The following is a 69,363-nucleotide window of genomic DNA, read 5'->3' as shown; positions in this document are numbered from 1 at the left end:
GGCGGTAGCAGAGTGCGAAGATAGATCGTGGGAAGAAAACCAACAGTCGTTAGGGGTTGCTCGATTAAACGTGCGGTTTCTCGGTGGTAGGAGCGGGGAAGAAAGTCAGTTCGGCGAGAGATCAGGATCAGCGTGCTACGGTGAAATACTTTCTAGGAGCGGCGGTGAAAAGCAGAGCTTGGTCGCTCGATGGAAAAGGGTAATAAATCATGGACGATGTTTAGCGTAAGTCTTTAATGTTTTAAACATTTTGTTTAGCGTTAACTTTTGGTATTTTACCGTTTAACTATTATTCACATACCAGGTTTAAATATTTTTTGTTCTCCGTTTAATTATATTCTATAACGTTTAAATATATAAACACTCTGTTTAAATATAGTTTTTATAGTTTAAAATAGAATGATCTCGTTTGAAATTGTTTGGTTTACATATGTTAGTTTCTGATGGTTCGTGAATCTTTGAAGAAGAAATATTTGTTAGGAGGCCGAGCGGATGGATGCCATTGCTCACGGAACCACTTGCTCGAAGGCGAGGATGAGAGGCGGCCTACTGTCAGTGCTTGTGGGACGCAGTTCTCCTACTTCAGGCACTGCGCGCGCACGCGTTCGCAGTAGGAGGCCTCCCCTACCCGTGATTACGGCAACCCCACTGCAGCCAGCCGCGGTCCCCGACCATGGCGGCTCGGGCCGTGCGGCCCATGGTGACGTGGGCGAAGATGTCGCGCAACTCTTATCTGACGTGCGAATATTGATGGCCAAGTTTCCTCGGCATCGCTCTCGTGTGGGCGGCTCGGAAGGGCGTTCGCGCCGATCGCGCCGTCATAGAAGCTGGCTGCCGGAGACGAGCGAGGCGTCGGTGCGGCAGCGGCGACGACAGTCATCGGGAAGAAGTCGTTTCAAAGGCGGCCACATTGAAGAGACTTGCGAAAAGAGGAGAGCAATCTGCCTCTGTCTCCAGCCTGGGTGACGATGAAACGATACGCGCCATTGACGGCGATCATTTGACTTTGAGTGCATCGCCGTTGATGACATGGGCGTGGCGGTGGAGGACGTGCGTAGATGATGTGGCCCGTTCTGCGGTTGAGGAAAGGTGGATTGACTCTCTTCTCGATGAAATCGTCGACCCGGTGGAGCCAAGGTGCTTAGAGATGTGGCGTCAGATGGACAGCGATCCACGAAGATCGAGAACAAGTTAAGGGTGTGTCTCGAGTGATCTTTGTTATCGTGGCCACGGTTGAGGAAGATCGTCCGAATCCAGTTCTTGGTGGTAGTCGATGCCATGACGACGAGCCCGGGGACGATTCCCTGACAGAGAACGACCATGTAAGGATGTATACTAGCGAGTTGATCAAGTCAGCCAGTCGTCCCGCGTCGAAGGAAGATCTTGATGAAGACCCGGTCGAGCGGCGAGGAGAGATGATCGAGGCGATCAAAATTGGACGAGACGGCTCGAGAGCTTTTATTAGAAGAAGAAGAAATGGGTTGGCACGAGTGCGTCTTAACTCGATCGAGCGAGGAGTTGATGAGGATCTTCCTCAGATCGCTACATGGACGGGTAAGTGTAACGTTTTTATGTTATTGTTTAAAGGGTTTCTTATAGTGTTTAACTATTTCTAATAGTGTTTAATACCTTTATGTTATCGTTTAAGTTTTCTACTTATCGTTTAATTATATATAATATCATGTAACGATTGATAATGTCGTTTAAATATTTCTGATATGGTCTTATATATACATTGATCGTTTAACCTCGATGTACTAGGTGTTGGAAGAATGATGTTGATCGACTCGCATGTGACAGTTATACTGCACTGCTTGAGTGGAAGGAGATGGTCGACTGATGATGTGATGGGCGCTTCGTGTCGTCGTACAAAAGTCGGCGAGCGAAAGAGCCGATATCCTTCTGAGTAGCGCCTCCATCATCGAGGCCAGCTTCTTGTCTGTCGTGTGGAAGAATATATGTTGTCGCCTCCTGAGCGGAGATGACGCACATGACACAATTATGGCTATGATCGGGGATGTCTGTCGCGACTGCATGAAGTTCAAATTGTCGTCCCTCCAGATAATCATGAATGGCCACTTCCATGTCGTGCGTCACAGACGATGATAAACAAGAATCGAGGCGTTATTCTTCATATCGGGAGTCACGATAAGGGACGCGTTGGACATGGTAAGTTCTTTAATTATGTCCAGATTAATATACATTTTGGTATTTAAATCGGTATTCTAATCTCGACTTGCGTATCTCGGCGGTGGAATCTATTCGAGCCTTTGTGTCGATATGGAGTTCGCGAGTCGGCGACGCAAGTACCCGTCGTCGTGCGACATAGAACCCCACGCGAAAAACAAGGGCGTCGATTGCGCCGGTCTCGTCATGCGGTTTATCGAGCGATTCTGCGTGGGGTGAGAAGTTACGACTACTGGCCGACGGACGTTCCTTACCTCGGATTACGGTATGTTACCCGCGTACTTAGGAGGGAGGCGGTAGGGCGTCCAGTGACAAAGGGGGTCAGTCGCTGGCGGGTTAAATTTTTGTTTTTGAATAACATGTCACCGTATGTCCGAGTCGTCGATTTTTCAAATGTAAATCTGGACAAATTCAATTCATTGTTTTCGTGTTCGAAGAACATGACTTATATATCTTAATGTAAATTTTTGTTTGTTTTTGAATTGTAAAGCGAGGTTAAATTCCATTCGGTTTTATTTCATTGTTTAATTTACGTTGTAATTGTGTACATTTCACTTTTCATTGTTTAAATATACTATATATCGTTTAAACATCGAGTTTTAAATATTTCAAAAATCACGGTGTGCACGTTTAAAAAAATAACACTGTCTCTGTTTAACTAAATCGACTCATTTAGTTTAAACATCGGTTGAAATATTTCAAATTACGATGTATCCGTTTAAAGAACAATGTCTACGTGTAAATACATTCAATTCGTTGTAAAAGAGTAAGAGTTTAAATGTGGAAAGGTTCCCATCAATACACGATGTTTCCACATCGTACGTCGGTTTATTATGATACCTGTAGTCGGCAGTTTCATTACTGATAAATCGTCGATTGTGAGCCGGGATCCTTGGCGGTGGCTGCGAATGTAACTTTCAGCGGACATCAAAGCGCTTGCGACTCGATCCTCTTTCGTCTCAGGCCGCCCGAGTGCCTTCTAGTCACGCGGTGCATGAAGCGAAGCTCACGATTTCGAGTCCGAAGGCACATCGTACGTCGGGTATAGGGGAATATAAGCTTCCTTGTCGCCCGATTTTGTAATTGTCGGCGGTGAAGTACTCGCTAATAAATCGATGTCACGTTGGTGTATGCATGCTGCATTATTCTTTGCGCAAGGATGTTTGCAGAGGATACCATAAACTTGCCACCTTCGACATGAACAAGTTCGATGGTGAGATCCGGAGGTTCTTTGCGTTGGTCGATCGACCGTAGCGATCGTGGCACTGACTGACCAACGAAGATTCGGTACGTCCTCGACAATGATCTCTAACCCGAGATGTATGTCGGGCGTAAGTAGCTCTCCCGTTTTGGTCGCTTGCTCACTTGCAGGTTACATAACATGCGCATCGACTTGAACACGGCGAATAAGGTTAAACAAAGGCGAGTGATGGTTAAATAATTCGATCGACATGTTTTAAACATTATTGTAATTATTTAAAGCAGAAATGATTAATATTTAAAAGTCGGACGAGTGTAATGAAACAAAGATTGAGAATGTTTAAAGGGTAATACTAAATGTTAAGTGTAAACCAACATTCGAGGACCTTATGGAGTCGACCATTTTACATCGGCAGGTAAATGGCGAGCTTCCTTGATCCAAGCATTGAGCGACTCGCGACGTTCGAATACATCTCACCCCAACGATCACCTCCGAGCGAGATAATTCGACCAATGTGCCATATCCGGTTTTATTAATCAACCGGTGATGAGCTTCGGGTGATATGGCACTGCGAGTTCGTTCAGCGGTATCGTCGAAATCTTTAGCGCGTGGATGCCAGCGCGATCGCGAGGCATATAGACCAGACCTCCTCCCTCGATGCCTTCCCGAGTCGGCATTGGCTTTCATAAAATTGACCTCAGAATGTCGAGAGAGGCGATGCAGTGGCGAAGAAGGGGAAGACTCTCGCAATTTGCAGCTCACGAGGCCACTTGGACCGTCCGCCACGAAGGTAATTATCTCACGATAATCTCCACTCGTATAAGGCGTCGCTAACCTAGATATGAACCAAGTCCAATTGGCGTCGAGTCTCGGTTGTCGATCTATACCGGGCGGCGTGGAAAAAAACCATTGTTACCATCTTTCCTCGTGGCGCGATGAGTGTGCCCGATATTTTCCAAGGAGGTGGGTACCAGTCGAGAAAGCAATGACGTGCCCTGCAAGCCCTCTTGAATCCCATGATACCTGCAGAAAGAAAGAATGCACGTTTAAAAAGCGATCACCGTCTCTCTCCGCGATCGCCATGACTGCTAGGGATTTGTCTCGACCGCCTTATCCACATAGCAAAGCAAGCGATCATAGCTGGAGATGTCAGCTGCTAGTCGAGGGACCGCTGGGCATGCTCTTTTCCCAACCAAAGCTCGCTTGTATGGTATGTGGACACCATGTTCCACTAACGTGTCCTCACGAATATCGATGGCCTTGTCTGAGGGGACGGTCGCCCTGAGCTTCGAATCACTCGTGCGCTAACCCATTTTTTGGGGACGCTTTCGGATGTGGCCTGAACCTATGCCACCACCGCAAGTGTGTGGCTCAGGTTGATTGTCTTGATTACGAAAGTATTTTTTTGTTATACTCTTTTTGATGCATGAAGGCGCCAGCGACAACCATGCTGGCGCATTCCACGATCGCTCTGATGTTTTTCGTTCTTTATGAATTTGAAGTCAAAATTCCTTTTGATTGCATGATTTGAAATACGTCCACGAAATGTTCGACACCGTCAAAGCGTTTGATCGATATCCAGCGACAACGCTTGAATGATCGGCGAGGGAAGGAAGACATCCCAGCGCCTGAGAGTCGCCATGGGGATGAATGGGAGCACTCGCGGAATCACGAATTCCACTGACAGCCCTGATCGAATGAAAAGATCGATATGTTAAGCGGAGGTATAATGTTTAGCGATAATGACAATAGTTAAAGCGTTAAATTAAATACTTAAGCAATTAACTAATAACGTAAAGGACTAGTATAATATGTTAACCGATGAGCGGACATATTTAAACAATAATGACCCAGAACAATGGAATAATTAAAAGAAAAGGAACTTCTGACGAGTAAACCTCGTTTTCGTTAGGATGAAATGATGGCGCATTTTACATCTCGCGACAATGATCAACTCTGACACGTTTGAAGATGGAATGGGACGTGACGCATCCATTTGGAAGTCGACATCGTTTTCGATTAGGCTGAAACCGTTTTATATCCGTCACGGTGTGATGAACTTAACCACGACAAGAGAAACTTGAGGACCCGTAGCTCGCATATCTCGACTAACACTAACTCCCGAAGTCGGGCAGTGAGACATTAGCACTCTTCCCTCCCAGGTTGAATCTAGCGATACCACAAAAACTCTCCATAATATATCGGGTCGAAAAACCAAATCGTCTGAAACCCAGAATGAAATGAAGAACAAAAAGAAGGCGAAGAAGAAGAAGTAGAAGATGTAAAGAACAAAGCGAGTCGGAAAAGCGAACAAAAAAAGTGCTTGAGTTGTATGCATGAGAGGTTAGACTAGGCGTGATGTGATTGGGCGGTATTTTTCCCTCCATCCCAAAGGGCAAAAGGGAAATATATGTCACTTTGTCATGAGGAAGACATATTGTCAGTCGTTCGAGATGAAAGTTCTCGACTCAACATGAGTCTCACGTGTAAGCGTCAAGCTTTTTATGTTTAAACAGATACATATAGTGTTTAAAATAACGGTTAATTGTTTAACTAAATTCTATATCATTTAAATAATATGTTATTGTTTAAATTGAATGCTTTTCATTTGACATCGCGTTGAAGATGGGTACCTCACGGGTCATTTTGTTTAAACATCTTTTACGTATTTTCTTAAACACAGATTGTCGTTGTTTAAAGAGTAACTCGAGTAGTGTTTAACTTTTTCTATTGTTTACACTCGTTGTCGTTGTTTAAAGGTAACTTTTTCTTAAACACCGTTGTCATTTGTTTAAACGTATTTACGTATTTTCTATTGTTTCTGATGGCGTTCTTTTTGTTTCCCACATTGTTTGTTTTTACTAGGTCTATGTTTAAATTTCGGAAGTTCGCGGTCGAATAAGCTTGTTTTCGTTTTATTTATAAAAGATTTACTACATTCTAACATTCTGACGTCAGCTCGGACTTTGGACACTCACGACTCGACCCTCAGTATAGCTGAAACAAGTGTACATGCATTCGAATGATCACAGCGGTTTGCATAACATGCGCATCGACTTCAACTGCACTGACGTACTGACATTAAAAAGGTTAAACAACACACATTCGTGAAAAGCGACTATTAATCGATGTAGTCGTGGTGGGACTTAAGCGAAGATCCACGATAGTTAAACACAAAATGTAATAGTTGTACAGCGGCGTAATGTTCTTAAATGGTAGCAGAAAGTCTCGAGTCGAAAAGGATCCTCGCTTAAAGGATGTTTTACTGATCTCCTCCTCTAGAGAATCCTCCATGATCACGAAATCAGTGAAAAAATTTCTTTTTCTTACCCAAGTCGAAATGCTCAGCTTAATTGCTTGCCCGTCAGCCCATCAGTTTGAAGAATCCTCGCGTTCGAGGCGATTATGAGAGCATTTCGACTAAGGGCGAAAAAGATAGTTTAACTGTTGTGTGATTGCGGTTACATGATTCTCAAGATAAGGAAGAAGGTTCAGAAACGTCCTTTCGAGATAGAAATGGTTGTCCGTGGGAAGAGGGAGGGAGCGAGGAGGAGGAGGAGGAGGATGATGAGGGGACGAGCGAGTGGTTGTCCATGGGGAGGGTTCTTTCTACATTTGTTATGGTGTGAATTCCACAAGCGGTGACTCTTCATATCAGAAAAAAAGTTAAGCGCTGCGATTGGCCGAGCATTGGTGATGAGCGAGGCGGGTGTTAGGAAAATTATATTTACTGAGTCATAAATTTTTAATGCGGTCATTAATTCTTATGCACGGGATACCATAACTCTTTGCCACCGCCACGTGCCACTGCCAGTGATTCGGATCAAGCGAAAAAGATCAGCGTTTTCTGAGAGACTTTGAGAATTTACGCGTTAATATGAATAGTTATACATGTAAAGACAACGTTAAGCGGAGATGGGAAGTATTACACGGATATGATAATTATTAAACATATTAGTAAAAATATTTAAAGCGTTAAACCAAAGCAGAAAAGCCCTTCGAAAAAGGTTGAACATGATGTGATTTGCGCTTTCCTTTCCCACCATTTTCAGGCCAAAAATGGGATTTCACAACATGGACCCATTTGAAGTGAACGGTAGGGGGTAAAAGGGAAGTTAAACACTAACGGAAGGGCTGTCCGTGGTGTGCAAAAGTAGGAGGGGGTTTTTGGAAAGTTTTAAAAATTACGAGGGGTGAACAGTAATTTTCCCTATTTTTAAATAAACAAATAAAAAGGTTGGCACCCAAGTCAAGGATCTACCAACTATGGTTGTCTTGTGGTGCTCCATGATTTGGGAATGCCTCTGCGAGCCCTGTCAATGTCATAGCCTTTAAATGTTGCTAGGTCTTTGATACAATGAACTGAATGAAGGCACCAGCTTGGTGAGTAGTGAATAATATCTGTTTTTTTTATTTTCTATATTTTGTTCTTATGCCAAAAATTTACTTTTCTAGGTTTTCGCATTTAGTAGTCACTAGTCAGTACACTTTATTTGTATTTTTTTTTTAATATTAATGATAATAAGTAAATTAGTTAATGATTGGATTGAAGTAATGGAAAATTACTTCGCAGTCTCTGAAACTTTTATTATTTTCAATAAGTCATTCTGATAAAATATTATTCTTTACGATTTTTTTTTTACAATCAGTTTTATTTTATTCTCCCGTTATTTTTAGAAGTTCAAATTTTGTTCGATAATACATAAATTTGAATAGATTTATTAAATAGTAAATGGATACACAAAAACTAAAGATCAAAACTAAAAACTGAAAGTGATGTAAAAATAATAAATACCAAATACCATAACTAAAAAGTAAAACTAACATGATGTAAGACTAGTAAATCAAAGGTCATTTAACCATAAGAATTAAAAATAATTTTGAAAAAAAAAAAGACTTCTAACAAATTTGAAAACATTAAAGAGTTTTTTTTTTAATCAATGGTAAAGTTGCACTTTTTAAATAACATCTCTAGAAGTAATAATTAGAGATGTATATAATTATAATATTATAAAATAAAATTAAAATTGAGACAACATTCATTTATTATTTTCACATCAATATATACAATTTTGTCTTTTAATATTTTTTTTGTCTGACTCATTAAAAGGAAAATGAATTCTTAACAAATTAGGGAAGACTTTTAAAAATTTCAAAATTAAAATAATTTTTAAATAAAAAAATGTATATTTTTTTTTTCAAATGGACAAGCTACCCTCCATGAAAAATTGAAAATCCTTGTTTTTTACTATAAAACAATCCTTATTCCTTAGTGATATATTTAAATCATTTTTACCGCATGAAAGTACATGCGTCGGGGAGTTGCTTTCATTCAATTAGAATAAATTATTTTACATTTTATAATTAAAATTATCAAAATAATCCACACACTAAAAATTTACATGCATCTAATATTTCTAATTAAAAAAATTGTCTTCATCTCGTTAAAAAAACAAAATTCACATCAGAACCCCCCTTATAAAAGATAAATACATACATATATATATTTACAAAAACAATTTTCCTCCCTTATTAAAAAAACTCCCAACTAATAATTAAAGCAATTAAACAATTCACCACCTTAAAAAATAATAATAATAATAATAATGTCCCCTACACTTTCCTCTTCTTCCTCTTCCTCACTCACTCCACACTGATCTCCCAAACATGACAACATCCATGTCCATGTCCATGCACATGCCCACTCTCAAGAACTCATCCAAACACTCTTTCATCCTCTTCATTCTCTCCCTCTCCTTCTTCTACCTCTTCTACAGTCTCTCTCTTCTTCACCATTCCACCATTCCTCCTCCTCCTTCTCCTTCTCGGAATGCTCCCTCTCCGACCACTCTCGACCACATCGTCTTCGGCATCGCATCTTCATCCTCTCTTTGGCCTTCTCGTCAGCACTACATCAACCTCTGGTTCCGCCCTCCAATGCGCGGCTTCGTATGGCTTGACAACCCTCTCACCAACTCCACCACCAACACCTCCTCTTCTTCTCTCATTCTCAAACTCTCTACCAACACATCCTCCTTCCCTTACACCCACAAACACGGCTCCCGCGCCGCCCTCCGTCTCTCCCGCATCGTATCCGAAACCCTTCATCTCAACCTCCCAAACGTCCGCTGGTTCGTCATGTGCGATGACGACACCGTCTTCCTTCCTTCAAACCTTCTCACTCTCCTCAACTCCTTCGACCATAGCCAACCCTACTACATCGGTTCTCTCTCCGAAAGTCACCTCCAAAACATCTACTTCTCCTACTCCATGGCCTACGGCGGCGCTGGCTTCGCCATCAGCTATCCTTTAGCTCTCTCCTTATCTCGTTTCCAAGATCAATGCCTCCATCGTTACCCTTCTCTCTACGGCAGTGACGACCGCATCCAAGCCTGCATGGCGGAGCTCGGCGTCCCCCTCACTCGCCATCCTGGTTTCCACCAGTACGATGTTTACGGCGATCTTCTCGGCCTTCTCGCCGCTCACCCCGTTGCTCCGCTCATTTCTCTCCATCATCTTGATGTCGTCAAACCCATTTTCCCTTCTTCCCCTTCCCGCGTCGCCGCCCTCCAACGCCTTTTAGCCGGACCAGTCTCCCTTGACTCTGCCGGCACAATGCAACAGTCTATTTGCTACGACAAGCTCAACCAGTGGACTGTGTCTGTGTCTTGGGGTTTCGTCATCCAGATCGTCCGAGGCGTTATGTCTCCGAGGGAGATGGAGATGCCAGCCAGAACTTTCCTAAATTGGTATTAATAATGCTCTATATTACTTTTACTATTATTTTTTTTTTTAAAGATATTAACATTAGGAAAGCTGAATCAATTCACTTAACCATTAACCAACGAGAAATGTAGGTATCCGCGGGCAGACTATACTGCTTACGCATTTAACACGAGGCCGGTGGCACGGAACCCTTGTCAAAGGCCGGTGTTTTACTATCTCTTGTCGGCCAGCTACGATGTGCGGTTGAGAACGACTGTGACTGTTTATGAGCGGCACCGTGATGCTCAGCCTACTTGCCGGTGGAAAATTGAGGATCCTTCTCAGCATATTAACACTGTTATTGTTTACAAGAAGCCGGACCCAGACTTGTGGAACAGAGTAAGTGAAGCTTGGTTTGGTTTTTCTATTCGGTTGTCTAGTGTTGGTGTGATTGGAATGAATGTTTTTGTTTGAGTGCAGGCTCCGAGGAGGAATTGCTGTAGAGTTAAGCCAGGTGGTGGGGAACGGACGATGGTTGTTGATGTTGGGGTTTGTAGGGATGGTGAGATCAGTGAAATTTAGTGATTGTTTTTTAAGGCAAGTTTGTGAATGAGATTAATTTATCAACGGAAATGGAGTGAGATGGTAGTGACTAGTGAGGGCTGTGAAAGTGTCGGTGTGGTGGTGACGGTGTTAAAAACATAAAAAGGTGGTGTCACTCACTGGGTCAGTAGAGGGAGGGAGGGGGTTGATGCTTTTTGTCAGGCCTTGAAAAGCGCCACGAGAGGACATAACCAGGGGTCTCTTGGTTTTCAATATTTTGGACAGACTGGTGACGTCCACGTGACCTCTTGTACTTGTTGTCGCATTTAATCGCGGTGATTTTGCCACGTCTCTCATCCATTTTTTTCTCCGTTTCCCGCTCCAGTTGCGTTCAGACGGCTTTAGTATATAATATGCGGTGTTTTTTTTTTGGAGTTTTTAATTTTTTTTTGGAAAAGAATTGTAAGTTTCTATGAATTTGATGGAATTATCAAAATTGAGGGCAGGACAGGTGTAGGTTTGTAATTTGGAGTTTTTACTGTGGACCATTCATTTAAGCGGAAAGGGTCTCTTGTTTAATCTGAACGTACAGACCTTTGTTTAATATATACTCAAAAGTATGTCCCTAATTACCTCGATATTTTAACAATTTTTATGCTTACTAAAATTTAATTTTTAATATAATTTAAAAATTTATGATTTTTTTATTTCATCCGTAGTAAATGCGTCTTTCTTTGACCAGTGAGCTCACCGGACCCGGGGTCGGGTGCGGCTGAGCTGGAAGTTTAATTTTTTGAACAATGCTTAAATCAGTTAAAAAAAAAAAAAGTCAGGGATGTCCTTTTCCTTTTTAAAAAGAAAATTTTGCATTTTTAAAAAATGCCTTACGCTCAGGATGAATTTTATAAAAGAAAGCTTAGGAGATTTCAAATTATTCGGGAGCAAAACACTGTTTTAGATCCATGAAGACTAAATTGTGTTTATTGCTGTCAGCCTGTCACACACACACTGCCCCTTTATTTTATTTAATTAAATTAGAAAAATGCACAAAAATTTGAGCACACAAGATACCAACAAAGTCACAAGTCACAGTGAGAACAACAACTTCATTGAAATGGAATCACGAGGTAAACAACAAATGAGTGTACATCAACCTCCTCAAATCTCTGAGTTTTCAAAACAACAATTTTAAAGGAACTTGTGAACTGTATTTGAGCAAAGGAATTTTCTGGCAAATAAATTTACACACCAAAAATATCTCTCTCAGAGATCAAACTGTGCCCTCCTTTCATTTCATTTCCTCAAGTTCTTTGTTTTAGAGAAATGTCAGGAAAAATTACAGCCAAACACACCATCCATCGAATAATCTGTGAACCTCAATTCAGAAACAAAAAGAACAATCAGCTTGTTGATTCTTTAAAGGTAACCACCAATTGTGCGTTTAAGAAAGACGAACAAAATTGTTTAACATAAAGCAAAAGTAGAAAAACTAACCACTTGGGGCAACCTCTTTTACTTTTGTATGGAAGGTCAGTTTACTTTGGTCTATCACCTAGTTTAGCACCATGTTGCTTGATAATACGAACTGCTTCGAGGAGAATAGCTTGTTCGGTAGCACTAGCCTCAGGCTTTTTCTGCAAGTAAAGAAAACTCGAATCGTGAGAGAAACGAGGATGAACATACATGAATCTTTATTTTCTCTATTTTTCCAAATTGCAATAACAAACCATAGGTATTAATACAGATGAACAATGAAGCATAATGCATTATTAATCTGACATGATCGAAGCAAAAAACTTAGAAATCTCATTGTATGGCTTTTGCAGTGCCGTTGAGAATATTATGGTTAACATGAATGACGATGATAACTTTGAAAATTGACTAGAATCAGAGATTAATGATGCATATAGGGAGATGCCGCTCTGATGTACGGAGTTGTTCTCTAGCCCTTGGACTATATTCAGTATCAAGGAGAATCAAGGTTGAAACTTAAAAACTTACCATATAATTGAGATTGCAGCCTATAGTTAGCTCTGCGAATGAGCTTTCAATATAAGAAAGGAAGCAGTAAGGAGCATCTTTCTCTAGATTTACTTTTGGGTTTGATCGCAGCATGGTAACTATCTCCTCAGAAACACAGGGAATCACTTCGATGTTGTCAGTGCAAATGGGTATTTTTGTTAGAAATGAACACCATTGAGCACGAGATTTGTTCACAATTACCTGCAAGTTTAACAAGCATCATAGGTTTCTCTTAAAAGATGAAAAAGATAAACTCCACTTGAAATTCATACTCTTTATACAAATATTTACTCTAAAACAAGCAGAACCCAAACACCTTTTATTTGAAGGAGTGATACCATAATCAAATAATGTGAAACCCATGAAATACTTACAAAAATAAACTTCTCTATAATTTGAACTGCAAATTAGCTACTGGGGAAAAAATAAAAAATAAAAGGCTCATCATGAGTGCATTAAAAAAACAATTTCATAAAGAAGACTCGACAGAAGTAACCTAAAAACTGCAGGGAGTTTTGAATAGGGTTTTATAAAATTATCATTTATTTACAGATTGAACAAATCAATAGTCAATAACTTGAATACCCTAATTTTGTTTAGCTTAATAAAACCTAACAGGTAAAAAGAGACGTACAGATGACAAATGCCAGGGAAAATCCCTTAAAATAAAATAATATTTAGAGCCCGAATAACTAAGAAGCTACAATAAACTTTCTACAAAGCTCACTAGTTCACATGGTCAGGTTCATTTCATTAGTTACAACCAATGCTAGTTTGATTGTCGTTCACCCAACTTGGTGACTTCTTCAAAAAGAGAATTTGAGGTTGGGCAAATTTGACAAAAAACTTCTGCAAGGTGCAAATAGGAAGAAAATGAATGGATATTGTATGACATACCTGACTGGAAAATAGTGAATTTGGAACTATAACAGGAAACTTTTCAGGATTTAGCAAGGATGTGGTTGTGAGTCCCACTTCTACAACTTGTCCTTCAATTGATCCAGCCTGCATAATAATTTTTCAAAAAACAGACACATGAATTCCGGCAAGAAACTGAAAGCACAAATGCAGTTCATATTCTTTGGCAAGTTCATGAAAGCCATTTGTAAATGATAAACATGTACAACATCATGTGATGGACACAGATGATTATTCACCACAAAAGATACTAATATTTGTCACTTTTAAGATCGATAATATCAACAACATTAGATATTCACAAACCTATAGACTGTTAAAATTCAATAGTTTGCTTAAATTTGACAAGACTGGTATGATATTTCAAATATAATACGAGATCACACACACTACTCTCATTTTGATAAAATATTATTGATAATGCTATGATTTGTCTGCTTTCCCAGGAACATGAATGATGAGGCTTGGATAAAAGGGAACACGTTCCTTGGAGCTTGAAGATTGTACCTTTATGCTATCCCCTACTGCAAAGGGCTTCAAGAATTGCAAGGATAGTCCACTAAGCATGTTTCCAAGGATATCTTTTGCAGCAAATGCAGTGGCAACTCCTGGTACAAAGATATGATTGAATATAAATGAAACACAGATCATTTCCAAAAGAGGAATTAGGTGAACGAGTAGTATGAATGAATCGTGTCATCAAGAAGTCCTACCATTTTTATTTTCTGTTTTAACAAATCACAATAGAAAATAAGCAGAAGGTGAACTGTAAAACATGAGTTGCTAAAATACAGAGTTACTCAACATGGTAACAGCATTATAATGCTAGACCTCTTTCCACTATTTAATCTATAGATGCTAATATTGTTGAAGAGGTATTCGCAAGAAAGTTTTATCAAAATGTTTAAGCAAGACCTTCTACATACCTGTACAGACAGGGAGTTTCTCCTTTAGTACAATTTTCTCAAAGTATGTGGTAAGCATTTCATGTTTAACACAAGATTTTTTTTCCTAGGGAGTTCAAACTAACTCTGAATTTCATCCTACCCTGACTTTTGGCAGAAAGCATGTTGATCTAAAAAGTTAACCAGGCATCAGGTGCCTACATAGGTGATTTGGTATGGCTACCACCAACAAGCATAATTCAAAGTATCAATGTGATAAGTAACAAGGGCTTGGTAATTTGCTATTATAAAGGCATCAAATCTTGATAGTATGCAACTTCATGAAAGTCTCCAATGCATTACCCCCTATGCCTCCAACAGTTAGAATAGATTGCACTGCCACACCACAGGCTTCAGCTAATGCCATCAATCCCAGAATAAGTAGGCCCAAATTTGAAAATTTATCCAATGCTAATAACTTCTCTCTATCAAGCCCAAGCCCTGTTGTAGATACATTGGCCATAGCCCGGGCAAAAAGGTTGGTTTTCCACCGGTGAAGAAACCATACAAATGAAAGAACAACTGCACCCCTCCAAACTTGAGAAAGGTACTGCGTAGTTGTTGGTGCAATCATCACACTCCTGCCAAAGTAAATAAATAAAAAAAAAGACTGTATCCAATAACAAAAAGAAATAATCCAAGGAATTCTATGATGTGAAACAAAAAAACAGTATTATTTTCAAAATTACATCCTTCTTGGGTTAATTGTATACATAGCAAGAGCAAATAAAACAATATTGACTCAATTATTGCAGAAGGATTCATCCATTCATCTCTGTATGTCAAGGTGCTTTTGCCAACAAAGGAAGTGTTGAAATTTAGCTTATCAGGGTGAGCATATTCCATTATATTTGTTGGCTTACATCTTGATAATCAATGAAGCATCTCTCAGTAAAATAAAACTTCTAAAACCAGTGCAACACTTAAAGTTTAACATCACGTAACAAAAGATCATCTAATAAAATAAAAGGGTACAAAAATTGCTATTAGAGAGGCTCTACTTGCAAAGCTTTGAAGTCCAAGCTGAAATGAACTTTGAACTTCTGGCTTCTGTTAACATGTTTATTAAAACATGATAAATTTACTTAACAAGAAAAAAAATGAAATAAATACATGTGAAAGAAAAAGAGGGATGGCATGAGGTTGTATTAAGGAATTATTGCCATATTGGTAAAGCATGTCAACCAAACCATGATAATAATTTTTGGGGAGTGATCATGGGAGAAGCGAAGAAGGAATTTTCATTATTTTCTCCAGCTTCTAATGGAAGCTTGGTTAGTTGGTATGCAGTCTTCCGATATTTAGGAAATAATCAACCAAGAAAAAGATGCAAGTGCAGGTAAATTATCAATGTTAAAAGACAAGTCTTGAGCTTTGGAAACAATGGTCATCTGGTATAAGGATCAGCATAGAGAGTTTTCACAATGGTCAATGTAAGGCCCACAAACAGTCATGAGGACATATGAAAAGGATGAGGATTTTCTCAAGATAGATTGCTTCAAAGTGAGGATTCATACAAACAGTAACAACTCCTGATGGACCTCGTCATATTAATCACATATTTCAAAATTTAAAATTCAAAAAACTGAAAAATTTGACAGTGAGAACTACTAATCATACATCTGCATCACATATTACATTGAATTTGAGAAAATGACATTGGTTTTATACGATATAGATATTCTCCATTGTTATTCTATAGTCAGCTTGGTATTGTTCTAACCCTCATCATATATCACATATTTCCATGAAGTGGTGAAAACTAGGATGAGTTGGTGGTTATTTTGGCTACAGCATAGAAAAATATACAAAAATAACAAACAAATAACAAGCACAAAAAAACAAAAAAATATGTGAAGAAATATAATTGGACAACAATGCGGCAGAAAACAATTACAGAAATCCCATGTAAAAAATGAATGCCATCAATGTGTAACCCATGTGTCATTGATGTTTCCATGGAAATCTATGGGTAAACAATGAAATCCGCAAACTGTAATAACTAGTGGGTTTTTGTTCCCCCTAGAACAACTTGGAGATACTTGACAGGTATGATATTCAAGAATGCTCAAGAATCTACTTTGACACATGCATAAAGGATTTACTTGCACTTCTTGGCTAGTGCAGAGTAAAGTGTCCTAAAAGATAAGTCACAATTCCCAAAAATGATGGGCAACAAGAAGATGTGCAAGATAAGTTTACTAACCCATTAGTCTGCTGGAGGTGATTCATATGACAGATAGGCTCAAAGATGAACAACAGGCACGCTGCAGAAAAACCAAGACCTACATGGTCCAGTGTTAAAAGGTCTACACATTAAAGGTAGGATCATAAACTAGAATCTTAAGTTATTTCAATCTTCCCTTGTAGCCAGCTTCGGACTTCTTAGATCTGACCAGATGTTCATAAAAATGGAGGAAGATAATCATAGATTGCCAGATGGTTAGATAATGCCTTTTCCTCCTAGGAGAGATGTTTGCATTTTTTGAGTACTCTATGCAGAGAGCACTGACAGTTAAGACTTGAGAGTCAGAAAGATACAAGGGGAGCAGACGAATGGCTAGCAGACAGGAAAATATTTTAATTCCCAATAACTCAGAACCTATTGTGGATTCGGTCTCAAGCTGGGCCAATGCGGCTGAGACCCCACATCAACATATTTTTTTTAGTTGCAGACATGGTTTTGGCAAAAAATGCTGAACCCTAAATACATGTGGCGCTAATTAGCTCTTCCAACTTAAAACGGCATTGATTGGAAAATGATCCATGGACATGTCACCTATGGCTGTCAATAGGCTGGACTGGCCTGAGAAGACCAAGTTCCAACTACCAAGTCACAAGAAATACAAAGCATCTCTCCAGCTACTGCAACTGTGAACCTAAGCCATTTCAAAACCATACCCAGTCCACCAGGGATTTCAATCTTCCAATTACTATACATCACCAAGGAAAAAGTCTTGTGATTGGGACAAAATACTCAGCAAACTGGTATTCAACAAGTAGAAAAACACGGCAAAGATATTGGTTTCAAAGGTAATTTGTGAAGACAACCAAACAAAGATGGCTTTGTAACCTTATGCAACTTGACTTTTTCCTCCAGCAGTAATGAACTGGCACACAGGGAAATACATTTTAGAAGATGATACTATGCCTGAGATGTACTGAGTTTGTCCATAATGTCCCAAAAAACTTGCATGCAACATCAAAACAAAACTATGAATGGGTGAATTACACGATAAACTTTAAAACTTGGTTTCATCAACCTTAAAAAGCTTTAACTGTCACTGGAAGCAACAGTATATCAGGAAGAAACAATTCAGAGAGGCCAATTATCTGCCTGCAGTAAACATTTATCTACATATAAAGGAGAGTTAATAAGAACACAAGCTAGTGGTGGCTAGCTTGTTGTCCTATCTCTACATCATTCAAAATAAATTGACTGTTGCGTGTAGTTTTGTGTTCTCGGTCAGCAAAATGAGGTTTATTTTATATGCCACATTCTTTATGGTCTATCCTTGTTATTGACATGCAAAAAGACATAGAACACCTCTCATGATAAAGAGGATGAAAGGATAACCAGAATAAGCCATGGCATAGTTTTCACAAACTGAAGCTCTAACAACACATTAGCTTATGTTATAAAACAAATGATTCCTTATGTCACACACGTTATTCTTGATTTGTTCCTACTCCTGGTATAGAGGATTTGCAATAGCAATTATTCCAAACATGGAATTAATAAATCAGGCATTCCATTCTACTGAAGGACTTAATTTTTTGCCCGTCTTTGCATATAGCACTTCTAGACCATGGGTCAGAACTAATAAAAAATAATAATAAAAATGTAGACAGTTATCAAGCCTTCTGAATCTTAAAAAAGTTGCAACCTACCTAAATTGGTTAGAACATCTTAAAAAGAATAAATTTAGGACTTACATCCTCAAAGAAGAAAATTTATTTTAAAAAACAATAAACAAGACATGTAAATAGCCAATCTAAGTTCAAGATTAGAATAAACAGTGATTAAAAAAAAGCCAGAAAGGAGGAAAACCTTACAACTGAGAAAATGCCATGAAGGTAACTAAATATCTTGCAGGATCTTCCACGGCACCCCATACACTTTTCTCATAAGGAACTTGTTCCTTTGTCGGGCTTCCAGATAGTAACGCAAGAGGATTTTGTGTTGTATATTTGTGAAATTTTCTCAAAATCCTGGGCAAGATCATCCACGCTATTAAAGTACCAAACATAGTTCCACCAATTGGAACTATCACTTGCTGCATATATGGCTGTGAATCATATAGATCCTTTATATAGGGCGTAACTGAATCAAACACTTCTTTAGCCTTTTGCTCAGCAATAACAGTGCTATCTTTAGCAGATTGGTAAAGATTATTCAAGGCATCAGTCCAATCACCAGTTACTGAGTCTGTAGTTCCATTAGTTGCAGATTCTGCAGAGGGAACTTTAGGAACTTCAGCACCATTTTGAAGACTGGATTGTTGGCTACCAGCATGTGATGAATATCCTCGATTGTGAAATATTGGACTGACACAAAATGGGAACACATTGTGTTGATGATGCAGCTTGCCTTTAAACAAAATTCCTTTTGAGGATCTGATTGAAGATGCCAAAGAAGAATCAGGCATATAAAATCTGCCATGTGAAAGTGATGAGAAAGGAACCTTTTCCATGGTCCTCCCTATATGTATCAAAGGTGAGGTTTCCACCTTGTTTGATGAGCAAATCTGAGATGCTATTGGAGAATAATGGGAGAGGCATCTTGAAATATCAATACTAGAATAGGAAGTAGATCTGCAACACGATGAACCAATGGCACCAAAACCCGACCGAGAAAGAAGAGTTCTAACTCCAGACATAGCCAGATGTTACCCAGCCCACCTTCACAAGTAAATCATCACAAATTACGGAACTTTCTCAACTGAATTACTTTCACGTTCTATAAAATATAATTTTTCGGGTGAAGTCAATCCCATGTTCCAAAAACAGTGATAACATCAAGAAAACAAATAAAAAATAAATCCTTGACATGCATATCAATAATATTGCAATATCAGAGTTGAAGAAACTTGAAAAAAGAAAACTAAAGTGCTAAACCTAATGTCCATCAATGGCTAGCCCCATTAGGTAGAGCATTGTGAATACAACATTGATGCTTTCCAGCAAAAATTCTCTCTCTTTCACTGTGCATCTCAGAGCTCACTCTCACATTCCCAACCATTTACCTTAGTTCCAGAATCATCTCATACCTTCAAAGTCCTCTATCCTAGCAAACTAAATGAAGGTCAGCCATTGTGCAACGAAACAATAAAGAATTCATTTTGAAACAAAAACACACTAAAAAAAAAAAACATTTTCTTCTATTCCTTTACAAATTCCAGTTTCTTAATGCAACCTGGCACCATAAACCAAATTTCCTCCGTTTTTACATTGCTTTCTCCAACACTCCATCAATCCAAACACAGCACTAAAAAAAAAAAACTCATTTCAACCTACATAAAAAACTTGAGTAATCAAAGCACAAGAAAACAATTTCCCTGTATTTTCCATCAATCCAAGAGACAATAAACATAAAAACATCCAATGTTTTTCAAAAATCTCCATCAGCTCCACCGAATTAATCATCCAATATAGTAGATCAAAATGAAGCTAAAAGATTGCATTCAATGAACTCTCCAGGCATTCAAAATCGGAAGGAAAACAAGATATTGAAAAGTAGAAAGTAAAAGGACTCACAGTGAGACAAAAGCAAGCAAGCAAGCAAGCGGCGACTTCTGGTTTGGTTTTCTAATTTCTTCGAGCAAAGCTTCGATGAGCAGGCCTAAGCCTTCGCCCTTCGAGCCTCCATGCCTCGCCCTGACTTGGAGTTCAAGTCATTCTCTCCAAACGGGCTATCGGATGTGGACCAATTTTGGATCCACTATTTCTTTTATTATTCTTTATTAGTATAATACTTGAATTAGTCCTTCTACTTAGGTCACTCTATTCTTTTAGTATCTCTACTCAAAAATGCTCCCAATTAGTTCCTTTACTCTTGAAAATGAGCTTAATTTTTTTTTACACTTGAAAATGACCCAACTAGCTAAGTGAGCTTATTTTCATGAGTAAAGGGACTAGTTGGGAACATTTCGGAGTAGGGAGACTAAAATTATAGAGTGACATAAGTAGAGGAACTATTTAAGGTATTCTAACTTCTTTATCTTTTATAATAATAATAATAATAATAATAACAATAATAATAATAATAATTAGTGGCGGAGCCACGTGGTGGAGAAGGGGGCAATTTCCCCTTATAATTTGAGAATAAGTTAATTTAATATTAATTTAATAAATTGATGTCATAATTATCCACATCTATTTTACAATTAGCCCCCTTAGCTTTTTACTAACTAAAAATAAAAGGAGACTAGTCTCATCTTATCTAATAATGAAGCTGTGACTTCTGTTTGTTAGAAATTAAATTTATTTATTTAATTTCTTAAATTTAGCTTTAATTGTACTAATTTCAACTGCATTTGTGGAGAGGGTTTTCTCTGCAATGAAGATTGTGAAAACTCAACTACGTAATAGAATTAGTGATTATTTGTTGTATAGTGACATACATTGAGAAAAATATCTTTGATTATATTGATATATAAGGAAACAATCATTCATTATTTTCAAAATATTAAAACTCGTAGGGACAATTGTGAATTTGCTTTTGTTGATGATTTGTAATAAATGTTTATGTACAAGACTTATCTAAAAAATGATTATTAATTTTGATTATAGACTTATAGTTGAACTTTTATTTATTAAGTTTCATTTGTACACTTTGTCTATGATTTCTAGCTCCGCCACTAATAATAATGGTGGTCATTTTGAAATTTATTTACTTGTTAAGTTTTTAATCTTCCTTAGGGAAGATTGAGAGTGTGATTTCTTTCCATAACTTTTATAATGGGGTTGAGAATTTAGAGTTGTTGAGTAGAGTGATTTGTTTATATTATTTAAAAAATAATTTAAAAAAAAAAACATATTTCAAAGCAATGGAGATGAATGCAACTAACTAGAAAAATATTAAAGGCCTGTTTGGCTGTAAAATAAAAAAAATGACATAATTTTATTATGTAGGAAGTGCAAGTGATTCTTACAGAAATTATAGCATATTCTATTCCTATAGAATGAGTGTTTGGTTACCAAAATTAAAAAAAAATTACGGAGATCGACCGGTCGGCCGGAGCACCGGTGGATCGCTAGTGTGTCACTGGAGGCCAGCCGGGCGGACCACCAATGGATCGCCAGCGTATCACCGGAGGCCGGTGGACCGGTGGTTGGACCGGTGACCAGTTGCCGGAAACCTGCCGGACCACCGGTGAATCGTCGGCGTGTCACCGGAGGCTGGTGGACCAGTGATCGAACCGTTAATGGACCGATGACCGGTTACCGGATGCCGATTGGATCGTCGGCCGGACCGGTGGCCGGTTGCCGGAGGCTGGTCGAGCTACCGGTGGACTAGTGGCTAGTTGCGTGATCAAATGAGAGAGAGACTTTTTATAATAAAAAAATATTCCACTAAAAGTGGAATATTTTTTTATGCCATAATGCCGTTATTATGACATAATTTTATACTCTAAAATAAGTACCCAAACAACTAATATAGCATAATTCTCAGAAAATATTAAATTATGCCATAATTAGGGCCTATCCAAACAGGTTATAAGCATATGTTTTGAGAACATTTTCATATTTTTATTTTTTATTTTTATCTTAAAAAATATATTTTGTTTTTATTTTGGGTCTAGAAAAACATATTTGTTTTGATATGTTTGAAAAATGAATTTTTAAAAATGAAAACAATGTGTTTGCTCTAAAATCATACAAAATATAGTTGAAAAATATTGTTTCATAATATATGTTAAAAAAAAAAAATAAAGGATAACGTTGTTTATATTTATATTAATTATAAAATAAATCTAGTATTTATCCCAGTTTATTACAAGAAATATTAATTGTCAATTTTCTACATTTTTTTTTTTAAATAAGTGGTCTGCTTGTTTCCATTGAAATAAAAGTCACGAAATTTTAATTAATATCGAAGAGAGTTTTATACAAAATTAGTCATATTTATTATGGATTTTAATTTAAATAATTTTAAAAATTCAAATGTATCTATATTACTATTATTCTAATGATGTTATGGTTGTGCATGAAACCCTTGCATAGTATTTGAATTCAAAAGTAGAAGGGAAAGTAAGGGAAAGGAAGGGAAGGAAAAGGAAAAGGGAAAGGGAAGGAAAATAAATGAAAAGAAAGGAAGAGTTCACCCATTGTTTAGATAGACAAATTTTATAGAGGGAAAAGAAAGGAGGGTTTTTTTTATAAACCTTGTTTCATTAAAAAGGGAAAGAAAAATAAATGACATATAATAATATAATTTACCAATTATACACTTATTATTAAATAAAAAATTACTAATTTCTATTTAAACACATGCATTATAAATATTTCAAGTAAATTCACATTTTAAGTAGATTTTTAATAAATATTATAATTATTATAATTATCATTATTATTTTGATTTTGATTTTTATACTTTAATTTTGCCTCTTCTTAAATACCATCATTTATTTTTCTTTGGAAATATATTATGCATTATTTAAAGACCAATTTCTTCTACAGTTCTATTGGATCATCACAATATCACTTTATCATATTGTTAGTAAACCTATTCTAATATTTTAATTTATAATATAATAATCATGTTGCATTAGATAATTATTAGTTTTTTTTCTCAATCAAAGAAAATTTTAATTTTATTTGTACTTCTAATAAAATTTGGATAGCAAGGAATTCTATTGAGATAAATTCTTTTAAAGATGAATTAACAGATAAAAAACACAACATAAACAAACAAATAAACAAATAAGCAAACAAAAAAGAAATACATAAATACAAGAATCTACGTGGGTGTCATGTGAATACTTGATTCAAATAAAATTCGATTGGAAAAAAGTGAAAGAAGAAACTTATGAAATGACGTTATGTAACTAATTTAAAAAATTAAGGGTATGAAGGTCTTTTAAAACATCTTAAACTTTTTAGGCAGTTCTCCCTCCCTCAGCACCCCAAATCGGGGGCCAGAAAAAGTGGGGGTTCAGATGGTTTCAGAGGGTCAGAGTTTACCCTTCATTTTTCTTTGTTAAATTAAAAATATCTATCCAAACGAGAGAAGGGCTCACTCTGACCCTCCAAAACCTTGTTTTACTTTACGTTCCCTCGCCGGCCCTCAATCCAAACATAGCATTACTTTCTTCATAGAGAAACTAATGTGCAGTAACAAGGATGAGGCTAAGGCGATGGTTATAGGCATCAGGCATCATTGATATTGTGGCCTTAGAGGAGGAGGATTGGTTTAATGGTGAAGCTATGGTGAAAGCAAAGGTTGATTTAATGATTTTAGGGCTCAATGTAGACAAAGAAGTTATGAGGAAATCATAGTCTTCACCCTTAATCATTAAGTTTGGGGGGAAATGTTGCACTTTTTTTACTTCAAGTAAAACATTGTACTTTTTTCTCACTTGAAGTAAGAATCTTGAGTAGTGTTGTGTAAGTTCAAGTCTAAAAAAGCATGATCTGAGCCATAATATGTGGCCTTTGAAAAATTATGGAATATTACCTCTTAAACTTGGGATAGAAGCCAAACTTTAAGCCATCCATCGCTACTCTTGGTGCAACTACGGTTCATATATGGCTATTTGAACTATCTATTGAATATTTTCAAGAGGAACTTACTTAATGGGGATTGGACAATTCGTAGGCAAATCGTTAAAGTTAGATACCAATAACAATATAGTTTGTGAAGTTAGATACCAATAGAAATTTGCATGCATATATGTTTTTGAGGTTGAACTTACGAAACTATTAGTTTGCAAAGTTTAGATTAGGGATTTGATCAGACTTTTAGAGTATGTGTTATAACTCAGCTTTCCAAGCCTGCTACAATAACACTTTCAGCTAGTATTGTAGCTTTTATGTGCTAATGTAGCTCGGTAGAGTAGCAACCCGAGGATTTCTTTGCAACTTCAATTTTTTTCCCCTTAGTTTTCCATTCTCCTCTCTTACCTCTCATTTCATTGGATTTCCTCTTGGAGAAGAAATGCTATGGATGACTCTCCCCTTCTTCTTGCTTGATGAAACCCCAACCCTCATCCTTTCTCCTTCTTTGAGATTAGTAAGGTATGTGCTCCTATACTTGATTTCTTTCCTTGGTTCTTCACTTGCTCTTTTTTTCTCATTCCTTGGTTTTCTCTTGGGAAAGAGGAGAAGCTTGGATGAGCTCCTTCTCCTTACTAGGTTGAAGTTCTTTGGTCCATCACCGTTCCTTCCTTGAAACAAAGGTGAGATCCACACTTCCTTACCTTGTTTTCTCTTTGATATTTAATTAAGATGGAAAACCTAGGGTTGTGATGTTTAGTCTGAAAGTCTGATCTTGTTCTCCTTGCTTGCTGGTTGTATTAGAAACCTGATTGGAATGCTTATAATCCTTTGTTCTTCCAAAGTTTGTTATAATCCTTGAACCAACTTTTGGAGGAAAACCGTGATTACTGTAGTAGTACTGTAGCTCCGGTGAGCTTTGGTTGTTTTCCTTGTTTCTTTGGTTTAAAGTGAAACCAAGAATCTTAGAAAATCTTTGAGAGCCTTGGAACCCAGCTTTGAGCCAACCCTAAACGCCTCAAAGAATTTCTTTAATTATAGACCTACTATTTTGCTCACTTTTCTTCTTGTTCTTCTTTTGTTGTTTTGTTTACTTGATTGCTTGGTTTTGTGTGTGTGTGTGTGTGTCTGTGTGGTTGTGGTTGGTTAGGTGATGAGGGCTCGGCTTAAGGTAAGGAGCCAATGGAGGAATAGCTTACTCACTATTCATGATCGCTTAAGTTGTGAATGTGTTAAGTTGATTCATATTTCTAGTAGAATATCATTCAAATGTCTTCATTATTTGATTTGAAATTGACTCATGGTTTTATCATATTTAAATTGATATGCTGATAGATTTGGAAGGAATTTCCTTGCTATTGATTTATATTGGAAAACTCTTGATGTTTGAATCAAAATGTTATGACTATGTTGGTTTATTGGAATTGAAATGAATTATGAAACTTGCATACATTATATTCTTTTTGGCTAATACACTTGTGAAAATGATTTTCACTTCCGATATGTGAATATTGGGATCATTTTTGAAATGCGGGTGCTTGTCCGGGATGTGGACGTTTGAATTGTTTGAAACTTGATTTCCCCGAATATTATTGTGATACATGGTGTCGTTTATCTCCTACAAGTATGATGTGAGCTTTGACCCTGTTCTATGCTTATGTTTTGATTGATTTGAAATGATGCTAATTTGGGTGCTAGCTAGTACATAGGCCTAGTTATGAGTGAATCGTTAATATGATGATGTTGGGTTATTCCAATACTTGAAGGATTACATATTAATTGTTTGGTTTAATGTTTAGAAGTTTCGCTACTTTGTACCTTTAATAGAGAGATTGTGCAACAAAATGAGGAATTATTGTTAACAATGGAAGCTTCAAGAATCAAAGATATTTAATATTTATATATCTTAGAGTTGTAATTGATTTAAGAGTTGAATTAGGATGTATACTGGATTTATTTGTAAAAGTTGGAAATTCCTTGGAAGAGTAATGACAAACTACATGTGATGTATAAGTTAAGAGTTAGATTAAATTTTGATTGTTAAACTAAAAATTCTTATAAATGTTAATGAATTGTTAGACTTACTGTTTTAAGAAATGGAAAGTATTTTCAAGAGTTTTGGTAGTGAATTTGATGTTAATAAAGTTAAAATGGGTGACTTGGGAGTAAAATACTTTGTTGAGGATTTTAGACTTGAATGATGGTCATGACAAATTTGTTCAAACATAGGTTTCGGTAAATGACCACTTGATGATATGTAAGCCTTGTAGGTATATTGAAAATCTTGAATGAAAAGATTTGGTTGATTTCTTGGCGTGCTAAGATACATATAATTAATGACTTAAAGATATTTGCATATTCATTGTGGTTATTATATATGTAAATTGTGTAATTGGTAATCAGTTTCTTATGGGGGAGTTGAACTTATATTTTAACAATTGAGATTGATAATGGCTTGTGCATTGTTGAGGCTCTTTGATAATTGTTTTTTTATCAAATTGTAAGAGGTTGTGTAGTGGCATCAAGTTTGACAAGAATGTAAGTAAAGTAACAATTTCATGTCTTTATGGAAGATTTGGATATTAGTCTTCAATTGTTCTTTGATTTACTCTTATATTTTGGGTTTTGGTTAGTAACGTGTTTAAGAGGTGGAGCTAGAGTGGTCATAGGTGTGGGTCGAGTGTTAGTCAGGCCAATAGCCATGTTCGTGTTGATGAATTTTATTATAAGTGGCTTTATCATATTAAACTGAAGTTTTATTCGATTTGAAAAGCTTTCTATGACATTGGTTTATATGAGAAACTCTTGATTTATAAATGCAAAGGTTGATTACTACACTTAAATTTTGAGATTGAAATGATTTATGAAACCGTGTATACATATTGATATATTTTTACCATCAACACTTGTGGAATTAGTTTTCAGTCCCTCTATAGGGATGATGTCCTGAATTTGGACTTTATGGGTATTATGCATGTATTGTATTATTGAGCTTCATCAGATTTTTATGGTGATAGGGTGGAGTCCTTCCCTGCTGTAGTGGGCAGTCTTCACGGCTAGCTTATTGAGGTGGTGTGAAGACTCAGATTTACAGTCCAATTTAGGTGGCATGTAGAACCTTGATGGGATACATATCAGGAATCCAGAGTCACCACATGGATTCTCGGTGGGCCAACATCAAGGTTATGAAAACCTTGACACTCTCAACCTAGTTGCGATAGTGGCTAAGTTGGAGAGTGCTTTTAAGCCATTGTTCATTTCATTAAGATCAAATCTCTATATTTGAGAAAATTATGTTTTTCATGCAAATGATAGTTTTGAGATGTGAGCTCTTGTATATTCTTTGGAAAATTTTATTTGATGATGAGTTTTACGTCATGAAGCTTTAAAACTCGTATTATGCCAAATTTGTTATTTGTGAGAGTTGGAATATTCTTTGGAAAAATTTATTTGATGATGAGTTTTATGTCATGAAGCTTTAAAACTTGTATTATGCCAAATTTGTTATTTGTGAGAGTTGGAAACTTTATTTGATCAGTTGATGTTTTACATTCATTATGAGATTTATGTACATGTATTTGTTATATACTTGATGAAAAGATTTGAGGCTTTGAATACATTTGTGTAAACATATGTTTTGGGTTTTTGAACACTAGGGTTTTATATCTTGCATTTATATAGTGTTCTAAATGTTAAAAGGTTTCGAGATTTTATGGTTATTGCAAACGATTGGTTATTGGAAATTTATTGGTTTATTTCCTTTTTATTCTCTTAGAATTGTGCTTACCAACTCACTAAGTGACATTAGTTTCTCGCCCTCTCCCTTTCTTCTAGGCTTCAGTAGTTGGCGGTGTCGCTGCGAGGTGGAGTGCTGAGCATCGTCTTGTATTATTGTTTTTATTTTCTCATTTCTAATCTAACATATATGTATCTTTGAACATGTTTCTATTATGTAAAGGACATGGATCCACTAGTATCTTTGGTTTTTAAAACCTATATTATTGTATAATTGTCTACTTTCTTGTAAAACTCTGTCGTATTGTGACTTGTATGACTTTTGAAACCCTGTATTTGGTTGTTGAGGTTACTGCCTCCTTTGTGTTACCATTTTACTCTGTACCTTGGGTATTATGTATTTGTGATATTTGTGCTCAAGATTGTGAAAATCTAGGGTTTTGTCAGTTTTGCAGCGACTCGAGGATTGAGTGGTGTGAGTGTCCCTTCTTGGGGTTATCGCGACTGTTGTCATGTGTCGGGCCCATGGGTTGGGGTGTATTAGTATGAGTACAAGGTAATCCACATTGTTTGTTTTGATTGTGGGATGGATGGTTATCATATGGAGTTTTACATGATGAGACAATCGATGGCTATAGATTTATGGAAGAAGGGTATACAATGGCAACAAATGAAGACCGTGTGATGACCTCAAACCTTGGATGTTTTTCAAGCGAAAATCAAGGACAAATTAGGCTAGAAAGGAAATGAAATCATTGGCAAATATTGGGGGAGATTCCTCTAATAATAGATTTAAAATCCTTGTTAAGGATCCGCAGGAAGTTTGGAAAGCATTCAATGGCTAAAGTGAAAATTTTGGCTACTTGGTTAAAGGGTGTATAAGAGAAAATTAACCAGAAGTTAGAGGAGATTAAGAAAGTTAATATTACACATCATTAGGTAGAGAAGTCAATGGTTAATGAAGTTGTGGCAGATCAATCTCCTTAAAAATTTAAGGAAAAAACTAATAGGTTAGTTGTTGTGACCTTATTGGGTAAGAACTTACTTATTATGTATGTGGACTCTCAGTGGAGAAGACTAAGCCCACTTTGGGCCCAAAAGAAGTTAGTATTAAGTAAAAGATCATTCACCAAAATCAACTAAACTCTTGTCCAAGAAAATAGTTTTTTTTAAAGCCAAAAATGCTAAGTCCCGCGCGGACACCGAGGGGGCAGGGCAGGGGGCATATGAAAATAAGTTGCAAATAACTCTTTTCATGTTGAGCAGTTTGATATGAAGTATCATAAGGATCCTATAAAAGAATTTTTAGAGTTGAGAAAGGAAAAAAACTTGGCTGCTGATTCACCTAATGTGCCTATAAGGGAGGCAGGATAATCAAATGTTGAAGATGACTTATTGATATATGAAAGACAACTTATGCTTGTTAAACATGTAACTATATCCTCTTCTCCATCAGTTTAATAAATATTATTTATTGGATCTATCAAGAAACTCGAAGTAGAAATTGTGTAATGAATTGTTGGGAACTTTTGAAAACTCATACTCTGAATGTTTTATGTTTATATGAACTGAAGTATAATGGTAATAATATTATTTTAGCTTTTAACATGAACCATGGTTTTAATTCAACTTCATGGTTAACTCAAATGGTTTTGCTAAAGAAATTCTTTTGCTTTGGAACAAAAAAGGTGCTCGGTATTCATGTTTTTTTTTCTTCAAATGCTTTGATTATTCATGTTAGATTTCATGAAAATTCATGCTCTTGTTTGTTGTTAGAATCTATGTACAACCACATTGTTAGATGAAGAGCCCTTTTGGGATAGATCTTATATGCAAACTACACCTCATCTTGGATAGTTATAGGTGATTCAATGATATTAGTTCATTTTAATGAAGGTTAAGGGGTTATTGGATATTGTGTCAGTCATGTACAAAAGTTTGTTGAAAGTTGGGATGATTGCCAACTTTTGGATTCTGGTGCTATAGGACCCAAATTCACATGGATGAGAAAACAATATAGGAATATTATTTTATGTGAGAAATTAGATCAAGTCCTTTTTAACATCCAAATACATTAATTCTTTGCTAAAGCTGAACTAGTAAATCTTCATTATTTAAGTTCAGATAGCTGCCCAATTTTGTTTAATTATGCAATGACTGTTCTTTTGCCTCGAGAGAATATATAGCCCATTCTATTTTCAAGTCGCTTGGTTAACTATTGCCTTTTGGTTTGTCAAGGTCACCTCATTTACTAAGAGATGATGTCTTTTGTTAATAGTACTATTGTGTCCACTGTTGCCAGTACATCTAATGCCGAGAAAGCATTGGCCTTTCTACACACCACCTATGCCGATAAAAGTCATCCTAGATCTATACCTTATGGGATCAACTTAGTCACATCACCTAGGAAGACAAGAGTGTCTCTAATTATCTCCATCAGATCTGCACCATTGCTGATGAGCTTGGTGTTGCGGGCTCTCTAGTAGTCCAAGTATAATTAACAATCAAAATTCTCAATGAACTTGTCTTGATTTTCTTGAAGTATCTGTGGCAATCTGCAGCCATAACATTCTGACTGAATATTCTGAGTTTTATGAAAAGCTCCTTGATTATGAAATCTTTCTCCACCATCAAGTAAAACAGGTTTAGTCACCAATAACTATCGCTGTCGAAAATATTGCCAACAACAACACGATGGACAATCGCAACAATCAGAATACCCACTGCTTTTCCAACAACAATAATGGTACCTATCTAGCTCATAATAATCTTGAGGCTAAAGAAAACATCGTCGCTAGCTATCATGCATTTGCAATATTATGGATTCCAAACACTGGTGCCTTACATCACATTACCACTGAGCCACACAAAATGCTCGAATACAACGGGAAGTGGCACTGGGAGATGGTAATAAAATCCCAATTACTCACAATGGTTTAACTCAATTATATGCATCCAACACTACTTATAAACTGTCTAATATTCTATGTGCCTGATGTATACTCTTCGCAAGTGCACTGATCGCAATACCCTGTGAGGGGTAGGGTTGTCAAACCTCAGGGACTGGAACTTCTAATACTAATTACTCTTCTAATCTCTAGCCGGTGAATAATGGTTTAGAAGTGAATAAAATAGAGTAGGAAAAAGGAGCAAGCTGGAAGGGACAGGTGGACAAAGGTTGAGTTCTTTCAGCAAAGAGAAATAATGCCAGACTAATTCCAAAGTGCATTAATGTATTGACTTACTTCCAATGACTATCATGTACATTTTAAGATTCTTACATGTACTCTAGATCAATGTCATATCTATAGCTCTCAAATACGTTGTGTTTTGCAATTGTAGCTACAGATCTGATACACGTCAAGTTTGCAATTACACAAGGCAGTACAACTACGACATTCGACACACGTCAAGTTTTACAACTACAACTACGCAAATCAAGCACATCAAATTATATGACACAATATTTAACTAAGAATGCAATAAAACTCCATAGCCATTGAAATTAAGTAAATCAAAGTACACTAAGTAAAATGGTCTATAAGCCTGGGCACCGTAAATGGTTAGCTCCTCATAGGTTCACACAAATGAGAAAAGGAAAGAGATACAAAGCAATTAAAATGGTCTATAAGCCTGGGCACCGTAAACGGTTAGCCCCTCATAGGTTCACACAAATGAGAAAAGATAAGAGATACAAAGTAATAAGAATTCATGACTCCCTCTTCTAAGCAAAATCTCCTCAATTGTGCTCCAAAGAACTTCTTCGGTAGCTAAGCTTCACTTCTCATTGTGCCTTCAACTATGCCTTGATCTTCTTAATAAAGTGTGTTGAAGATTGCTCATGACCTCCTTTGAATGTATGGAAGTGGAGAAGAAAACCTCCGCCAAGAAGCTCTTATAATGCCCTAAATATGGGCTTAAAAAGCACTTTTCGGCTTGAGCTCTTATAATGCCCTAAATCTGGGCTTGAATTTATCCTCCTTTCTTACTCGCTGACTGTTAGATTAGAGAGGATGTTTTATATTGTTGTTCTGCCATAGTTATATGTATCCTAGAACTAGTTTTTTAGGAAAACAATGGTGTAGTAGTACTGTATGAGTACTGTAGCACTAGTGAACTTTAGTTGTTTCTTTGGTTATTTGATTTAGAGTGAAACTCAGATCTTTAGGAATTCATTAGTAACTTAAAAACCCAGTTTTGAGCCAACCCTAGGATCGATTTAGGGTTGCATGTCTTTATAACCTAGGGTTTCAATTTGCTTTGTTTAATTATTGTTTGTTGCTTGTGTGTGCGATTTGGCTAGGAGGTGAGAGCTCGGCTCGATGCAAGGAACCAGCAGAGGAGTAGCGCATATAGTAATTAAATCGCCTAAGTAGTGAGTGGGATTTGTGATTTGCATAATTCTCTTAGAATATTTTTTAAAGATTTCTATTACTCTATTTGAAATCATTTCATTAATTTTTATCATATTGAATCTATGTTTCAAAGGTTTGGTTGGAAATTATTATGTTATTGAGACATATAGGACACTCGTGATGTTTGACTGAATATGTTCATGATTTTATCTATTTTGAATTGAAGCGAATTATGCGCCTTTGGTTATTTCAAACATGCTTCTAGCATTTCTATTTGTGGAAATAGCATTTATTCTTATTATTTGAATTTTGTCTTGGATATGGACTCTATGATAAGGTATGCATATATTGCATTAATTGGATGGTGACATCCTACTGCAGTAGGCGGTTTTCATGTCAAGCCTTTTGAGGTGGCTTCAAAGATCGGCTGATTTTTTTCATCCAATTCAGGAGGGGGTGTAGAACCCTGATTGGATGGTCATCGGGGAGGCAAAGTCACCACACGGTGAACCGATGGGTCAACGTCAAGGGCATGAGAACCTTGACGGCTTTAAATCTACCCACAGCTACAGTAAAAGTTTAAAGAGATTTCTAGGTCACTAGTCATTTGCTCGAGATGCAAACTTCATACTTTTTGTATTCTGTTATATTCTAATATGTTTTAATCTTTTTGTATTAAGGCAAAATTCTAGCTTTTGTAGTTTTATCAATTATTCTGATGTATTCTACCAAAATTGTGCTAGCCCACTGACTGAGTGACTGAGGTTATTTACCCTCTCTCCTCTATTCCAGGCTCTAGTGGTTAGTAGTGCAAGGCGAAGTGCTGGGCATTCATCATCTTTCTTTCTTTACTCATTTCTAGTATCATGTATGTTATCATTTGAGCATGAACTTGTTGTGTAAGGACATGGATCCACCAGTGCGTTTGAACTCTGTTTGCATGGTTATTTGTTTGGATATTTCTTAAACCCTACTATCAAATATTGTTGTTGATGCTTCTTCTGCTTATCTTTGAATTTCCTTACTTTTGTATATTATGTTTAGTATTTCTCATTCCAGGGTTTTGTCATCCTTATGATGACTCGAGGGTTGAGTGGCATGAGTGTCCCTCCTCGGATAATCGCGGCAGTTGTCACTTGCTGGGCCCGCGAGTTGGAGCTTGACAGTCTTACCCTAGTTTTTACCTTGTATATTCCTTATATTTCATCATATTTATTGTTTGAAAACCTAGGTTGAAATCATAGAATATACTATGTTTTGTGAGGAATTTTTGGCTTAAAATGGGGCCCTTGATCTTGTTGTTTGTTATCCTTTATACTTGTAAGGAAATTCTGGGTTTCATGTTGTAAATTTGAGAGAAACTCCATTGTTAAGCCATGTTTACTGCAGCAGTTCAATAGTTACTGTAGTAACCCAAAATTATTGTAGTATTGAAATTATTCTATAATTTCTTTTACTTCTTTGGTCCAAAATGAAGCTCTTCATACTTGGACTTCATTAAAATTACTTTTACTCATAATTAAGGTCTTTTGAGTCCAAATGCGTCATTTTGCCTGATGATCCTAGTGTTGCATGACATGTACACTCGCATGCTCATGCATTTTCATTTTTATTCTTGTATTCATTACTTCTTGGATTCCTTGCTTTTGGCTAGGTGCCATACATTTCGAAGGAGAAGGAAATCGCCGAAGAGTGAATGCATCTCGAGGCAAGACGAATTGTTCTGTGAGTAGTTGATTTGTAGTTCCATAGTCTTAATAAGAGTAGTATAGTATTTCCTTATATGTTTTATACTCTAATTTTTATATCAAATCGTGTTTCATTTCTTTAGATAAGATGAATTTATTTGAATGGTTTGAATATACATATTTGAGTACTTGAAATCTATGGTTGTATCTTACTAAAACTTAGAATATTTATACGATGTTACTTTGAAAGAAATATACTTGTATGCCTGTATGTACACTCTTTGAGTAAAAAAATGTGGAATGATGAATTTCTTGAGTTGGAAATTGAAAATGCTTTTATTTATATATTTGACATTGATGGTGACTACGGGCTATGACTCGACCTCAGACTTCGGTCTTACTCTACAATGGGAATCCCACGGTCTAACCTAATAGAAGGCAGCGTGGTTAACCCTGAGTTTATCCCTTGTCAAGAGGTGCGTAGAACCATTTACAGGGTTTAGGAACGGTGATACCTTTATTTATGTGAGAGACCCTGGGTCACCACACGAGGATCTCTGTGCCGAACGCTAAGGGAGGTAATGTTCTAAAAACCCCTTTTAAATTTTAAAAGACCTTGGCGGTCCAGTATCTAGTTATGACCACAATTAGGTCGGGAATGATTTGAGCCCAGCCTATGATTTTGACTTATGATTACTGTGTAAGAAGATTTTTTTTTCGTGTGTTACTGATAACCCATGTTTAAACTATTAAAATTTTGGATTCTTGGAAGTTTCTTTAATGTTATTATTATTAGTATGATGATTACTATTTGATATGCTTATTACTCTGTTATGTCTAGGGATGGCAATGGGGTGGGGCGAGGCGGGGCAGGGCACACCTCTTCCATCCCCGCTCCGCCCCGCCCCATCCTTTTTTTTTTCATAAATCGCCCACCCCGCCCAGTCCTATCCCGCTCATAGTTACAAATAAGTAACTAAAACTTCTTAAAACATTTTTAAAATAGATTTTTTTATAAAACATATGCTTATAAAAAGAAGCTCATAAGAAATTTATTGAAATTAAAAAAAAAATCATTTAATCCTACACTATATAATATTTATAATAAGTTATATTAATAAGTTATATTAATAGCGGGGCGGGGCGGGGCCGGGCGGGCCGGACGGATCGGGTTGGATCAGGTCAGAAAACACGGGGTCGGTTCAGTTTTTGCCATCCCTAGACCCACCCCACCCCGCTCTATTGCCAGCCTGGACGAATTGGGTTGGGATCGGGTCAGAAAACACATGCCCAACTAGGAATGGTGTGTGACATGACAGAATTCCTTTATTATAGGAGTATTATTATAACTACCTTACAAATGAAGCACAACATGAAGCATAAATTAAAGTGAGAAAGAAGCTTGCATTGGATCTGATCTCCAACATAATCAAAAGCTTAGTGCTTCATGTGACTATGGAAAACTAGTTTTTTCACACAAGTATGTGACCCGGATGTTGTCACAATAGATGATAGGTGACTTGGGAACGGGAATGCTAAGCTTAAAGAGAAGATTTTTGGCCCAAGTTTCACGAGAGCACTAGCAACTACATGATATGCGGTTTCAATAGACGATCGTGCTATGGAAGTTAACTTCTTGGAGGATCAGGTGATTAGATTATGGCCAAGAAATTGTATATAACCAATAGTAAAGGTGCAATCATTGACATCATTAGCCCAGTTTGAATCATCGAACATTACCAAGTTCAGAGCGTCACTTTTCCTTAAATAGAGACCATGATGTATGGTGCCTTGGAGATACCGAAGGACTCTTTCAACAGTTTGCAAGTGTAGTTCAAGGGGAGCATGCATAAATTATGAAAGCTTAATTATCAAATACGATATGTCTGGCCTGGTGAAGCTAAGATAATGTAGTGTACCAACAATTTGTCTATACTTGGTAGCATCTGCAAGTGGAGCGCCATCACGAGCATGATAAATCTCAAATGAGCTCATGGGTATCTTGGTTGGATTACAATTTTGCATATTTGCAACTTAAAGAACATAAGAAATATAGCGAGTTTGAGACATAAAAGACAATCTATTAAAGATATAAAAGACTTCAATATCAAGAAAGTAATGTATGATGCCAAGATCTTTCAGTGAAAAATAATTGGCAGGTGAAGAGATAACCTATTGAAGCACCATGCCATCACTACTAGTAAAGATGATATCGTCCACTTAAACAAGAATATAATTAGTGATGGTAGAAACATGCTTGATGAACAAGGAGCTATCATGTTCAAATTTGAAGAATCCCATGGAGAGGAGAAGAGCCTTGAGTACATTGTACCAGGCACGATAGACTATTTTAGACCATAGGTGGCTTTCCTTAGTCGGTAAAGATGAGAATGATACAAGGGATTTTCAAAATTCATAGGATGAGTCATGTAGACCTCTTCATCATGACAGCCTTGAAGGAAAGCACTGTTGACATTAAGCTATTGGATTTTCCAATTGTATTAAATGACAAGAGATAGCACCACTCAAATTGTTGTTAGCTTAACGACGAGGCTGAAAGTGGAGTGGTAGTCAACCCTAGGTCGTTGAGTGAAGTCCTTTGTGCAAGACAAGCCTTATAGAGGTCAATGGTGTTATCTAGCTTTTGTTTAATCTAGTACAACCATCGGCAAGCAACAATATTATGAGAAGGACCATGTGGTACAAGCTCCCATGTTTGGTTTTGGGATAATATATCATACTCTGCTAGCATAGCTGGCCACTACTTTGGGTTTTTGTTCGCTTGGTGAAATGTGGTGGGAGGGATGTCGGATTGAACTTGAGCCATGAAATCAATTTTTTTTTTTTTCTGGTTTGTGAATGTTATGTTGCGAATGGGTAACCATACATTGGGATGGTAAGTTGAGAGCACTTTGGTTCGTGGTTTGAGAACCATGAGTTTTTATGGTTGAAGTGGGTTTGGTAATGGGATCCAAAACATGTGGGGGTGGAGGTGGGGAAGGTTTCCTAGAGTAGACTAAGAGTGGTTTGGGTTGCGGTGGAGATAGGAGCATCACATTGGAAGATGGAGAAGAAGGCATCGGAGGTGCTGGTGGTTGCGGATTAGTAGTGGAAGGAGTAGGTGAGTCTATGGAAGTTGGGCTAGCTACCTGTGGTGAATGGCGAGAGTTATGGCATGGTGGACGAGTAACCAGATTTGGGGTTGAAATTGATGGCAAAGAAGATGCGTTGTCATGGGAGGTGAAGCTATAGAAATTAGATTGGGCAAATATGAAATTAGAGTGGTTATTTGTGAAGATAAGTGATTGGATGGTGATTAGACCTTGTGTGGGTTATTTGATGACAAGTCATTAGAAGCTAGATTTTTAAACTTATTTGAAATATTTGAAAACATGGTTTTGAAGGAAAAACACATTGTCTAAGAAAATCACATCATGAGACAAATAAATTTTAGACTTACGAGGGTCAAAGAATTGATGACAATGATGAGTGAGAGAGAAGCCCAAGTAAACACAAGGTGTCAATCTCAGTTCAAGTTTCTTTTGGGAATATAGCTTAAGCCATGGATAACAAAAACACCCAAAGATTTTTAAGGAATGGTAATAAGCTTTTTCTTGGAATAGGGTTTCAAAAGGAGAACTATGATTTAAAAGGATGTTGGTAGACGATTGATGAAATAGAATGCATGGTGACAAGCAAATGACTAAAGATTGGATGGAAGAGAGGCATCATATAGCAATGTTTTTGCTAGTTCTATTTGTCAATGACGACATTCAACAAGAGCAACTCTTTGTGGAGTCTATGGGGGAGTAATTAGATGTTCTATACCATTAGAACTTAGGTAGGAATTAAGACTTTGAAACTCATCACCTTTGTCAGTGTAAAAGGATAATATTCAAAAATTGAAGTGGTTTTCCATTAAAGGATGGATTTTTTTTGGAAAATTTCTTTGACCTCAGTTTTACTTTGTAGAGTGTAGATCCAAGTGTATTTTGTGTATTGATCAATAAATAAGCAATAATATCATTGTTTATCAAGAGAATTCACAAGAGCCAGCCCCCATAAATCTCTAAAAATGGTTTGTAGAGCTTTGGAACTTGATAGAGTAAGTCAAGAAAATGGTTGTCAACGAGAATTCTTAAAAGACGTTTAACTAAAAGGACCAATAAATAAAATGTGAAACAACACCAAGAGCTTTAAAAGCAAGGATATCATATTTAGAATATAAGAAATAACATAAAAGCAACACCTAGAAGAAAATGAAGTTGATAAAACATGAAACAAAGGAACCAAAAATATGGAAACTGTTAGTTCCATTGGGTGCATGTGGTTTAGAACTCACTCAAAATCTCATGCAAGTATGCACACAAACACACCATAAACCAAAGAAAGGAGAAACACGATTGGTAACCCAGTTTGACTTCACCAACAACCTACATTTGGGTGGCCAAGCCTGGAGATAAGATCCACTAAAAAAAGGAAAATAATCATAAGTACAACTTTGTTATTCATCCTCACAAAAGAATACAAACACTCTCTCTAGATTGCCCATTGTCTACTCTCTCACCCACACACTTGGGTCTGTCTCTGGTGGATCATCCTAAATCTTCAGAGTAGGGTCTTTTATATAAATGTCTCTACATCCCAAAAATAGCACCATCTTCTTTTAAAATCTCTGCAACTACTAAGTTGAACACCTTCCAAAAAATAGAAGTTGCACCTCCAGTTATAACCAAGCTTGCAACGTAGCTCTCTTGCTAATAAATATGGCAAAACTCGAGTCAATCCATGGTTTCTAACCTGATCTGCCCTCAACGGGGCGGTTTATTTTCTATTGGAGATCAGGGCACAGAACACGGTGGGGATTTTTTGTGAGGGATAAGGGGCGGGGTGGCTTTGGTTTTAGCTTGCCCTGCCTTGCCCCACCCCAATAAGCATTTATTTATATTTATATGCCCATATATATATATATATCATTTTAGGTTTTCTTAATTTGTAAATTAAAATATCCACTCAATTATAATTATAGTATGTTTTGATTATACTTTCGTATTTTAACGGTTTAGCTTAAAAAAATTCAATACAAAAAAAAAAATCATATGTTGTAAATTTAATTTATTGATAAAAATTATATATTATAGGGGATTGAAAAAAAATTTCTTAATTTCTTCACAATTTTAGTTGGTCGTTTGTACCTTACATTCGTAATTATACAATGTAAATAAAAATTAAAAATAATAGTGGGGCGGGGCGGAGCGAGGCAGGGCATTGAAGAAAAACCGTGGTAGCGGTTGTGGTATTTATAATACCATTATTTGAGCTGGGCGGGGCGGGGCGGGGCGGGGCGTAGGGATGGTTCAAAAGGGTTGTGGTGGTAGAGGCCTATCCCATCGCCATCCCTACCTGCTAACTTTGACTTAGTTCTAGCTTCTGTTGCAACATGACCTCAAGATGCTTCTAACCCTCCTGGTTGTATCTAAGTTGAATGTTATCAAATCCTTCTGATTTTGACCTGTCAACAACTAGCTTACCTTCTCATGGTCTTATCATTAGATCTTCTCAAGGGCTGCACCTCATATGGCGCGTCTTCACCAAAGATAGTCTTCAATAATCTTCAAATATCTTTTATTAAACTTGATCTCTAAGTCATCCAAGTTTGACCTTCACAATCTCATGCAATCTTTAGGCTATTAAACTTGATCTTCCATTCATTCAAGTTTGATTCTTTTTAATCTTCTAGCTCCTAAATTTGATCTTTCATTTATCCAAGTTTGGTCTTCACAATTTTGTCTTCAATCTTCTGCATGTATAGTTGTGTCTTCAAATAGTTCCGCCCATTAGCTTTGTTTGTATTTTGTCTTAACCCAAGTTGGCTATTATATCTTGTTTCCTTTCATGATTTGTGTCTCCATTTAGCTTGTTACCAAACCGGGCTTCAGTATACACTTGGCCTCCAAGTAGCTAGTTTCTCTTCCAAATCAATCCACTTGGTAAATATAGATGAGGTTTTCTTCTTAATCTTCAATTGGCCAAATATAGCTTGACCCTCACATAGTTATTGCTTGCTTTCCAAGATGGCTCCTTCTCAATATAACTCCAATCTCCTAGGCTGTTGTGCCATGCCATCAACAATGCCACATCATCAAGGCTTGTCATTATGATTGCCACTTCATCTTGCTGCCACGTATGCATGTCAAATAATACCAATAAAATGTATCTGCACTAACAGAAGCATCTCAAAGCATAAAAAGCACCGTTTGCAGAGAAAACACATGTAATCATTAAAATATTTTAAAAAATAAAAAAAAATTATTTTAGATATTTAAAAATTAGTTGAGGCTTATACCTTGTGGTCAATAGAAAATGGAGCAATGATACCCTGATGGGGGAGCACCACACATAAGTCATCTCAGTTGTCAACCAAAAAAATTCTAAAAGGAGGAGGAAAACTGATAGGAATAAAGAAAAGAGAAAAAGAAAAGAGGAGAAAGCAAATTAAAGAAGAAAAAGAGAAGAGGAGATAAGCGGTTGTTAGGTTTACATTGAAAATGAGGGTATTTTAGACAAAATTTATACTTTCTCTCCTTCCTCGAAAATGATTTCTAGCCAAATTTAATAGCTAGAAAGTTATTCCTCCAAACCAATGTTTTTAAAACCTGACTGGATAGTGAACCAGTCTCATATTTGGGTCATCGATCAGCCGGCCGAACCGGATGATGTCATAAATATATATATATATATATATAATAACAAACTTTATTATTTTTTTTACTCATAATTATCTTAAATATTTATTTTAGTATCATTATGATTTTATCAAAATTCATTGAAGATTCAAATAATTAATTTAGGAGAAGCAACAAATACAACCCCCTAAACATTTTATTTCTTAATCTATTACATACATGTACAAATAGTGCAAACATCCTCTTCTTCCACTATATTAATAAGAGCAAACAAGGAAGCATCTATTCCTTTTTGCTTGGAAACTTTTCAAACGAGTTTACAATATAAACTAAAGTCTTTGACAATGTTGCCATAATGGATATGCAGATATACATGATTCATAAATGGATGATGATAACTAGATAAGTTAAACTACCAATTAACCTCGTAACTTTTCATTTGGCCATCAAAGAGAGACAAATGTTCTCTCTCTAATTATGTGAGGATGAGACAAGGCATGAACAAAAATTCCAAAACAAAGCTAGATTTAAGCATGCTTAATTTAATTCTCAAATCTAATCACCATTACTATTAAAATAAAAGTATAGAATAAAATAATTCCTAAATGATCTATACCTCTTACACAATCTATAGGTTTCTTCTTCCTTCTCACTTTCTCATACCCCCAAACTCCAAAGTTCCAAGAATCAAAATAACTCCTTCAACAAATCAAGACTCAAAGAGCATCAAGAAACCAAGAACAAAAGGGTAATTAAAAAGCCAAAGTATTAAAATAATTAATATTCATTTTAATCAATTTAAGTAATTCATTTTTATACAAAATTATTGTTATTCAAAATTATTTCACAAACTGAAACAAGGTAACTGATAATTTGATAGAATATTACCCTATAGAACAAGCCTTCCATTTAGATTAAAACAAAAATACTAATTTCATATTAAAACCAAAATGTGTCTTATTTAAAAAATAGGCAATATTACTCTAAATTAAGTTAAAATAATAAAAATTTAATCCTACTTCATCTTTATTCCGTTTTTGTAAACTTTTATATTTTCCAAATAAAAAATATATAATTTACACACCAAATAAAATATATAAAAAAAACAATACTGCATGACAATGGGACGATCTACCCTCAATTGATTTTCATCTTTATTAGCACATAACACAAAGAATAACTTTAATAAAAATATCTCTTAAAATACCCCCAGAAAGAAAAAATTATTCAAACATAGTATATTGATTATAATCACTTCCCAATGAATCTGTCGGATTGCTGGTATTTTATTTTTCTTTTAATTTAAAATTGAGAATTCCATCCCCTATGGCTTCGACATTTATCCAAAGCTTATCTATTGCGTCACAACATATATATTTCAATTCTTCCTTGACGTTTCTTCCATTAATTAATGCAATAAACCGTTAAGATTTACTCTTAAAAATACAGAAGCGCATCTAGACTCAAAGACGTGGTGCTGATCCGCACGTGACGCACCCGAGCACCACACCGAGCCAGCGCACTCGTCGGTGCGCTCTGTTGCTCAGAGCGCGCGGTGGAGTGTGCTGGCCCGCCCACGATTCTCTCGCCAACACCCGCGCACGCACTCTCCTCAGGACGAGCACGTGCGTATCTCTCTCCTTTCCACCTCCTGATCATTCTCCGCATTCCTATCGTTCATTCCCTCACTTCATCATCCCCTGCATGAACCTTGCCTTCTTGTTAGAAACAAATTCCAAATATATAAACTATAATAAAAGTCAACAGTGATCGTTGACCTCTACACTGCTGCATGTTAAGTAACGTAATCTTTTTTTTTTGGCAAGATTTAAGTAACGTAATCTTGAAACTTGTGACCAGTGTGTGAATCATGCCTCTTGGTTGACATTTCACATTCCTTACTATAAATAATTAATAAGCTTCTTGTTGATGATAGTGCACTGAAAACACACAAGTGAAACAAGATGGCATCCTCTTCGAAAGTAGTTCTCTCAGGGATGAAGTTTCTCATGGGTCTAGTGTTTGTTGGGTGGCTAACGATATGGGTTGTCATGCCAACTAATACTTACAGGAATGGATGGTCACCAAAGCTTCGTTCTGATACTGCTTCTACGTACTTTGGAACACAAGGTTTTATTATTTTGTTTTATGATATATGACCTTTCTTTTAACTCTTTTTGATTAAATTCATCGTAATGGTTTTGCCAAATCCAGGGACTAACATTTTGGTCTACACTTTCCCTATACTCTTCATTGCTGTACTCGGTTGCTTCTATCTCCACTTAGCAAAGAAAAGCAGTAGCTTTGCTCAAAGGTGTGTGTGGAATGTCAATGTGGTTGTTTGATTAATTTGGATCCATTTACAAGAACTAACTTAACTAATAATGTTTTTGTTTGATTGGCAGTGGTGTTTTGAGTAGCCAATATTTACAAGCATGGAAAAGGCCTTTGCTCTTGAAGGGACCTCAAGGAATTGTCTCTGCAATAGAGTTAACATTTAGCTTGATGTTTCTTGCACTCCTACTCTGGTCTTTCTCCACCTACTTAGTCACTAGCTTTGACAGAATCACTCCAGAGTCTGCCAAACAAGATGGACAACAAATGTCAGTCCCTCTCTATTTTTGTATCTAGAGATGTGCGTATATATATATATCTCATAATTATTATTGGATTTATTTTTGGCAGATGGATGGCAAAGTTAGACAGTGCAGCCTTGAGATTAGGATTGATAGGAAACCTCTGCTGTGCTTTCCTCTTCTTTCCAGTGACCAGAATGTCATCACTTTTGCCTCTTGTTGGCCTAACGTCAGAGGCAAGCATCAAGTATCATGTGTGGCTTGGCCATGTTGTCATGCTTCTCTTCAGTGCACACGGACTTTGTTACATCATTCTATGGGCTGCAACAAGTGAACTCTCTAATGTATTTTCAAAGAATAATAATTCATGATAATTTATTATATTTAGATATGTAATTCATGCTAATGAGTTTGAGATAATTGTGATTGAAGATGCTGGAATGGGATGCAATTGGAATCTCTATTGTGGCTGGAGAACTAGCTTTGATTTCCGGTTTATTTATGTGGGTGACAACATATCCTCGCATACGGCGCAAGTTTTTCGAGCTCTTCTTCTACACTCATCAGCTCTACATCCTCTTTCTCTTCTTCTTCCTTCTCCATGTTGGCATTGCCTTCTTTTGCCTTATCCTCCCTGGTGTCTATCTCTTTTTATTGGATCGATATCTTCGGTTCTTGCAATCAAGACGAAGCGTAAGGCTTGTTTCTGCTCGGCTCTTACCTTCAGACACGGTGGAGCTGAACTTCTCCAAGAGTTCAGGTGGCAATCTAATATAAAAACACTAGTCTTATATAATAGAGATCTACACAATGACATACTTTTTTTTAATTTAACATAGATACACCAAATATATCTAAACATCAAATATATTCCAATAGGAACAAGTTACCCGCCATTGAGCACAGTGTTTATCAATGTACCAAGTGTTTCATCACTACAATGGCACCCTTTCACCATAAGCTCAAGCAGCAACTTGGAACCTGAGAAGCTGAGCATCATCATCAAGAAGGAAGGAAGCTGGACTCAGAAACTATCTCAAATACTCTCTTCGCCTCTTGATCGCCTTGATGTTTCTGTTGAAGGACCATATGGTCCTTCTTCATCTAGCTTCCTAAGGTTTGTAATACAAATTTTTTTTCTGCAATCACTGAAACAAAAATAACTGATCCTATGATACATGCAGATATAATTCTTTAGTGTTGGTGAGTGGTGGAAGTGGAATAACTCCCTTCATAGCAATAATAAGAGAGCTTATCTTTAGAAGCACAACACTTGGCAGCAAAACACCTAGCATTCTACTTGTTTGCTCATTCAAGACAACAGCTGACCTTATGATGCTCGACCTTCTCCTCCCGATCACTGGTAACGTCTCCGACCTCTCCCGTCTTCAGCTAAAGGTTGAGGCATTCATAACAAGAGAGAAAGCACCCTCTTCCAACTCAAAGAACATCATAAGAACTATATGGTTCAAGCCTATTCCTTCAGACATGCCAGTGGCTCATGTTCTTGGTCCTAACAGTTGGTTATGGCTAGGTGCAGTCATTGCAACATCTTTCATTGCATTCCTTGTTCTCATGGGTATTTGCACACGTTACTATATTTATCCTATTGATCATAACACCAATGAGATCTTTTCTTATTCTAAGAGGGCAATGCTCAACTTGATCTTCATCATTGTCTCCATTGCTGCAACTGCTAGTTCTGCTGTTATGTGGAACAAGAAAATGAGCTCCATGGAACTTAAACAGATACAGAGCATGGATGCACCGACACCAGCTGCCTCGCCGAGCTCTTGGTTCTTTAATGCTGATAGAGAGCTTGAAAGTGTTCCTCATGAGTCTATTGTGCAGGCCACCAATGTGCACTTAGGCGAGAGGGCAGACCTTAAAAGTAAGTTCCAAGGATATATGAGTTCTATTCAATCTAAAAGTTTAATTGAATTGTGACTTTGATACCATGTTCCGCCTTGTAGGGATATTGTTGGAATGCAAAGAACCGAACACTGGAGTGATGGCCAGTGGTCCTCGAGGGCTTCGACATAACGTTGCAAGTGTTTGTTCATCTGGGCTGGCGGATAATCTCCATTTTGAATCCATTAGCTTCAGCTGGTGATGCTGTCTGCTTGTTTATGGTGTGGTGAACAGCTTTGTTTTCTTGAACCTGGACATAGAGGCCTGTATGCTTCACATATATGTGAAAAATTGTGGAATAAAAACTGATGATCAGTTATGTGTGAAATACCATATAGATATTTTTCTGGTTCGTCTCATCAGAACCATTTTTCACTAGATTATTTAAAACACACAATACCCATTCACTGGTATTATTTCAATTGATTAATAAAGAAAAGGTATCAGAACTTGCACATTTGCTACATTGATTTCTAGTAGTCAAAACGAGAAAAAAGTACATAAATACAAGGTAAAGGAGGAACCCCCAGATTATCTTTTTTCATCTGAGTATATTTCTTCTTTTTGCTTAAGTGCAGCATCAATTCTTGTCCTTTTCACCGTGAGTGGTTGCTATAATAGGTTCAAAACTGTGCCGGAACAAACTGTGGGTGAATTACATCACCTCAAACAACACAATTGTGCCACATTTTCCTGAGCTATACTGTGTTCATTTCTTGGTTTCCTTCGGCACATGATCAGATAGCAAGGTTGACCACTATCCGACACTAGCTGAACCTGCAAGGTTTAATTCTCAGCATTCAGTGTAAAGCAGCATGAATAATATTTAGAACACACATACATTATCTGTGTGTGTATGCATTGTACGTACATATATATCATCACTCATATTTGCAGGCAATATAAAAAAACGTATCATAAACAACAATTTCAAGATGTATATTCAATAAAATAAGATGATGCCAACAAGTCATATTTAACAGAATACAAACTACAGAATAGGGACAGACATCACATAATGCCTCCAGGTAATCAAGTTAAATTTGTGCTGTTGTCAAGTGGTTCCCTACTGAGAAAATTTTAGTATAGACTCATATGTAATATAACATTTTAAATGAAGTAAATGGCAAGAAATTGCAAAGACTGTATGATCTGCATAATCACATAATGCGGTAAAACCAACGACTGACCTTATAAACAATTTACTGACAATAGCCACAAGGAGAAGACCAAAAACACCTTGGTGAAAATATATGCTTTATTTTTCCAAATGCAAATATATTACAGTGTGAAATTCAGTAGCAAGTTAAATTAAGTAGCAAGTTACTAGTAGGAAGGAATAGTGGAATACATCTTTTTCTTTCCCATTAAATGAAGAACAATTGTTGCATTCGATAAGGCTTGAATCCAATGGATGGAGTGCTTCTCATTTAAGATTATAGATGCAACATTGATGACAATTAGTTGGAGTCCAGATATGTGCTTTTGACTTATGCCTGAATTAGATGCAAGTCAAAGCACAAATTTTAAATCAAATATTAGATTTGGAAATCCATCTTAGATTTGGGTTGATTCCTAGATTTGCTGATCTTAGAATTCCAAACCCCTCTGACCAAATGCAACTTAAATTTGATTTGAGCTCCTGATTTGGAAATCCCAAAGTTTAAAAGACCACACCCAATATCTAAAATCAAAATTTATCATCCCCCTTAACGATAGCAAACCATGACCAAATACCAAATAATTTGAAGGTGAAAACTTACGTGGTTTCAACATTGCTTCTGCTTTGCAGATTGACTTTCATCTTCACTTGCTAGCCTGAACTTGAGAACTCTATGAAGACCTGTGATAAGCTTGAGTTCCTTAGCCGGCAGTTGTGTTGAATTGGTAATAGATGTGTCCTTTGGAAAATTGGTTTCAGATATATGGTTCTCTGAATGCATCACTTGAGTAACACCATCTATCACGACAAATATGAAATTTTATTATAAACTGGGCATATATTTTGGAAAATTGAGACCTTTCGTTGGACAAATTAATAAGCTAATGCTGATGAAAGCATGTGGGAGGGTTGACATTGGATTTGAATAAAAAGCCTAGTGACCACTTTTATACAGACTCCTTAAATAATCACACATCTTTTGGATATCGCTGATAAATACCCAAACAGTCAAGATACAGAAATGTCCGATGCAACATCTTCAAATTCATATTTTAGGTGAATGAACAACAAAGGCTATTATTTCAGGGAGAAAAGCATAGCTGCTTCTGAATCAAAATTTTACCTTTTTCTGAGAAGACATAACATGTCCCCATTGTCTCTTGGTACTCTCCTATCTGTTACAAAAAGATAAAAGCATATCAAGTGAAGTTCACCCAAAAAGAAAATAAATAAATAATAAAAAAAAAATACAATGTAGTTGAGAAAATAACTTAAATTCTAACTGTGGAAGAGCTTTTTAAAAAAACAACTCACCAATGCAGAACATCTGTTAATATTTTAAACCCACAATAAAGAGAAGTGAACCAGATCTCAATAACCACAAAAAGGTTGAAATGATTGTAGCTAACAACCTAAAAATGGTTAAAATGGTGTAAGACATCTAAGAGGGGCTTGACACAAATTCTGAATACTTGGAAGTGATAAATCCTCAACATATGGCCGATAAAGTTTAAGGTGTCAAAACAATGCTATTAACTTTAAATCCACATGCTTCTGTTATTGCTTTCTGCAACCCAGCAATATGTACATATATATAACCAGTAAGTTTAAAGAGAACATATGCCAATACCTTAATCATGAATGAACCTATGCTGAAGAAATATAGTCAGTATGTTCATGGCAAAAATGTAGAAGAAACCAATTTCAATCATGCGTTTAGCATATGCCATTATAAGGATATCACCTTTAGCCTTCAAACTGATTCCAAAAAAAAAAAAAATGAAAATTATTAAAGGTTTCTCATTCTTAAACGAGGGAAGATTTGTGCAACAAGAATTACAAGCAATTCTTTTCAAACACTTGGGAGCCAACCAAAGTACAGAACCATATAATTATGTTAATAATTTTGAAAGAAATGCTGAGTAACATGCATTCTATTATTTGACTTACCAGCTTTAGATGATTGGCAATGGTCAGCACAGGATTTTGTGTGTCCAATCCCTACATAATAAAATAAAATAAAATAACCACATTCAGTAATTTTCACTGCATAGAACAGAATGTCAAATATAGTCCATTTCCCTACATATAATCACAGTACATTTACCAAAACAAACTATGGCAAAATAAAGAGATGTCTGAGAGGAAAATTTTTCAGTTGCTTATAATCTTGAGAATTAAGAACTTTACAATGAATATTTTCTCTTCATTAACTGATAGCTTACAGCTGAATGCATTATTTAAACCATGCCTCATGATGGATTTCTTGGTTATTTATGGAGCTCCTTATCTGCATCTGATAGCTATATAATCAAGAAATACAAAATTCTAAGTGAACGCTAGACAGAAATTAAAAAGCCTTGCTATTTTTGAGGAATTACATTTAATTTGACCATGAAATTATCACAATAAATTTCATACAACATCCAGTAAAAAAGAGAATGTAGCGCAAGAACTTACTGAAAGAACATAAGAGGCATTTGCTGGAATGTCACCTTGTACACAAACACTATCCAAGTCAAGCAACAGATAATCCTCTTCGACGTCGGCTTGCTCATTTTGCCTCAGCTTCACCTCCATTGACTAGAGTTCAGAAAAAGGAACCAAATATGCTTTTTCCTATGTATTGACCACAAACCTTAACCCCTAGATTAAAATTTAGTCCAAGTTGTACCTGGCACCAATAAAAAAAAAAAAAATAATCAAGGAGGATTTAAAGAGAATTTTCATCATCACTAATTAAAAAAAAAAACCTAGTAAGTACTATGGGGACAAAAGTAAGTTTTTCGATTTCCAATAGTTGAATAAATTGGGAAAAAAATTTCTTCAAAACGGGGCCAAAAAGAAAGACCTTCATGAAGACAAGGATTACTGTTTATAATTATGCTCAACAGTTGGCGTAGCAACATAGAATGCTCAAACCCTCTTTGTAATGCTCATCCCTTGTATCAACCAAACGAATGGAAGCAAGGGTACGAAGACAAACATAAAGTCATGAGGAACTAAAAGGCAACATCATCAGAGAAATTTAATCTGAAGGTAAAAACACATCCTCCATGGGAATTCAGGAAAAAATAATAATTATATGAGTTTCATACTGACATGTTTGACTAATATCCGGACTCAAAAATTGGGTGAGCCAACATAACAGATTTAGCAATAAATATGATCAGGAACACTCCCATCCTCTTATACATGAATTCTTAAATTGTCTGAACCAGTCTAAAACCAAAAGATGACTATATAGATACTTATTCATTTATATACTAACCACTAACTACATGCTTCTTAACTAGGTATAAAGCATACTTCTCTTCAACAAGGCACAAATCTAAAGACAATGAAGAATGCAAAATCTTTAGAGAAAATGTTATGTTCTCATAATCTATATGTGTTATTACTTGTCAACACAGAACAAAGTACTAGACAAGATACAAAGAACAGAAATAATTGTCAGAGAGACTGAAATCCCTGGGTTAGTAATCAAGAACCTGGGATATGATAACTCTCAATGTAACTTTGATATATGCCCCCAGAACAAAGCCATCAAAAGATGTCCATCAAGGAACACTCTTGCAGCTGAAAGAAGAGGCGAGATTACATGACACAGCGATCAAAAACACAAATGCAACCTACACAAGCCTCCGAGAACTGTAACAGTAAAAAATAACAAGGAAAAATATAAACCACTAATAAATTCCACGAAACAGTCATAGACATATAAAACAATATGGAGGTATAATAAATTGAGAAACCCTTACAATCCTCAAAGCAAACTATAAATTTAGTGTTCTCAATCAGTAAATGTGATATCACCTACAATAAGAAGATAAAAGTTCCAATCTTTCCAACGCATAAACCAGAAAAGGAAATACTTCATTGGTTTACACCCATATAAAAGTCACCAAAAATATATATCAAAATCTTATCACAAACACATGAACAACCACAGATCAGACGACTCCAAACCTTATGATTTCAAAATCAATGAACATCAAGTAACAACATAGAAATTCAATTCTCATATACACACAAAATTAGGACAAAGGTGTTAAAAATAGAGAGGGAAAACACAAACAAACCAAAGAGAAAACATTAAACACCGGCTCCAACTCGACCTCTACCTTCACCTCAGCACCATTGACGACGAGAGTTCTCACCTGATCGAAAGCTCCTCCGACCCACCTCACCCGAAGCCCTCTCTCTCTCTCTCTCTCTCCCTCTCCCTCTCCCAACGAAGATGTTGAGGGTTTCTAGTTTATACCATGGATATTTGGTGCTCAGAGGAAAGTAACAAAAAGTCCCTGAAATATTTACTGGCTTCTTGCATATAAATCCCTGATATCGTCGGTTTTTACAGAAAACTCTATGTTTGTTTAACAATAACATATAATTAACTTATTTTATTTATTTTCCTAAATTTATTTCTATTATTTAAAAATTTACCTCTTTAGGATTTTTATTTTTTATATTAATTCTTAATTTTTATTTATTTTGAAAAAACCTCTCCTAGCAAACTTTTGGGGTTTATGGAGTTATATGCAATTAAAAACAGTGAGAGATTTTTTTTTAATTAAAAAAATTCACTGAATTGTATAAAAACACCAAAATTAAATCTCAACAAAATCTTTTTATTTTTATAGACAAGAAAAGATTAAGGGAAGTAACAGACAATCTCCTCATATTTTGGTTATCCACAGATGATCCTTTGAAATTATGGTATTTCTAATAAGTTTCTTGTATGCCATTTAGTTTTCAGTCCAGATTCCCATCACAAGTGTTCTAATGGGTTTAAGGCACCAAGGAAATGATGGGAATGCGCTAGTGATGATGAGTTTTCTCTCAAGCGGTGAAATGACTGGTATGTCCCTAATAGGCAAACTGCTATGAGTGCTCTTTCTGAAAAGACCAAATGCCCCCTAGCTGGCGTCCTTGGAAAGTGACATGTGAGGCGGTTGGGACCCGAGACATTGCATTGGGCTCCGTGTTTCCCTTTCTTCTTCATTTACCTTTGCCTTCTTCTATTCTCACCAAACCCTGTCTGGAGATTTTTTTCCTACATCATTCTTCTTCTCGTTGGAGTTCTCTGTTGTCTGGATCTTTGTTACCTTATGGACATCAAAACGAACGCATCATTATGATTTTTATACACAAAAGTGACAGCTCGAATGTAGAAAGGCAGTTAGAGCAATTTATAGAACAAGATTGGGGGGTTTTGACAGTTTAGTTTTGTTTACTTTTTGTTCCCATGTTCATTTCTTGGGGTTATATGCATTTCCTTTGGTGTTAGAATTTGTTAAACTGTTTTTTCTTCAAGCATTAACTGATTATGTGCATTGTTTTAATTTGCTTATGGGTAGTAAAATGTGGCTATTAGTCTCGTCAACTCAAAGTGTTATTTGGCTCCTATTGTGGCAATTCTTTCTAAGTTGAAGAAGCTAGTTGACGACACTTGGAAATTTTTCTATAGAACACCCTTTGCACATTTAATAGACTTGGAATCTATATTGTAGGAAAGGGGATGCTGGATACATTGATTCATATATGACGATTTCACCCAACATTTCAAAATAGGTGAAAGCATAGTACCTTTTAGGCTTAAGGATGTGACACATATATATACTTGGATTGTGCTGTGATGGAGATGTTGTCTCCTTCAAACATGAAAAAGAACCATTTAAATTCGAGCAAACATATTTACAAAATGCATAACTGATATTGAGATGTAATCAAAACGAACTCTTGAGACTTGTCTACAGAATGACAGTGAGGAGGAGACATTTGTCAAAATCCATGTGGTCCTCCTCATAGGGACCATCCTCTTTCCCAATACTTCCGTGAATATATGAACATGGGCAACATGCTATGCCGATGACTTGGCCTCACATGCCATTATGCATGGGTGCATGCCACACACAAGTGGCTCATCATTGGTGTCCCATCATTTGTTGCTCATTTGTAGCTTAGGTGTAAAGGATAGTCCACAACCATAGCCTACTTGAAAGGGCGCGGGGTCATCCTCATCATCTGATTTTACAAAGTTATTAGGAGCATGAAGAAACTATGTTTTCGATGGACACCGTGGATTATGTGCTATGGAGAGAACAACTTCATAAAAGTGGCTCCTATCGGGCCTCTCATGAAATCTCTGACAGGGAAAGAAGTTTATGTGTATTTTATTGGTTCACATATGTTGTTATATTTTCACTTCTATTGTTATACGTTTCCATGTATTACAAGTCATTCATGTGTATTACTTGTCCTAAATGTGCATGGTGTTGTGTTTCTTGTGTAGTGCATGTAGTACGAGTTGATGATATTGGGTTATTGTGTAGTATCATACAACATTAGTTCTCAATAAGCATTTCTCCTTTTTTTTTTTTACCCTTGTAATCATTTCGCTTTTATATGGTTTCTAGATATTTGAACTTTTCCCCTTCAATGATGAAGAGTATGCATTGATGGGATGTGGAAGGGGTTATTCACTCACGGAGTACCAAAGGCTATCCTCTGAGAGGTCGACTGATGTGGGCGTGCTAAAAAAGCAGGGTAGGGAATGTTCCTCCTCTGGCAACCCAAAACCAAAGAGACATACTAGCAAGGTATCTTGGAGTTCCAAAACATAAGCAAAGTGGAAGTCAGCAGGGAATCGAGGTTAGGAACATTCCCCCTCTGGCAGCCTATTGATCTTCTATTGACAACCCCGAGAGCGGGTTCTATAGGATTTTATAGGATGAAATGACATGCCTATTAGAGCGGGGTTTACAGGAGTTTGGTGAATTTCGCTTGCGGTTGGACTAATGTGACCCCAGTGACACTTGGAATAGAGGGCTAGCTCATTACCATCACCAAGAGAGTAAGATGTTTAGTGAACTCCTCTAAAGTTTTCTCCACCCCTTTTTTGGGCAAGTGCATAAAGCATGTTGCTTGCAAGAGTACCTCAAAGGCCCGGGATACCCTGGATGTTCAAAACTTGCCCCGAATATCAAAATGCATGTCCTTGATGTTGAAATAATTGCCATGGATGGTGGGAAACCTGAAATCCATACTAAACGGATAACGTACGGCACAACTGAGTGATCCACTTTCCCTAACTTGAAGAGGGCCCGCAAGGGGAAAGTGAGGAAAGAAATAAAAAATAAGTTCTCCCAGGGATTCAATAGTCAATAATAACCCTATACTCGAAGCCATTATTGAGTCCCTAATGAGTTTGAAGAACACAATGGTGCAAGATATCGTAGGAGATAGTGTGCTTGCATTTGTAATTCTAATGATTATGAGAGGATGGGAAGACTTTCGCAATGGAGTTGACAAAGCCCTTGGATTTGTCTTACACAAAAATGAAAATCTCCTTGTAGTCGTCTTCATTATATAACCCCTCAACGAGTGAGGTAAGAAACGAAGCCCAGTTGTTATTAGTTTCATTGTAGATGATAGCGAAGGCTATATGGAATAAAACCTCATTACCATTTTTACATGTTGCACCCAAAAGAATGCCCTCGTACTTGCCTAGTAGGTGTGCTCCATTGAGGAAGTGTAACATTTTGTAAACCTTCTTAAAACCCAACATGCGGGTGTGGGAAGAAAAAAAAGTGTGTTTAAACCTCTCGTCATTTTCAACAGTAATTACACTATAAGTGTTCGTCTCCGCAACCTTATCGACATACTAGAGGAGTAGATCATAGATTATTACATCACTTCCATGTATAATGCTTGTGACAACCTCTTTCCCAATCCAAGCCTACTTGTATAGTAGACTGACACCATGCTCCAGTAATATATCTTTCTATATGTTGATGACATTGTACAAGGGAAGATCCTTTAGTTTGTGGATCACTAGATCACAACCCTAATTCTTATTGGGTTTTAGATGTGATGTAGTGGTGATGTTTCCACCATAAATTTATGTGGATTGCATTATCTTCACTCATAACATGTCGACATTGCCCTCTTTCGATGCATGCACAAGCCACTGAAAGCTCGGTGTGACGCATTGGACATCCATATGCTATTTATTGTTTTTTAGAAAGGTAAAGTCAAAATTTCCGCTTGATGGTGAAGTTGTAAAGAGAATCTTTGAAGTGTTTGGCACTCTACAATCATTGACCTAGTTTGATCTAGGATCCTTTGGATGGTTGGGAACAACTGACAATGCTTAGAGCCCTCACAAAAGGGTGTTGAGATAGGAACACCTCCATGTTGGTGGTCATGCTTTCTGAAAATGACTTCATGTGTAATTATATCAAATAAAGCAAAAATAAACAATTTTTAATCTACATAAAGAAGATACACTAGCCCGAAATTGTTGATAGTGAGCAAAAACACATGATAATACATAGAAACCATGGATAATGAAGAGGAAAATCTTATAATAAATAGAAACAATCAATAATTCTCGGAGAATACTCGTAATACACATACATATGTGAAACTAAGCACAAACATGCAACAGTAAGCGTAAACCATAGAAGATGCCTCAAAATACATAATGGAAAATGGAAAACATTGAATTGGTTTTGCAACCACCAAACATAAAAAAGCAAAATGATACACTAGCATAACATAATGCCTAATTGTGGCTTATGCATTTATAGTTTTATTACATTGGGAAGGAAGAGTCCTCGAGAACATCTATTGTCTTTTTCACTTCGTCCAGGAAAAGGTCTACAACATTTTTGTTGAACATGTGGTATACGTGGCATATGCGCTAAAAGCCTGTCTCTGAGTCAATAGGATACATTTTTTTTTATGCATCTAGTGTAACAAATTTTACTCTTATCCAAGAGACATCAAGGGCCAAATGCTCACATATCTCATCTAGCATCATCTCCCAAGAACTCAGCACTGTAAACTACACCACATGTCCTTCTCCTTTATATCTAACCACAACAAAGAAGGTTTCCAATGGCAGGTAGAACCAAATAGCTTCATGAATCTACATAACATTTATAATTAACATGAGATGTGAGAAACACATAAAAACATGACATCCATACTTGCTGTCCTCCAATGTTGGGAATACCTTCACACCACACATCTCTTTCCAAAGGATGAGATGTAGGCCAAATGAGAAGAACTTTACTCATAGCTTTATGGCATCCATACTCACAGCTTTGTGATGAAGAAGAAGGACAGGAGAGAAGAGTTTGCTTCTCTTTTCAAAGGAACAAGTGCAATCCTTTCAAAAAGAATATGGGGGAAAGCTACAAAGAAGCTTCACACATGATCCTCCGTAGTATACACCATAAATGAGTGATATAACAAAGCGGGAATTTCAACTCCCTCTTCTCATCCTCTCACATGGGTAATTCTAGTATTACACAAAAACAAGGCTGACGGAGTTAACAACGAGGATAGATGGTAAATACAAAGAAAGGATAGGGAATGTTTGGAATATTGAAATCTCAAAAAGGTTGTTCGGGAAGAATGGAAACTTCCAAGGACCTATAGATAAATTTCTCTAAAAAATTTAAATTTTGAATGATTTATTAATAATAAAGAACAGTAACAACTTACTTATTTATTAAAAAATTTCTATTGTAACTTTTCTTTATAATAAATGTCTCACTTTCTATAGAGTAGTTTCCGAGAGCGAAAGGATTACAGTTTGAAGTAAGATAATATTGAAATTTAACAATACTTTATAGGTTAAAATATAAATAAAAATGTTTAAAAAAATATTTGCCAAATATTTGAGAAAAAGAACTCAAAAGTAAGGGATCTATCATGTCAAAATTAAATTTAATAGAGATCAATAAATTATTTTTATCAAAGAAATAACTATAACTTCTCTTTCTTAAATGGAATCCAAATAGAATTTTAGGAAATATAAAAAAATTATCTTTCGATTTTTAGATAAATAAATATTAAAATTTTATAAGAAATAATTGTGAAATATATTCATATAAGATATGTAACTACTTATTTTTAAAACTATGTTGTCTCGAGTGCTGCTATTGCCGATCCGTTGGTTTGATAAAGCTCTTCTGGGGGACCAATGGTTTGTTTCACTATAGAAAGCTCAGTGGATGCCGAAGCACCTTTTTAGGAAGAGCAACAGGAGCTAGGTTTTACCCATTGGACATGGCATATCGAAGGAGCCATGGGAGTTATGCTCAACCGTTGGCCGTTTGTCCTGCTCTTGAAGACCTCGATGGGAGCAAGACTTGATCACTACCCACCAAATGGTCTTGGCCTTTCTATGGTCATTGAGAAATATGGGTGTGCAAAAGTGCCTTACCCTTGTCATATCATAAAAGCTTTCTCAAAAAGTGTAAACTTGAAACTTCATGAGTGGACTGGTGGCTTGGGCAGGCTGGCAGATTAACATGAGTTGTTTGAGTAATAGTTAGTGCATTTGCGATTGTTCATGACTAATGGTTTAAATATTGGAAATAGTTAGCGTGCACTATGTAGAGTCTCGTACCAATGAGGAGTTCTATATCATGTAGGGGAAAGGTTGTGGGTTGCAGTCTCAGTAGAGAGCATGCAAACTCCAGGAAGATTGCCGAGCTATTTTACATGGTGATGAGGTCTCCTACTAGACAATCTTTATAATGGACGTAAGACTCTAATAATGCAGCTTGAGGTTCAAAAGTCTAATCCAACAAGGCTTGGGAAATGGTGATCCAATCGCTTCGATCTCTGGTGATTAGTTTGTCAATATGATGGAGCATGGGTCGTGTTTGGGGGTAATTACCCTCATGGCCACAAATGTTTTTAATTTATATCGCAGTGGCCACAAACCGTTTTTTTGTAACACGAAAGCCACTTAAATTTTCTCCGGTTGCACGTGTGGCCATAATGTCATTTTTTAAGGCGGTTTCCGGCGAGTTTGCTGATGTAGCGCCGATGTGGCGCTGACATGGCTCCGGAAACAACCTTAAAACAGGCTGTTATGGCCACAAGTGCAACCGGAGAAAAGTTAAGTGGCCTTTGTGTTACAAAAAAAAGTTTTGTGGCCATAGCGTTATAAGAGCAAATATTTGTGGCCACCAGGGGAACAATCCCGTCGTGTTTATCGTTGAGATAAAAAGGGTTGGGTTCCTTTGTTATGCATGCTTTTTTCTTTGACTTGAAGGTGATGGCAAAATTTTCAGGTTTGCGAAAGTAGTAATCTTGAGAATCTTGGGACTTAGCAAAGCCATTAGACCGTTTAACAACTCCAATTCCAACATTTGGTCGATGAGGACTAGCATGATAGAGAACTTGGAGAGCTGGGAGAGCTGCTTCATGGCTTTCTAGATGTCATATGTGATTAACATGGATACCATAGATCGAGAAGGGGAAAGGGGTATATCAGATTGCTCAAACGAAGATGGAACTGCAGGTTTATGGTGAGGGGATGACTTTCTCTTTGCCCTAATGTGCTTTCGATGTGGGGTCATTTACTTGCAAAGGGCCATTGACCATGATGTGGCCTGCACAATAACATTATTTGCAAGTAAGTCAACCCATTGTAGTGTGGTCGGATAGGAGATAATTGGTGCAAGGAGGTAGGGTGGTTGGAGATCTTCTTCTCTTCATGTTGGGTCTATTGTTTACTCAAGAAGAAGACCACAAGGAAGCAGAGTTTTGTAGAGGGTGGTTGTTTGACTAAGAGGACTGCTTTTTTGACATTGCACCAACTTCCATTCATCGATTATCTACATTACCTGAGGACGGGAAGTGTTGGGGGAGAAGGTACAATCACAAAACCACAAAATTGGTGTTTTAGTGAAATTAATGTAGCGATTAAGTATGAGTATTACAGCAATCGTGCTACTCTTAGAAACTCTAACTTGTAATCAATATGGCCTTGATGCGGACATGTCACTACCTGTGCTATTCTTAAGAATTTCCTAGTACTATAGCATGTGCAATATAGGCATGTTATTGTAACATCGTGTGAAAAATCACGAACCTGTAATTAATGAACTCGACCTGAATAAATACTGAGAATTCTAGGATCTTAATTCTGAGAAATAATACAGCCGTGTTACATTAGCAACTGTGCTAAATTTTTAGAACTCCAGCATTTCAGTTCTTCCCCTCTTAGAGTACAAAAATTGAATCAGATGCAATAAACTATCAAAGATCAAACAACCATAAATGAGACACATGATTTAGTGTGGAAAACCACTTCAATCATAGGGTGAAAAACCATAGGACCAAAGGCCACTTAAAACCCTTTTCTCTTATGTTAATAAAGGGATAACAAAGTCTTCTCTAGATTTAACTAGAGATATACACTACAATAGCATTAACAATCACAAAAGAGGATCCCAAGTTATACATGCATCATCAGTATAGGAGGTGGATAACAAAAATACTAAGACGAGGTTAAATTAAGGATCAAACTAGATAGATATGGAGACCTTTTTGCAAGGATATTCTACCCAAAGTTTGAGTAAAATCCAGCTTTATATTGCTGTCCGATTGTCTTACCTTATCTCTTCCTTTTCAGTTCTTCTTCTCAGTTTTTCTGTTTTTGTATGATAGCTTCTCTCTCTCTCTCTCTCTCTCTCTCTCTCTCTCTCACACACACACACACACACACACACACAGTAACTCTAAAAGTTGACATAGCTTTCTTTCTCTTTTTCTTTTTTGTTAATTGTTGACAGGAGCCCACTTATGCATGGGGACCCCACTGAATGGCACAATACCCTAACAAGAAGGTTGGTGGAGTAGCTTCTCTTGTGGTGCCAGAGATCTTGCTATTATGGTGAACGTTGTGCCATGTCTAACAATTCCTTGCTGAATGAACTCCTCTTATGTTGGTTGAACTCCGTTGTGTCCTCCGCCACTGTGGATCCCCCCAGGACTGTACATGCTTAGGATGCTGAAAACTTTTGATTTTCCCATTATCCTTTCCTCCTTATCAACTTGCTTTAGAAACTTAACTATAATGAGGAATTCCTCCAGCTTCCATCACGTCCATGCCTTCTAGTAACCAAGCTTCTAACTTCATTGCTTCCTTCCTCTCTATTGCTTCCTTCTTCGCCAGTTGACCTTTGAAGGACTGAAGTGTTAAGATTGCTTCCTTCTTCTCTACTTGATTTTTGAAGGATTGAAGTGTTGACAAAGCTCTCGGCAACTGTGGGTGGTTGAGTGGTTTTCGGCTTTGTCAACTCGTCGATAGCTTAGAGGTAGACTTGTTGTCTAGTTGATTTGTAGGTGAATTGCTTTGCAAGTTTTGTCTTGAATAGCATATTAGTTCTCCTTATTTTAGAAGCCTTAGCATGTTGATAGCATTACTCAAGGCTTTCAGTAAATTCGGTTGAATTTAAAAGTTGTTCATGCTTGTTGTTTTTCCTGGATCATAGGTCAAAATGTTGTTGAAATCCTTGGAGCTGAGTGCTAAATTGCATGATCCTTGCTTACCCAAGCTTTGTGAAAATTAATTGAACTTTGTCAAATGATAGAAACCAGCCTGCAAAAGCCATGCATAATGTATGATTTCATATATATACATAGATGATATATATGTATGTGCGTATGTTTAATGACTTTTGCTAAGCTTCTCTAGTCTCGATGTTCGTTCCCTTGCATATATATTATATATACATAGAGATTCATGTGAAAACTTGTGCTAGTTGAGTTTATTCCATCTAAAGTATTACGTATTATATATATATTTAAATTATTTCTTTTCAGCTTAAAGTTGGTGTATAGATATTTAAATGTGTTTATGTTATCATTTGGATATATCTGCAAGCATCCCCACTTTTCTTTGACATGCAGTTGTATGTATAGAAGGTAGTATTTTTTTTTAGTGGAAAGTTATGTGAACCTTTTTATACATATAGATATCTTTGTATATTTTGGGAACTTTCGGTTTATATGGAAAATTAGTTAACTATAGGTGAGATGTTAAATGGCTAATTAGAAACCCATTGTTGAAACATGTGCAGCACCATGGGCAATACTCTTTTTATATATGTGTGTATGTGTTTGCATCAGTACTTTTGTATAACAGTTTTAGGATGATTTTTTTACTTGGTAAATCATTGGGATTTATGATCTTTGTATTAGGAGTGGTCTTGGATCTTGGACTTAAACTAATACCAGGTAAGTAATCCCTTTTGACTCTTGTATTCTTTTAATTAAATTATTAAATTTCAGAAATTCTATTCGAAATGAATTATGTTTTATTAATTTGGATTATCATCATATAACTATGCTTTATCATTTAGTTACATTATGTTTAATTAATGACATTCGTTGATACCCATGCTTTCAACAACTTTTATTTAAACATATATTTATCAATTCTATTATTATTTAATTGCTTATATAGTTATAATAATTCATGTTAGTTACTCATTTTATTTAAATACTTACTATTTGCACATGGTTTTAGTTATTTATAAAATTATTATTATTTCTCTAAAATGGAAGCATCAGGCTGTTGTTTGAAATTTGGCATTTTTAGTTACATGTTTATTTGGGAAATTTTGTGAACTTTTCCATGATTATTAGTTTTGTTTGAGGATTTTTGTCTCCAAGTGAACTATACCTAATCTTGTCAAGTGGGGGTTAAACACTGATCTTGTAGATAAGAAATTCTGTAAAAATAAGACTGTAGTTTTGCACCATTTCGTCGGTGAAACAATAATGGCCTCTGATATTCAGTTTTGGGTCATTGAGGATAAACAAATGACCTCTCTTATTCTAATTTGGGCCACCGAGGGTAAACAAATGACTTCTGACATCTATAGTGAATTTAAAGACTTATTCTATTATTCAGAAATATGCTATATTCAGTTTTGCATTTAATTTATGATTTTCTCCTGATTGCTATATTTGTGAGTTATTAATTACTCTGTATATTTCATATCCGAATTTTTATCTTCAAATTTTTGGATTACTTATTGGGCTAGTGAGCTCATGAAATTGTTTTAAATCTTTTTTAGATCAAGAGTATTAGACCCAAGACTTTTTAGCAAGCTTCAAGTAGTTACATTTCCCTTTGGATTTGTGTCTTATATTATTGTATCTTGTTGTATGGTTGCTAAAACCATTTCTTTGGGGCATTTATGTGTTTTGATTATTTTGTATTGAACCTTGTTGTATTTCTTAAGTTGGTACCATATTATATATTTTGATGGTTTATTGTATTCTTCACTTTGAGTTAGGTTTTGAGGCCTTACAGGCTTACCGGGCTCTTGCCCTATAGAACTGTGACCATTTGTCCTTGCACCAGGTTCGACTTGGCTGGGTTTGGGGCGTGACAGCCACAGCTTCCAATAGTGCCACTAGGAACGTGTCCATTATTTTGTTATTATTCCTTTGCATCCTGTTTATTTTTAAAATAAAAAAGGTTTTTCTATGTATTTATTTTAGTTGTAGACTTGTGATGTTTTTAGAGCAGTCAAAACGGGTCAGTGGGCGGGTCGACCCGCCATTTGGTCGGGCTCGACAAAAATACCAACCCGACCCGACTGCGTTTTTGGGTTTATGGGTTGGGCGGGCCGCCCACTAAAAAAATCAAAATAATTAATTTATTTTATTTTTATAAATGTTGTAATATATGAAACATTGAAACATTCATTATAAATTCATAAAAAAAAACTAAATTAAAAAATTAAAACATACAATAATTACCAAAATAAAAACATCCATTATAATATTCAAAAACCTAACAAAATCAACAATAATTACAAAAATCTCTAAATAAAAAAACATCTATTACAAAATTATAATCAACAAAATTTTTTTTAAAAAAAAACAACAACAAAAATCACAAGATAAAACATCTATTACAATTATAACATTCATCCATTACTAATCAACAAAAAAATTTAGTAAAAATTAACAAATCACAAAAATAAAAAGCATTCATTACTAATCACAAAAATTTAAATCCTTAATAATATGTCAATATCAATATATATATAAATTATATAAAAATATATTATATATAAATTAGAAGCGGGCATGGGCTGACCCGCCCTCAACCTGCATGGCTCGCCTCGCCCAACCCAGCGCCCTGCGTGGGTTGGCCCATTTAGGCCCACCTCCAGGCAGGCCTATAAAAAATCAACCCGATCCGCCCATTTTTATTGGCAGGGGCGAGTGACTAGCCAGTAGCTGCTCGAATTGACAGCTCTAGATGTTTTGCCAAATATTTATATACAATGAAATGTTTATAAAATATTTTTTAAATAAATTGTGCTTTATCCACTGTTATTAAAAAGCTATGGTAATCATTAATAAGTGCATCTAATCCTTCCAAAGTTTCATCCTTTTATGTTTTTGTTTGGTATCCATATATCAAAATAACCTAGAAATCTTCCAGTCTGGTTTCATTCTTTATTCTGACTTTTATTCTACTTATATTTTATTATATTTATTTTCTTATATAATAATTGAATAAAAAAATGATAAGATCTTAGAATTGATGTACTTGAAATAATTCGAAATTTTTTTAACTGGTTCATGTTTTGAGCATTTTTAATTTGCTCATTTAACATATTTGTTGATATAGTTGGTGACATTTATTTATATTCTTCAATGTTTGTGATGTTAAAAAATGCATGCATTATTTTTTTTTAATGAAAATCAATTGTTTATCCATTTTTTTTAATTTTTAAAAAATCTACCAATTTATTCTATTTAATTGTGAATATGAGAAATAGATAAATATAAAATTCTTTCATAATCAAGCATTCCTCTGTTCCCTCATGCAAGGAATTAATAACGTGTTTATTGGGTTTCCCCTTGTTTCATTTCATATGTTTTCCTTTATTTGACTGTTTCCACACATGCTTAACTTGAACTGATTTTTTTTTTAAATTTAAATTTTAGAAAAAAAAATCAATTTATTTTTTTATATATAAAACTGTCAAAGTAAATAACAATGATCTTTACTTTATACCTTTACTTGTTGCATGTACTGACAATGATGTAAGATAATCTGGTAGGTTGTAAATCTAATTTAAGACATTACTCAAGCTGAAAAAAAATACAAATAATAATAATAATAATAATAATAATAATAATAATAATAATAATAATAATAATAATAAAGGTGAGAACTTAAATGAGATAGGCAATTATGTATACATTTATTTATTTTTAAAATTAATCAGGCCCAAATTGACTGAATCGCCAAAATTAGAAAATACCATTTTGGAAAGGAATCCAAGCTCTTTCCATATATTTAGAATGCCTATAACTCTATACTAATAATAATGGGTAGTGTAGGAGTACATTCCAAGCAGCCCAAAATGCCATGTATTGCATTCACACCCCATAATCTCTTCCAATCCTACCAAATCTCCATTTAAAAATCTTTTCCATTTCCCATAGATTTTATAAATCTCTTCCATTTCCCAAATATTTAAAGACATACAAAGAGAGCAAAAAGAAGAACAAAACATGGCAATGGAGTTGCAAGGACCTTCTTCTTCTTCTTCTTCTTCTTCTTCTTCTTCATCATCATCATCATCATCATCATCTTCTTCTTCTTTATATTTAAGAGTAGTTCTTTCAGGGATTAAACTATTTGTTTGTATTATATTTCTTGGTTGGTTGATGATATGGGTTATCATGCCAACAAATACTTATAACAAAGAATGGTCCCCAAAGCTCCAATCTGCAACCACTTCTACATACTTTGGCTCGCAAGGTTCATATCTAATCTTATTCTTTTTCTTTCTTGAGATATCCTTTGTTACTTTGATGGAATTCTAATCACCTTTTTCATTGTTTTAGGGACCAATATACTGATTTACACTTTCCCTATATTGTTCATTGCTGTTCTTGGATGCATTTATCTCCATTTAGCAAAGCAAAGTGGTCACACTTATCATGGGTATATATGATGCACTAAAATTAAAAGGCTTTTCTTTTCCAATATCTCAATTTACTTTCTTTTCTTCGACACTGCAATTTGTATTTCTTTCATTTTTTATTATATGAAAGATTAATAAAGATATCTCAATGCTTCTCAACAACCCAAAAATTTCATCTTCTTTTAAACTATATGTAAACTCTCAAACTAAGGATCAAAATTTTTTTAATGGCAGTGGACCTTTGAGCAAAGTCCTGCAAGCATGGAGAAGACCATTCTTACTGATGGGTCCTCTTGGGGTTATTTCTGCAGTAGAACTAACATTTTGCTTGATGTTTCTTGCTCTCCTTGTCTGGTGTTTCTCAATGTATCTGAACAACACACTCTCGCATATCAGCCAAAACTCTACTGAGAATGGAGAGAAACTGTAAGTTCAACATAATTCAACCCTGGATTCATTCCAACTACTAATGTGCATTGTTCTGCAGATGGATGGTTAAGTTAGGGGATGTGTCATATTGGTCTGGTTTTGTCGGTCATATTGCCGCAGCATTTCTCTTCTTTCCAGTGGCTCGAATGTCATCTCTCTTGCCTCTCATTGGCCTTAGCTCTGAAGCCAGCATCAAGTATCATGTATGGATTGGCCACATTGTCATGCTTCTCTTTTCTGCTCATGGATTTGGTTTCATCATTGTCTGGGCTGCCACAGGCACTCTCTATAAGGTATTCAATGAACTTGATTCAACCTAAAAGTTTAAATTTAAAGAAAGATTATTATTTCATGTATATAACTAGTTGACGTTCATGAATTCATTGAATTCAGTTGCTAAAATGGGAAGCAGTAGGAGGATCTATAATTGCAGGGGGATTAGCTTTAGTCTGTGGTTTGATAATGTGGATAACTGCTATTCCTCGCATTCGCCGCAAAATCTTCGAGCTCTTTTACTACACTCACCATCTCTACATTCTCTTCATCGTCTTCTACATTTTACATGTGGGAGTCTCAGCCTTCTGCTTAATACTTCCGGGTGTATATCTCTTCTTGGTTGATCGATTTCTCCGATTTCTGCAATCTAGACAGAAAATTAGGCTTGTTTCAGCCCGCCTTTTACCATCTGAAGCTGTTGAGCTGAACTTTTCCAAAAGCACAGGTAAATAAACATCTTAATATATCTAACACTTGTTGATTGCTTCCCTTAATTTGAGTCAATTCTTTTTCAGGGTGTTGCTATTCTCCAACGAGCACAGTGTTCATTAAAGTTGCTAATTGTTCTTCACTTCAATGGCACCCATTCACAATATGTTCAAGCAGTAGTTTAGAACCAGAGAGTCTCAGTATCATCATAAAGAGAGAAGGAAATTGGACAAAAAATCTATATCAGATACTCTCTTCACCTTCTTCACCTCAAAGACTTGATGTTTCAATTGAAGGTCCATATGGTCCTCCATCTTTGGACTTCCTAAGGTTTGCAATTCTTTAACTTGAACTTATTCTCATATTCTTTCTTTCTCTATAATTAATTTCAGTAAAATCATGCAGGTATGATTCCCTAGTAATGGTAAGTGGTGGAAGTGGAATCACTCCCTTCATTTCAATAATTCGAGAGCTTATTCATAGAAGCAAAACTCAAAGAAGTCGAACACCTGGTGTTCTTCTCATCTGTGCATTCAAAACATCGGCTGAGCTCTCAATGCTCAATCTTCTTCTCCCGATCTCCGGCCAAGTCTTCAACCTCTCCAGCCTTGAGCTAAGAATCGAGGCTTATGTGACACGAGATAAAGCTCTCATTCCCAATGCCCAAAACCTCATCCGCACCAAATGGTTCAAGCCTATCCCTTCAGACAGTCCTATATCTCATGTTCTTGGACCCAACTCTTGGCTATGGCTTGGTGCAGTAATTGCCACTTCCTTTATTGCATTCCTTGTTCTCCTTGGCATTCTGACACGTTGCTACATTTACCCTATAGATCACAACACTGACTTGGTTTACAACTATTCTAAAAAGTCCATGTTGAACTTGCTCTTCATTTGTGTCTGCATTACTGCTAGCTGTACTGCAGCAGTGCTGTGGAACAAGAGAGGAAACTCCATTGAACTGAAGCAGATTCAAAGCATGGATTTTCCAAGTTCATGGTCTTACAATGTAGATACAGAGATTGAGAGTGTTCCTCATGAGTCAATTATTCACTCCATCAATGTGCACTTTGGTGAAAGACCTGACCTCAAGAGTGAGTAGCAACTCCCTTTTAAATCTAAATGTTTTGGGATCATAGAATGAGAGACAGATTGATGCTTATGTTTCTTTATTATCATGTTGCAGAGATGTTGTTGGAGTGCAAGGAGTTGAATACAGGGGTGATGGCTAGTGGTCCTCGGAGGTTGCGCCACGAAGTTGCAAGGATATGTTCATCTGGTCTTGCTAATAATCTCCACTTTGAATCCATTAGTTTTAGTTGGTGATGATAATCACCGTAATCCCAGCAAGAGATGAGTTATAGAGTGGAGGAGCAATTTTCTTGTGTTCTTGTTCCTTGTGATGTAAAATGTTACAAAGTGATCATTCGCAAATTATGATGGAACTGAAATGGGAAAATTAAAAGCTATAATCAGATTAATTGATTTATTTTTAAATGAATAAACCGCATTCATTAAATAAAAAAAAAAGTTATAGAAAAGAACAAGGGCAAAGAAAGAAGAATCTAAAACAAATAAGTATAAATTTCATTAGTAGTGGAAACAACAAGAAGCGCACAAACATGAACAAGAAATACAAAGGTAATTAGTGGCACTCTTAGGAGACTATCCTAGCATGACACAAGGTTTGATTTGAAGTGGAATTAGCCAAATGATATGTTATAAGTCGACTCTCTAGAATTGTTCATATTAGAGCTAGGCTCTATAGTTGGTATCATTTGACACCAAGTCAAGATGATATGGCAATGACGATGAGGTGGCAAGGTTAGTGACATGGCAAGATAATTTAGCAAAGGATGATGATGTGGCTTGAAGACTTAAAAACCATGTTGGTGCTATATTTGGAAGATCTCTCTTAAGGTTCAAGTAAAAGGCATGTGGAGAATATCTACACAACTATCTTTGGAAAGGAGATCTATTTGAAGACACAATGATATCTATGGTCACAACTAATGATGAGATCAAAGCTATATAAGGCAAGTGGTTTGCAACTTCAAGAGCAAGTAAGCAAGATCCTAATCTTATGATGTCAAAGACCAAATGAAGACACTTGTATATTTGGCAAGTGAATCTATCAAGCAACCACTTAGAGGCAAAATCTCATCAAGACCATATTTAGATACAACTAAAGATTTGTTCAGATTTGGAGGCAAAGCTAAATAGAATCACGTCTATCTTTGAAAAGAGCATCAAGGTGAAAGAATCTCTCTTGAAGAGCAAGTTTATATTAGATATGGTTTAATCTATTTTTGGTAAGATCCAAGATGATAAAATCTATCTTTGGTAAACTCTTTTCTTAAAAGAGATATATTTCTTGAAAACAATGAGAAGGATTTTCTAAAGAGAGGAATAATCTATTGTTGGCAAGTATAAAAGATCATCAAGGATTGCATGGAGTTTAGTTTGGTGTGAAGGTATTTGAAGACACAAACTAAGAAAGGTAAGGGGAAGCCAACATGATTATCAAGGCCATAATCAGCAAAGTAATTTGAAGGAAAGATCCAAAGCTATTTGTGGGCGGAGCTATACAAAGATACAAGTTATCTATGGCAAGATTTGATAGAAGATTGAAGACCCAAGCTTGGATAAATGAAGATGATGCTTGGAAGATATTAAAGAACTGAACTTGGATGAGAGGAGATCAAGTTTAGGAACAATATATTAAAGACCAAACTTGGATGAATGAAGATCAAGTTTGAAGATTTTGTGAAGACCAAACTTGGACCAAGTTTGGAAAGAAGATCTCGGAGATCTTTGGAGGCCATCTTTGGTGAGATGGATTCGCGCCTTGGTGAGTGTGACCCTCGGGAAAGGGAGCTGCTGATATGACATGAGGAAGGAGGTTAGTTTCTGGTGGCAAGAGCTCAGGAGGAGTGGACCGCGTCAATGTGAACTAGAGCAACCGGGAGGGTTGGATGTTTTGCAAGTTGTGTTGCAACTGGAGCTAGAACTCAGTTAGGATCAGTAGATAGTCCATGTTGTAAGCTTGGTTGCAACTGGAGTTGCAACGTTTACCTTTGGAAGGTTTCCAAGTTAGAAAGCAGTAGAGAGTCTAAAAGAGGAAGCTTTGTTGGAATGTAGGGACGTCCATATAAGATACCATGCTTTGAGATTTAGGATGAGCCATGAGTGAGAGACCCTAGTGTGTGGGTTGAGGAGAGTGGACATTGGGCAATCTAGGCAGGGCTATTCTTCATCATTTATCTTTTTTAGTGGATTGTTCTCTCCGGGCTCACCCCCCTAGACATAGGTAAGGTTGTGCAAAACTAGGTAATTAATTCGTATGTCTCATTTCTCTTGTATGTTTGATTTTACATTGAGTGTGTGTGTGTACATGCTTACATGAGTGCTTGAGTGAAAAATTACCACACTACTATACCCTTCTGAAACTAACAATTCACACCACTAGTACTGGATCCTTAGAATTCAAGGCTTTTATTCATTGTATCACTTGAGTCCTCAAAGCTTTTATCATTTAGAATCAGAAACTACAGACACCCAAAGCAGAAGCATAGGAGTAATTTTGAGGATGATCATAGTAAGAATGATGCTTTATCACTAAACATGCATTTGTTTCTTTCCAACCAAATATTCCACGTTATGGATCTAGTGAAAAAGTCTCAAGTTTCCTTGAGTGGGACTTTAAGGTTGGATCTCCAAAAATCCCATATGTCACTTAGGGAGATAATAGAGAAAAAATTGGGATTTGTACAATAAAAAGGTAATAAATAAGAAAATGGTCCATCGAATCAATTGTAGCATGACTAAGAACACAAGTAGTAGTCAACAACTTGTTGCATCTCATGATAATGAGATTATTCAGCATGAGAATTTAGTTGCATTAGGCCAACTAGTTCAAGATATTTATGCTGCAAGCACATGAATCCTTCCAAATGATCGATGTCTTATGATTATGATAACTTCGATCATTTAGGAAATTTTAAAAAGATTTTACTAAGAATATTTTATTATAGGCGAGGATTTAGAACCGCTACTATTCAAAGAAGGCAAAGAACACTAGAGATAAGGTCAGAAAGGG

The 69,363-nt window shown here is 36.3% G+C and overlaps 5 protein-coding genes across 11 annotated transcripts; 3 read left to right on the top strand and 2 right to left on the bottom strand.

Moving 5' to 3' along the window:
- The first annotated feature begins 8,977 nt into the window (after nucleotides 1–8,977).
- LOC120283320 lies at nucleotides 8,978–11,132 on the top strand. The gene is made up of 3 exons (XM_039289968.1): nucleotides 8,978–10,137; nucleotides 10,246–10,492; nucleotides 10,574–11,132. Exons 1-3 carry the CDS (start codon nucleotides 9,056–9,058, stop codon nucleotides 10,673–10,675), a joined length of 1,431 nt encoding a protein of 476 aa, XP_039145902.1. The 5' UTR covers nucleotides 8,978–9,055; the 3' UTR covers nucleotides 10,676–11,132.
- Nucleotides 11,133–11,715: 583 nt separating this feature from the next.
- On the bottom strand, nucleotides 11,716–20,426 carry LOC120283319 (mechanosensitive ion channel protein 1, mitochondrial). Of its 2 annotated transcripts, none has more exons than XM_039289967.1 (8): nucleotides 20,278–20,426; nucleotides 18,577–19,422; nucleotides 14,824–15,101; nucleotides 14,084–14,184; nucleotides 13,556–13,663; nucleotides 12,638–12,859; nucleotides 12,131–12,270; nucleotides 11,716–12,011 (listed from the first exon to the last, which is right to left on the bottom strand). In XM_039289967.1, the coding sequence occupies exons 2-7, from the start codon at nucleotides 19,398–19,400 to the stop codon at nucleotides 12,172–12,174; spliced, it is 1,632 nt and encodes a 543-aa protein (XP_039145901.1). In that variant the 5' UTR covers nucleotides 19,401–19,422; nucleotides 20,278–20,426; the 3' UTR covers nucleotides 11,716–12,011; nucleotides 12,131–12,171. The 2 variants fall into 2 exon arrangements, with proteins under 2 accessions (XP_039145901.1, XP_039145899.1); XM_039289965.1 differs by having other exon boundaries at nucleotides 11,716–12,003.
- Nucleotides 20,427–42,656: 22,230 nt separating this feature from the next.
- LOC120250003 (ferric reduction oxidase 2-like) lies at nucleotides 42,657–45,567 on the top strand. Its single transcript, XM_039258724.1, has 8 exons — nucleotides 42,657–42,831; nucleotides 42,916–43,015; nucleotides 43,107–43,304; nucleotides 43,387–43,621; nucleotides 43,710–44,037; nucleotides 44,157–44,394; nucleotides 44,462–45,168; nucleotides 45,251–45,567. The coding sequence occupies exons 1-8, from the start codon at nucleotides 42,666–42,668 to the stop codon at nucleotides 45,388–45,390; spliced, it is 2,112 nt and encodes a 703-aa protein (XP_039114658.1). The 5' UTR covers nucleotides 42,657–42,665; the 3' UTR covers nucleotides 45,391–45,567.
- A 24-nt stretch (nucleotides 45,568–45,591) lies between these two features.
- On the bottom strand, nucleotides 45,592–50,605 carry LOC120250004. 6 transcript variants are annotated; one of them, XM_039258727.1, is made up of 7 exons: nucleotides 50,511–50,604; nucleotides 49,842–49,929; nucleotides 48,811–49,024; nucleotides 48,301–48,351; nucleotides 47,474–47,525; nucleotides 46,952–47,148; nucleotides 45,592–45,965 (listed from the first exon to the last, which is right to left on the bottom strand). In XM_039258727.1, exons 3-6 carry the CDS (start codon nucleotides 48,928–48,930, stop codon nucleotides 46,958–46,960), a joined length of 414 nt encoding a protein of 137 aa, XP_039114661.1. In that variant the 5' UTR covers nucleotides 48,931–49,024; nucleotides 49,842–49,929; nucleotides 50,511–50,604; the 3' UTR covers nucleotides 45,592–45,965; nucleotides 46,952–46,957. The 6 variants fall into 6 exon arrangements, with proteins under 6 accessions (XP_039114661.1, XP_039114660.1, XP_039114662.1 ...); XM_039258726.1 differs by having other exon boundaries at nucleotides 50,433–50,586; XM_039258728.1 differs by having other exon boundaries at nucleotides 50,475–50,584.
- Nucleotides 50,606–63,792: 13,187 nt separating this feature from the next.
- Nucleotides 63,793–66,713, top strand: LOC120284126 (ferric reduction oxidase 2-like; the record flags this gene model as incomplete). Its single annotated transcript, XM_039290927.1, has 8 exons — nucleotides 63,793–63,964; nucleotides 64,051–64,150; nucleotides 64,365–64,556; nucleotides 64,618–64,852; nucleotides 64,953–65,280; nucleotides 65,351–65,594; nucleotides 65,670–66,358; nucleotides 66,451–66,713. Coding segments are annotated over 8 exons (2,100 nt in total), but the record flags the coding sequence as incomplete, so codon positions are not given.
- Between the last annotated feature and the right edge of the window lie 2,650 nt (nucleotides 66,714–69,363).

Source organism: Dioscorea cayenensis, chromosome 19 (assembly GCF_009730915.1).
Source record: "Dioscorea cayenensis subsp. rotundata cultivar TDr96_F1 chromosome 19, TDr96_F1_v2_PseudoChromosome.rev07_lg8_w22 25.fasta, whole genome shotgun sequence".
Classification (NCBI taxonomy): Eukaryota; Viridiplantae; Streptophyta; class Magnoliopsida; order Dioscoreales; family Dioscoreaceae; genus Dioscorea; species Dioscorea cayenensis.
Note: the sequence above shows the minus strand (reverse complement) of the source record. Positions and strands in the feature narration are given on the sequence as shown.

Bases quoted from the DNA above. Each gene is read 5' to 3' on its own strand.
- LOC120283320 (XM_039289968.1), top strand. From the start codon at position 9,056: ATGACAACATCCATGTCCATGTCCATGCACATGCCCACTCTCAAGAAC. The intron at 10,138-10,245 runs GTATTAATAATG...CGAGAAATGTAG, and splicing joins GCCAGAACTTTCCTAAATTG to GTATCCGCGGGCAGACTATA. The intron at 10,493-10,573 runs GTAAGTGAAGCT...GTTTGAGTGCAG, and splicing joins ACCCAGACTTGTGGAACAGA to GCTCCGAGGAGGAATTGCTG.
- LOC120283319 (XM_039289967.1), bottom strand. From the start codon at position 19,400: ATGTCTGGAGTTAGAACTCTTCTTTCTCGGTCGGGTTTTGGTGCCATT. The intron at 13,664-14,083 runs GTACAATCTTCA...ATTATTATGCAG, and splicing joins CAGTAGGGGATAGCATAAAG to GCTGGATCAATTGAAGGACA. The intron at 12,860-13,555 runs GTATGTCATACA...TTAAACTTGCAG, and splicing joins ATTCACTATTTTCCAGTCAG to GTAATTGTGAACAAATCTCG.
- LOC120250003 (XM_039258724.1), top strand. From the start codon at position 42,666: ATGGCATCCTCTTCGAAAGTAGTTCTCTCAGGGATGAAGTTTCTCATG. The intron at 42,832-42,915 runs GTTTTATTATTT...TGCCAAATCCAG, and splicing joins TACGTACTTTGGAACACAAG to GGACTAACATTTTGGTCTAC. The intron at 45,169-45,250 runs GTAAGTTCCAAG...TCCGCCTTGTAG, and splicing joins CGAGAGGGCAGACCTTAAAA to GGATATTGTTGGAATGCAAA.
- LOC120250004 (XM_039258730.1), bottom strand. From the start codon at position 48,930: ATGGAGGTGAAGCTGAGGCAAAATGAGCAAGCCGACGTCGAAGAGGAT. The intron at 47,526-48,300 runs GTAAGTCAAATA...TTTTTGTAACAG, and splicing joins TTGCCAATCATCTAAAGCTG to ATAGGAGAGTACCAAGAGAC. The intron at 47,149-47,473 runs GTAAAATTTTGA...TTGTCGTGATAG, and splicing joins TTATGTCTTCTCAGAAAAAG to ATGGTGTTACTCAAGTGATG.